The 70620-nt window shown below is 41.3% G+C and overlaps 5 protein-coding genes and 1 non-coding gene across 8 annotated transcripts; 2 read left to right on the top strand and 4 right to left on the bottom strand.

The window, feature by feature from the left end:
• Positions 1-15968: 15968 nt before the first annotated feature.
• On the bottom strand, positions 15969-19753 carry hmgb1a (high mobility group box 1a). Its single transcript, XM_085420806.1, has 5 exons — positions 19597-19753; positions 17188-17348; positions 16760-16908; positions 16500-16674; positions 15969-16400 (listed from the first exon to the last, which is right to left on the bottom strand). Exons 2-5 carry the CDS (start codon positions 17332-17334, stop codon positions 16251-16253), a joined length of 621 nt encoding a protein of 206 aa, XP_085276932.1. The 5' UTR covers positions 17335-17348; positions 19597-19753; the 3' UTR covers positions 15969-16250.
• A 4801-nt stretch (positions 19754-24554) lies between these two features.
• On the top strand, positions 24555-43029 carry uspl1 (ubiquitin specific peptidase like 1). Of its 3 annotated transcripts, none has more exons than XM_085420803.1 (10): positions 24555-24712; positions 25703-25777; positions 26155-26314; positions 26930-27052; positions 27137-27992; positions 28387-28497; positions 35510-35639; positions 36099-36224; positions 39695-39855; positions 40965-43029. In XM_085420803.1, exons 3-10 carry the CDS (start codon positions 26186-26188, stop codon positions 42725-42727), a joined length of 3399 nt encoding a protein of 1132 aa, XP_085276929.1. In that variant the 5' UTR covers positions 24555-24712; positions 25703-25777; positions 26155-26185; the 3' UTR covers positions 42728-43029. The 3 variants fall into 3 exon arrangements, with proteins under 3 accessions (XP_085276929.1, XP_085276931.1, XP_085276930.1); XM_085420804.1 differs by having other exon boundaries at positions 24556-24712; positions 25706-25777; XM_085420805.1 differs by lacking the exon at positions 25703-25777.
• Positions 43030-43625: 596 nt separating this feature from the next.
• trnae-uuc (transfer RNA glutamic acid (anticodon UUC)) lies at positions 43626-43697 on the bottom strand. Its single transcript has one exon. It is a non-coding gene; the product is annotated as a tRNA-Glu (tRNA).
• Positions 43698-45334: 1637 nt separating this feature from the next.
• alox5ap (arachidonate 5-lipoxygenase-activating protein) lies at positions 45335-48607 on the top strand. The gene is made up of 5 exons (XM_085419624.1): positions 45335-45488; positions 45566-45647; positions 46452-46522; positions 48190-48271; positions 48350-48607. Exons 1-5 carry the CDS (start codon positions 45416-45418, stop codon positions 48510-48512), a joined length of 471 nt encoding a protein of 156 aa, XP_085275750.1. The 5' UTR covers positions 45335-45415; the 3' UTR covers positions 48513-48607.
• A 52-nt stretch (positions 48608-48659) lies between these two features.
• LOC146660749 (mesenteric estrogen-dependent adipogenesis protein-like) lies at positions 48660-50221 on the bottom strand. Its single transcript, XM_085419623.1, has 5 exons — positions 49970-50221; positions 49727-49863; positions 49368-49483; positions 49118-49285; positions 48660-49012 (listed from the first exon to the last, which is right to left on the bottom strand). The coding sequence occupies exons 1-5, from the start codon at positions 50167-50169 to the stop codon at positions 48998-49000; spliced, it is 636 nt and encodes a 211-aa protein (XP_085275749.1). The 5' UTR covers positions 50170-50221; the 3' UTR covers positions 48660-48997.
• A 14693-nt stretch (positions 50222-64914) lies between these two features.
• Positions 64915-66630, bottom strand: LOC146660748 (mesenteric estrogen-dependent adipogenesis protein-like). The gene is made up of 5 exons (XM_085419622.1): positions 66300-66630; positions 66057-66193; positions 65698-65813; positions 65448-65615; positions 64915-65342 (listed from the first exon to the last, which is right to left on the bottom strand). The coding sequence occupies exons 1-5, from the start codon at positions 66497-66499 to the stop codon at positions 65328-65330; spliced, it is 636 nt and encodes a 211-aa protein (XP_085275748.1). The 5' UTR covers positions 66500-66630; the 3' UTR covers positions 64915-65327.
• Between the last annotated feature and the right edge of the window lie 3990 nt (positions 66631-70620).

Raw genomic sequence — 70620 nt, 5'->3', positions numbered from 1 at the left:
ACTGCAGCTCTTAGATGCTATCATGTCACTATGAACAAAGATCTCTGAGGGATGTGTCCAGCACCTTCTTGATTCTATGCCACAAAGAATTAAGAGTGATCTGAAGGGAAAGTTGTCCATCCTGGTACTAGCAAGCTTATTAAGTGAAGCTGAAATGCAGATATTTTCCATTATGATCCATAAAAGAAACATCTGGTTGTAAAAGGTCCACATACTTGGCTTGCGTGCAGCCAAGTTCAAGGTTCAAGGTTCTTTATTTGTCAGATGCATAGTTATACAAGCATAACACACAGTGAAATGTAACCTGACACTCTCCTCGACATGTGCAAAAAAATGGGGGGGGGGGGGGGGGGTGTAGAGAAAGAACATTATATTTATAGTATATTAGGTGAATGTGCAGTAGTAGCAGCAAGCAGGTGAATTCTGCACAAGTTATCAGTTCACTGATTATGTTATTATATCACTGTATGTAGGACTTTCATGGGGTGACATTTTATTATTGTTGCATTGTGGTTAGAGGTTGAGGTTATTTGCATTATATTAAAGCTGTACATAAGCCTAATGTCACATGGTATTTGATCTATGCCTTCTGTATCCAAGCCTGGATGCAAGACTTTCTTCTGCAGATGTGCTCCAACCAAAATGTCTTATATCTGGCCACGGGCGATCGTGGCTCAAGAGTTGGGAGTTCGTCTTGTGATCGGAAGGTTGCTGATTCGAGCCCCGGCTTGGACAGTCTTGGTTGTTGTGTCCTTGGGCAAGACACTTCACCCGTTGCCTACTGGTGGTGGTCAGAGAGCCTGGTGGCGCCAGTGTCCGGCAGCCTCGCCTCTGTCAGTGCGCCCCAGGGTGGCTGTGGCTACGATGTAGCTTGCCATCACCAGTGTGTGAATGGGTGGATGACTGGACGTGTAAAGCGCTTTGGAGTCCTTAGAGACTAGTAAAGCGCTATACAAATACAGGCCATTTACCATAAATAAATCCAAGCATTGGCGAGCGTTCAGAGTCTCAGTGTGCCTGTGCAGCATGTGTTTCCCTGCTCAGCACTTGTCTTTGCTTGTTTGACAGTGCAGGTCTGTGTAATATAAACTGCCCGGTCACCTCTGCAGTCCTTTACTTCCTCTATTCAAAGTCTGCTGATCAAATAGAAATGTTACATTCAGTTTAAAGACAGTACACCTCTGTAAGCCTCTGCCCGGGCTCTAGACTGTTCTGCTGTCTCACTCAGGCCACACACATACAACGACACATTTATGGAACTACAATGCTTGGCCACGACAAGGAAACAAATCCTTGGTTGCTTCATAGGTCAAAGGGCTTGATTAGAGATTAAGCAGCACAGTGTATCCACTTTCAGAGAAGATCTCTTTCCACTTCCAGTGACGCTACAAAACAGTTGTCGCATTTCAGCTTTGAAGGGCAGCACTCAGCGGTTAACACTGCTCCATATATAAACGCTGACTGTCAGCCTAGCAGCGCTGGGATAGTCCTCTACCAGTGCCCTCTGCCTCTCCATGTTTCCCGCAGAATATTAACATGCGCCGTGTGTCATCAGCTATTCTTAGATCCTGAAGTAGATTTTGAGCTTAGACTGTGGCTCAAAGATTGGGGGGGGGGGGGGGTTTGTTTTTTTTCCTCTGGAAACTACCAACGCAACACAACACACCCTCACATGTAACACCCTCAGACTGAGAGGACAATCCAGTTTGTCTCTCCCAATGGAGGTATGAGCAATTATTTCCCTACCACGGGCACGGAGTAACATCTCCTTCCTGCTAATATGCTTTCATGCTCATCAGTCCCTCACTGAGAGAGATCAACAACCTAAACAATTGTGTGTTTTTTCCAAAAAAACATGTGTTTATCCAAATAATGAGCAAAACCAACAACCAGCCAGTACAAGGAGCGTTTTATAAGAACAAAAAGCCACTGAATTCAACAAGTTCTTTCATTTTAAATAATCCCCCTGTCATTTTTGTTGTTGTTGTTTTTTGTGTGTGAAAATCTCCAGAGAATCTTTTCCCAGACTGACAACTCTGCTACAAATATCACCAATCCCAAAAGAGCTGCCATTATTATGCAGGATCAGGTCCCCCTCAAAAGCCATAGTCTAAACCTGAGTTGGATTAGGCTCAGACTTACCAGGAGACACCCTAAGCCTGAGCTTATCTACAGCGAACTATTGTTGTGCAGATCAAGCGGAGGTGGGTACACCTCTAATCTGTCCACCTGTCTAACACACTTAGTGTTAAATCAGCACAGGCATCTGGCCTGACATCCCCCTGACAGACCTTTGCTGAAGGCTAAATCTAGTCGTGTCTGTGATTTCAAGTTACTTCATTTATCTGTTTGTTTTGAATCGCTGTCGAGTGCAGTTGGTGGTTTCTCTGGAGTTAAGCGGTACATGCTCGTCACAGTTAAAACCTCCCCCCTCCATGGCTATGAAAACATTTGTCATCACCGCACATTTTTGCCATCTGTCTACCACAGAAGGGGAGTAAAATAAACACTTGGCACTTGTATTTTGTATCGACGTGCACCTGCTGCAGGGAGTGTGGAGCCTTATTTCCACACTCTCTGTTTACCTGTGAATGTGAGTTATTCAGCATTTATTCTCTGTGTTTGTAAGAAACGTCCCATAGAGGCACTGTTCAGTCCATCGGCTGGCTTTGTGCTCTTCCCTTTCTTCACTGCCTGTTCAGCTTGTTCAACACAGTAAGTCTGTAGTGCTGCATGAAAGTAGGCATGTCAGGCACTGCCTGCCGGAATTAGGCGTAACAGGTTTACTCATCAGGCAAAAAAAAAACGTCCTTGATGTTGGATGTGTTTTGCATTACTCACGCTATGAGGACGTAAATCTGCCATCGTTTGGGGGAAAAATGGACAGGTATTTCCACATACAGTGTTTTTCATTCAACCTGATCACGCAATGCACTTTACCCTAGAAGCCACATTCACAGTGCTTGATTGGCAACAAACACATTCACACATTTGGTTTCACCTGGACTTTAGTATCTCACCTGAAGACACTTAACATGTGTCCTGGAAGATTTGAATTAGACCTGAGTTCAGCCTTGGTCTGAGTAGGATCGGAGTAAGGTTTTGGCTAGGACAATTAAAACAAGGCAGTGTTAAATAAGAGCCAGTGGCATGTTTGCCTAACAGGTTTGAGCTCAGGCAGAGGCACAGATACCCTAGAGGTTGTAAAAGGAAGAGCACCTGATCTAAAACTGCCACAGCTACCTGCTGTGGTGAAATCTTGTGAATAGGTGAGAAAGAATGTGATGTCCTCTGATGCTGCTGCATGTTGTCATGGTACATGCTCGATAATCCAGGGTAAGGAAGGTTGGTTCTGTTGTGTTTTTAGTGGGGGAAACTTTTCATCATTTATCCAAGTATCTTGTTTACTCTAAACTGACTGCATGTTTCCCAGCCTTATAAACAGTTGCATAAAGACCGAAACTAGCCCCACTGCCTAACAATGAGCCATGAGCTCAGTTTCATCATCGTTGTTACGCAAACTGCCAGCATGGTTACCTTGGTTACCCCAGCACGGTATTCACCAAACCTGCAAAACCCTTAAAACATGCTCCAGGCAGTCCAGGGAAGAAAAACGACAGCAAACAAAAAATACACTGATGGTACCTTAGATGTCAGGCGTATAGGAACAGCTGAGACATATTTTTTCAAAACATTGCACCTGTGTGGCTCTAAAACCCCAAAACATGCTACGCCAAAGATTGGCCGACCAAAACTGCAGAATATAGTTTTCTGAATATTTGGACAAAAACTGTTAATATATGATGAAAATATAATACACGAGCTCTAATCAGAACAAATTAAAATGTGTAGAAAAGCAGGACAAATTTGGAAGTCATCCAATCAGAAGAAACCTCGTGTAGTAACATTAGATGCACACACGTGATCTTCCAATACAACAATACAACTAGCTGTCATGCTCTTTGTTTCTCATTGACAAAATGTCAAAGCTCAGGACCAAGAGAAAAGAAGACATAAGGACACATTTCACATTCAATATTAAAAAGCTTTATAAACTGTGGCGCAACTGTCACTGGTAAACACCGGTAAAACTTGCTGTTGACATTGACACTGATATAGTGTACACAGTTAAATGCCACAATGGTGCCATTGGGAAAACCAAACAACCTGGCTAAGCGGTTGGCTCAACATAGAAAAGCTGTCTGGTCAGGACAGGATTTCACAGTGTAGTTACACCTGAGGCCATGGGACACTCTTTCTGAGGATGCACACTTGTTTGAGGGGGGAGTCAAGGGAGGCCATTTATGTGGAAATGAAATAGCCAATGCTGACCCGAAGAGAGAGCCTAAAGGTACATCTTTTACCAACTTACAATGCTACCACTCACAAACTGAAGAGTAGCCATTGATCAACAATCAGTCTGAATGTTAACAATCATGAAACTGAGCTTGTGGTTCAATATTAGGAAATAGTGCACGTTTCTGCCGTTGTGCAACTGTACTGTTTATAAGAGTGGACAAACATACCGTCAGCTGAGACTGAAAACGCTAGGTCAAATGAACAGAATCAGCTTTCTGGGGAGTATATGCAACACCACGTAGATTAAACATTCATGATAGAGGAGATTTATACTGATGAGTTAAATCTACGTCATATGTACATCACCAACCAAAAGTTTTAGTTATCGTTATGATGATTTTTATGATCATCTGACGTCTCAATTTTCCCCAAATGTGACACCCAAAATTTCAACTCTGAGGACAAATGTCACAAATTGTTGCACAAAAAACTTTCACAAATTCACGTCATTTGCAAACTGTTTAAGTATGTTACAAAATCTCTCTTCTGACACCACCGTCTGGTCAGTTTATACATTCATCCTATTTACAATGAGTGTTTGTGCGGCCCCACGGGGTTGTCACTGTGACTCATCAATCTGTAACTATCATTACCTGTCTGCTATTTCTGGAGATACATTCATACACACACACACACGCATATATATATATATATCTATATATATATATATATATATATATATATATATATATATATATATATAGAGAGAGAGAGAGAGAGAGAGAGAGAGAGAGATAGATAGATATGCAGAAACACACACACTTTAATGTCTAACATTGGCATGAGTCCCCGTGGGTCAGTCCCCTCTGGGATCATGAAACACCGGCACAGCAATGTTTCACCAAGGTGTGGCCGCACCGCTTTTAGAGCAAACCACAGGCAGTACCAGCCTCCACCTAAACCTCCACCCTCTCCAGTTTTTCCACGTTTCACTCTGCTCTCTCTCACGGTGACTAAAGTAGAAAGGTGAGGTGCTGTTATCAGTATCACTTGAATAACGTTATGGCCACTGTGCGATAAAATTGCTACGGAACAAAACAGCAGCGATCAGATGAGCTGTGGCCCTCCACAGAGAACAAAAGCAGCTGGAAGACAAGTCCAGGGAGGATTCTTTGGTCACATAACAGAAAAGTAGCTTATGTCACACAAAAAAAGGGATCATGTCATCTGCTTTATTCAGTCTTCATCCAACAAACACATGTAACAACAAGCAAATAATAGGATTATGTGTTATTTTTACTGAGCTCAGTCTGCAAGTAGCCGCTGTTTTTCAGGTGTTCACTTGTTTATTTGCTCTGTGAGTCAGCTGGTGGGAGTGCTGTGCTGATGCAGGGTTTATTTTTTGACAGAGACAGGATAACAGATTAATCAACGCTGAGTGTTTGCAGAGCTTAAAAGAAGAAGAAGAAAAAAACAAACAGACAAAGACAGCCTGACTCGCCAAGAACATAATCTGATGGGTTTGTTTGAGGATACAGGAGGGAGGGGGCTACAGTAGTTCTGCAAACTTCTGGCTCCATTCAGTATTTCACACGCTGAAATAGTACAGACAACATCAAGACAACAAGCCAGCTTTTAACGTGTGCCACATTTATTTTTAACGCTTTCTTTCTGGCCGAGTTTTCTCAATAGTGTGTCTTATAGACCATGAAACAGCAGCTACCGTAAATACAACACTATATCTACAACGATCAGGCAGACCGTTATGACCACTGACAGGTGGAGTGAATAACACTGATTATCTCTTCATCATAGCACCTGTTAGTGGGCGGGATATATTAGGGGGCAAGTGAGCAATAAAAGAAGGTGGCCTGGTCTGATGAATTTTTTTCTTCTGCATAACATGATGGTTGGGTGGGTGTACATTGGTTACCTGGTCAACACCTGGCACCAGGAATCACATGGAGGCAGTGTGATGCTTTGGGTAATGTTCTGCTGGGAATGGTTTGAGGAGCACAGACTTAAATGAGTTTGAATATTGACTTGGCCTCCAAATTCCCCAGATCTAAATCCAATCTAGCATCGGTGGGATGTGCTGGACAAACAAGTCTTTGGAGCCCCCACCTCACAACTTACAGGACTTAAAGGATCTCTTGTTAACAGCTTGGTACCAGAAACAACAGCACAGCTTCAGGGGGCTATTGGAATCAATGCCTCTGGGGGTCAGGGCTGTTTTAGTAGCAAAAAGGGGACCAACACAATATTAGGCAGGTGATGCCTAATAAATCCCATTCAGTAAGACAGTTTCTTCATGGAGAGAGGCAACTTCCTGCTTTGGTTTCCATCAGCTTACTTTTATTGACATAAAGCTATAAAGGCACACAATAAAACACAAGGCTGATTAGGCAACAATGTCTAAAAGTAACTGAGTTATTTAGCTCGGTATTAAATGGAATAATATTGCATTTCCCCGTGATTAAACAAAGAATAAAGCAGCTTTTAATTAGTTGAAGAAACAACACCACATGCCAAGCAAAGAAAAGCCAGCATATCTTTGATTTAATACTATGTTTGTGATAGACGAATTTCATTATTCAGGCCTGTAGTGAAATTGCATCATTGCTCCGTCCTTAATATGAGTGCACTGTAATCATCTTGGCTTTTCCCTAACATCCAATCAAGTTCTAAAATGTAATCAGTGTGATGATTTAAGCTGATAACCATTCTGTTAATGAATGCGCTAAATCTGCATCCCAATTCTACAGTGAAGACCTTCATTTAAGAGATTTCGACGCTGTAAACCGCTGGCAAACGCTTTGAAAAAGCACACTTATTGGGTTTCTGATAGCATCCTACTTCTCAATCTCTGCTCCCAGGTCACTAGGTCTTCAGCAAGAGAGGATAGGCAGATGTTACATTGACACTGAGGCCTTTAAAGTTATCTTACGAATCTTTGCACAAATGCATCATCACAAAAGCCATGATTTGGACACGCACCACAGTGTCTCATTACAAAGGTCATCACTTCATGCTTGATAAGCGCTCAGTGTTTTTTTTTTTAACGGGTTTTACATGTGGACAAAGTCTAACCAAAAGAATCCATAGAGGTTTACAGTACAGCAGGACAGGGGTGTTTAATGTTTAACGCTCTAAATGTTATTGTGGAAACAATGCCTGCACATAATTAAAGAGGAAATGCAGCACCTTGACTAGTGATACAGGTGATACAGGTTTAACTTCTGCTGGCTGCCTTGCGCGCGTGTCTGTGAATGTGTGTGCGGTTTTCTTCCATCACTGAAGACAGATGGAGGACAGTTGGCAAATCAGGAAGTGCAGAGGATTAATAAGGAGGAAGTGAGGGCAGCTATGTAGAGACTGAAGAGTGGAAAGGCCAGGTGGCATACCTGGTATGGAGATATCTAAGGGAGAGGGCAGTGAAGTTTTGAATCAGACTGTTTAACACAGGGTGATGTGTAGGAGCTGCACTGTCTTTGCAAATGAGAGGGAAACAGGTGTAAGGTGGATGAGTTTAAATACCAACAATTCAAAGAAAGACAGCACAAGAGAGCTAAAGAAGAGAGTGCAGGGGGGATGGAGCAGGTGGAGATGAGTGATGGGTCATTTGTGACAGAAGGGTAGCAGAAACTCATTGTCAGTGTTTACATTTGGACAAGGATATGAACGATTTTGTCTTGGAACATCAAAGGTGTGCACCTTTAACCCCTATTTTGACATCAGACTGTGCTCCATGTCACTGTTTGTTGTTGTTACAACGACGCTTGTGATTGGTCAGCGGGGTTATATCTGCACTTTCTATTTTTAGCATGCTCTTGACATAATTTTATGGCGTTTTCATGTGGACAGAGATATTTTTTAAAAACATTGCTTTGCATATGGGACCTTTTTATGAATGTGGAAAATCCCGCTTTTAAGAAATACTCAATTTCTATCGTAGTGAAAAACATCAACTTTCTCTCATTTAACCGTTTATCTGTTACTTAATTTCTCCACTTTAGAATGATTGGCCACAGGGGAGGTTTTCAGGAAAAGCTGTAAAACGTATGACAATACAGTTAGAAGTCAAAAATCTTTGCTCTCCACATTTTACAAAGCAGTCTAGTGGGCCAGATTGAAGTCTTTGGCGGAACGATTCGAGATATTTGACATTTCTGCTCTACACCATAACCTGACAGATGATAAACAATTCAAATGTTGTTAAGACATCTCACTGAAAACCACAAATTTTAATCGGTAACTGGTGCTCATGCCATGAGTTCATAATTTTTCCCATAATGACTGGCGTGTTGGATCAGTTTTCGTAAATCTACATGACGTAACACCGCCATCAGATTTTGGAGTTCCTGGAGGTGTTACGTCTTCAACGGGACTTTAAAGGAAATCAGTGGGAAAAATTGTGTTTTCATTACAAATCTGTTTATAAATTCTGTTTTCTCTGTATTTCACCTCTTCCATCTTCTCCTGTGCACTGGCTACAGGTAAACATTGCTTGTGCACATTGTTCACATAAACACAAAGAAATGCATTTCTTCACTCGTGTTCTCACGGCCAAAATGCCAATATTGTTCCACACAAAAGACTTGGGCGCACACACACAGGGAGAAAAGACATGTGAGATGATTCACTCGATACAACCACGAGTGCAGGATGACAAATTCTGTTTTACAAGAACTCAACATTTGTGTCACCGCCTACTTGATCGTTGGCAACACTTTCCACGCTTAAAAACAAAAGGACATGCCAACACACATGTAACTGCTGTCACCAAGACAATTTAATACACACATACATGTGTGTTTTAGAGCAGTACCGATAGATTCGTCTCCCACTGTGAAAAGCCTTCACATACTCACATAGTTCTTTTCTTTGGGCTTCAGTGGAATGACGCACATTTTAAGCAGTTTTATCTCAGTCTGAACTATAGAAATAAAGAAAATAAAACATTTAACACAAAATTAATGGCTGATCTTTTATTTTTCTGGAAACCCTTTCTCAAAAAAAGGGGGAAAAATCAGATAAGAATAACGTTTTGGTTTTTTTTCAATAGGGTTCTAAAATTAAAACATTTGCTACCAAACGTTAGTTTCTTTGTTTAGATGTTTGTGTGCTTCTAATGCTTGCTGTAACCGCCACATTTATTCATCGCCCAGTTGTAATTTCCTGCCATTGTGCTTTCAGCATGTATCAGATCATTTCAGGAAAAAAAACTATAGAGCAAAGACGTGTCTGGGGAGTGCTTTGATGATAACTTTGGTTTTCTCACTTTGTGGAGGCAGTGCAGGGATGTATCGCAAGTGATTTCGTGGGATAGATGTGAAACTGGCAGCGCTGTAGCCTACAGTGACAAAGGATTCAGAGGGGAAAGAAGACTAAAAAGAAAACCATAGAGTGAGAAATTACACTGAGATCTTTTATTCTTCTGATGTGTTATTCATACAGAAAACAGGAAGGCTGGGACGAAAGGAAATTCAACAATTACACACCTTTGCAATAGCTCCACCAAGTGGAGATAGAGTTTATAACTAGACACTGTTTGAGTGAGAAGATCGTGACAGAATCAAAGTTAGTTCCTTTTAAGCAGTTCACTACAAATATACTGGAATATACCACAATATCCAAATTCTTCAGCCCTCCTTTGCTTATATTTTGCTTTCAAGGAGCCACACTTGAAATGTTTTAACATGCTCTTGAGCAATAGTTCTCCAGCCTTCACCTTCTGAAGGTGTTTGGACATTCGCTGCTTTCTCACTCACTTTTCAGTCCAGTCCAGTGTGCCTGACTATTTTCAGAGGAATGGGCTTTTTTGTTTACTTTTATTTTGTTTATTTGTTAAGTCACTTAACACTGACCTATGACTCATTCAAGCATAAAAAGGCACCTAATTCTAAACATTAATCACACATAACAGTAAACTTAGCAAAGAAACAATTTGACAGACATAAAATAGCATTTTGGTGCCAACAAGGTGATTCCAAACAAGCCATTTACTGAAGACTTTCTATAAATCAGCATGGTAAATGGACTGGTTTTTATATAGCACTTTTCTACTCTGAGTACTCAAAGCATTTTATACAACTTGGCTCATTCACTCATTTATACAAGCCTAAGTGGTTTTTTTTAATCTATCTATCTTGCCCTACCTCCTGAGCTACAGCCACTCCAGCACGCAGATTAACTACATGGTGTCCAGTGTGTCCTTAGAAATCTGACAAAACTGGACAAGTGGAGTACACAAGAAGAAGTGACAGGCCAGAAAATATCTATTAAAAATCTGCTCTTTATGGAATAGTAAAAAAAAGTCAAGAAAACATCTGACACAGGACCTAAGAGATGCATCTGGCTCTTCAGATGATCCATCTACTGTTCACTGGAGCCTCATCAAGAATGTTCAGTTGAAGGGTGGCCGTCAAGAAGCCATTCATAAGGAAAAGAAATCAAAAGAAAAGGCTTAGGTATTCAAAATGGCACAAGAACAGAAGTGAAAATCAGTGGCAACGAGTCTGATTGATTGATGAATCCCAATCTGAAATATGGAGGAGGTCAGGAGAGAGGTGCAAGAGTGAGTTTCTACAAAACAAGGTGGAGGTTCTGTCATATTTTTGGAGACGCATGTTAGCCATCCTTTTAATCCTTTTGCACAACAACTCATCTAAGCATGTAGACATGGTCAAGACAGCCTGCTGAAGTTCAAACCGAGCATCAGAATGGGAAAAAGGTGACAGTGAATTTGGCATGGTTATTAGTGCCAGACAGGGTGGTGAGTATTTCACAAACTGCAGATCTACTGGGATTTCCCCCCAGAGAATGGTCCAGCAGTTATCTGAGTGAACAATGTCTTGTTTTTGTCAGCGATCAGAGGAGAACGGCCAGACTATTTTGAGTTGGATAAGAAGTAACTCAAATAACCACTTGTTACAACCGAGGTATGCAGAAGAACGTCACCTTAAAGCAGTGCTATAGCAGCAGAAGACTACACTCCTGTCAGCAAAGATTAGGAAACTGAATACCACAATGAGCATCATTTACAGTCAACACACAAAAACAAACCATGTCACAAATTTCGAATGATCTCAAGCTGGTTTCATGAACATGACAATGAGTTCACTGTAGACAAACAACCTCTACAGTCACCAGACCAGGGCAGCTTTTGGATATGAAGGAATTAAGGTAGTTCTGAAGGCAAAAGGGTTCAACCTGATACTTGCAAAGCGTACCTAATAAAGCAACCGGTGTGTGCGTGTGTGTGTACATAACACGCAAACTAAACTAATAAGTACAGCTGGTTTCTAAGGAAACATCAATGAATGCATGCGTGCTGAATCCTACCATGGCAATGTCCTTCTATAAAGTTTCCCTCAGTTACATTCTGAACTTTACACATTTATAATATCAATAATTCTAATAACACACAAATTCACTGTTTTAATTTGCTCTTACAACACAGCACCTAATCTAACAACCATGGTATTCTGTGATAAAAAAAAAAAAAAAAAAAAGTACACAGTGTTATGAGACCGTCCCAGTAATGGAAAAAGAAAAATGATTTTTTAAGAAAGCAAGAAAAAGTAGCCTGATCATAATATTTAGGTGGTCTCTTCTTTTACCCAGAGGTAGAAACAGTTTTTGAAACTGTTGTGCTAATCTTCTGCAGAGCCCCATAAGTAAACTTCAGGTTTCTGGCTGTGCAGAGTGACTGTAGAGAACAGTGTTACTGTCAAGGAAAAACCATTATTAGGACCAGATCTTACATCAGCGGATGACTGCTACTTCCTACTTAAAAGTGATGATTTTGTGCTTTTTGTTGCAACATTCCTCATCGCTGGGAGCCTGATTGATGTCTGATTGAAGTCTGATTCGGATGTAAAGGTCTGAAATGAGGCAATCAAAGTCTTCTAAATACACACACGAGGGATCAAAACAGAAGCAATGCAAAATAAGTAATGGTAGTAATAAATACTTTTATTTATAGGATAGGTTCAATAAGTGAAAAGGAAAGGTGGTTCACACATACAGACTGGAAAATAAACAGCTTTGAAATCCAACAGCTTCATCTGCAGCGACGAATGATGGCTATGCTTCAGTTTTTATAATACTGCCACAAAATACAGGATTGAGGATCCAAACGAGCACAAGCTGAGGAAGGAAACACAAAACACACATTTAACAGAATACACATAAGGACATAAATCTGTTACACTGAGAGTATAACAAATGTTGTGCCAAAGGAAAGACAGCAATACACACACTGGTGTCACTCTGTAAAAATCCCCAATGCTCTTCTGTGCATCTTCAAATTGGAGTGACCAGGCAGCCAGCTGCAGGCCTTTTCATGTGATAGTATATCTGTACTGTACTGTGGCAAAGTACCAATATATAATATGTGCAAACATACATGCTAATGCAGTACACAAATGAACAACAGGAATTCTAGGAAGCTTGAATGTCATGATTTGGTACGACCACCTTTGTTCTTCACCATAGCCTAAAACTCTCTTAGGCAAGCTTTCTTGTAATGTCTTTAAGTAATCTTTAGGAATAGTTCTCCAGGCTTCTTGAAGGACATTCAAAGCTCTTCTTGTTGGTTGTTGTTGGATGGCGGCTGCCTTTTGTCCCGTTTTCATCTTGATGACCCCACACTGCTTCATTAATGTTGAGGTACGGACTCTGGGGAGGCCAGTCCATGAATGGACTGAAAATCACCACCACTCTTGCTGCTATCCTCCTGTCACTCATCTTGACACTCCTCTTGTCACTCATACACCCTGCCTGCACTCGCTTCATCACCTCTCTTGTGAGCTGTCTGTTGCTTTGGATGATTGAGCCCAAGTGCTTAAACTCATCTACCTCTACTACCTCTGCTCCTTACATCTTCACTGTTGCCTCTAATTACTGTATAATGAAAAGCATTTGCGAGCTGTGCCATAGATGTGGTGCTGGCAGCACGGTGGCATGGTGGTTATCACTCACCGAGAAGGTCGTGAGTTCAATTCCACTACAGTGGCTTGCAAAAGTATTCCCCTAGAATTTTGTCACATTACAGCCACAAACATGAATCAATTTTATTGGAATTCCAAGTGAAAGACCAATACAAAGTGGTGTACACGTGAGAAGTGAAACGAAAATCATACGTGATTCCAAACATTTTTTACAAATAAATAACTGAAAAGTTGGGTGTGCGTTCAGCCCCCTTTGGTGCACCTGTGTGTAATCTAATGTCAGTACAAATACAGCTGCTCTGTGACGGCCTCAGAGGTTGTCTAAGAGAATATTGGGAGCAACAACACCATGAAGTCCAAAGAACACACCAGACATGTCAGGGAGAAAGTTATTGAGAAGTTTAAAGCAGGCTTAGGCTACAAAAAGATTTCCCAAGCCTTGAACATCCCACAGAGCACTTTTCAAGTGATCATTCAGAAATGGAAGAAGTATCGCACAACTGTAAACCTGGCGACCTGTCCAGGGTGTACCCCGTTTTTTCAGGGTACACCTGACCTGGGTCAGGCTCCAGCCCTACCGCGACCCTGAAAAAGGATAAGCGGAAGCGAATGGATGGATGGATGCCAACCCAGCTTCATAATCTGTCACGATCAAGCTCATTAGAGGACATACGGAAGGCGTGAGCTGTTTTAGATTTCTTCCAGCTAAGGCTTTAAGCTTCTACACAAGTTCATATCCGATAATAAAGTCCACATTAGCATTGAACCAGCGGCTTTCAGCTTTAAATCAATATGTAATCCAAGGACTTTTAATGTTTACCCCAAAGTTAAGTATTTATTGACTGGTTTAAACTATAATCGTGAGATTTCATCACCAGTTTGGATGCAAGCGCACAACGTGACCACTAGGTGTCGCCCGGAGCCCGCTGATGGAGCCCAGAGCGTGCCCAGAGAACACCAGGTGGCTGGGATTAGCGGGCTTTTAAGATCCAGCAGTGGCGCTGTGTGGCTAAAGCCTGCAGTACTGTATGCGCACTTCAGGCCTGGAAAAAACAGAAAAGAAAGAAACGAAAAAGAGGCCCACACAGAAACTGATCAACAGCTGAGTGCAACTGCAACTGTTTCTGCATAGTTTCCTTCTTCCTGCCACTCACCACCACACAATCCGCTCCAGTTGGCCCGTTCAGTGGATGTTGAGTGTAAACATTCACGTTTTAACCGCTTCCCACAGTCTGCTGTACACTGAGAGCAGACCATAGTGGCACAGTGAGCACAGAGACAGTGGGGAAATACCCAACAGCGCGAGGAGTGTGCAGCTGTCAAATATTTGGTAAGTGGGTTTGCCTCGAGTCAGCTTTGTGCAGTTTTGAGGAACAATGGGAGATAAAAACAAAACAGGAAAGAATTTTTTTTTTTAGCAGCTGGATTCAGAATTAAGGCAGTCATATCTAGGCTTCAGAGTAGAGAGGTGACTGGGCTTTATCAAAGCAGTGCAGAGGTCAGCTGCTGCTCTGTGTCTGCCTGTCTTCTGGCCCACTTCATACCAAAGCTCATACAGTAGGCCAAGGCTGACCTTAGTGCATAGACTGAGGACTGATATAGCCCAGTGGAAGACATATCCTAGTAATTTACACCACAGCCCTGCTCCTGCTCTGTGCAGACTTGTGTATACTCTCAGACTGGGAGTTGGTAAGCCCCTTCTTCCTCAATGAGCACTCTCCCAAGGGGAAAGGGAGTGCTGCTGAGGCCTCGATGCACAGCCCAAGTGTGGCTTTTAGGTTCGACTGCACCAGCCATATTCTTATGTCACTGGGTTTTTCAAAGCACATAATCCTTCTTATATAAATGCCCCTCTTTTTTATACCCTAGATGAGACCAAGAGAGTACAGGAGATGAAGCAGCTGGATCTAAATAAAACAGGAAGAGTCAGTGATGCATGTTGGCATGAAGAGAAGGCAGTAAAGCTACAACTTTCAGTGGACCTCCTAGTGTGGCAAGGAGCCTAGCAGCTTTTTTTACACGCAGCCACAGTAGACTTAAAAACAGAGGATACAAACAGTTGTGGTGATGAGTCATACTTCATAGGAACAGCTTATCAAACCTGAGTCGTTAGACGCTTTCCCGCTCTCTTTAATTGCGTCGGGGTCTCATAATGTGGAGTCACTTTAACTTAACCAAGGCAGCAGTGCGAGTTAATATACGTCTCACCTTCCAGAAAGATAACTATTGATCCTCAGGTCTCGAAAGAGAATGATCTGTTATGGTGTTAGTTTTAATTAAATTTGTTTTGATTCTTTCCCCCCACATAGAGCTGCCATATAATCCAACTCATCTTACTCCTGCTCTACCAGCTTAAATCTCACACGTTTTTTTTTTGTTGTTTTTTTTTAAACACAACCTGTACACAATACAAAACTAATTTATTTAAAAAAAAAATGTTTATTGACATCAGAAGCAATTTAATTTTCAACAATAAACAAGGTTTTTTTGTCTTATTTTGCTATTACAGTGGTACATAAAGATCAGTAAAACAACTGTGATACGTCAATTTTGATAACATGTAATTTAAAATAAAAACACACAGGTGAAGGAGGGGGAAAAAAAAGAAGCACTCAGATCTAACTCAGAACATTTTTATGTGCTGTGCACCTCTAGCTAAGGTAAATACTGTAAAGCCCACCCCTTTACACTGTACCAGGCAGGATAGTGGTCTAGTAACTACCACTGGGGGAAAAAAAAAAAAAAAAAAAAAAGTAAGACTGGCAGAAAGATACAGACACGATACTTGTGTAGTGTTAACTATACAAAAAGGAGAAAAAAAAACTGTACAGCATAAAAACAACTGATATACACAGCCTTTTTTGTCATTTTATTTATTTTTTTTTATTTTTTACCCCTTGGATACTAATGAATTTTCTTTCAGTAAGTGAAGTGTGTACAAGGGGGTTAAATGCTTTATAAACAAGAAAATGACCACTTTATGTCACCTGCCACCTACTAATCATCATCCTCATCGTCATCATCCTCTTCCTCCTCCTCATCTTCATCGTCGTCGTCATCATCATCGTCTTTCTTCTCTGCCTTGGCCGGGGCTTTCGCTGGCGCACCGCTGCCTGGTTTGCCCTTTGCGCGATACGCAGCGATGTCCTGCGAGGGAGGAGCGAAAACGCGGTGAACCAGTGTCGAGACACAAAAATAGACAGCTGTCACCGAAGAGCTCAGTCGGCGTTCACATTTTACTCTTACCTTCTCATACTTCTCCTTCAGTTTGGCCGCCTTCTTCTCGAAGGGCTGCTTGTCCTCGGCTGCGGTGCTGTTCCACATCTCGCCCAGCCTCTTGGCAACATCCCCAATTGACAGGCCGGGGCTCTCGCCTTTCACCTTAGGGCGGAACTCTGAGCAGAAGATGAAGAAGGCAGATCTGGGGGGGGGGGACAGAAAAACATTTACACAACTCACTCGCCATACATCTCAAAAATCCTTAAATGTGGTTTTGCAGTACTTACGGAGGTCTCTTGGGGGCATTAGGGTCCTTGTACTTCTTCTTCTTCTTCCCCCCCCTCGCCGGAACGTAGTTCATCATCTCCCTTTCATAGCGCGCCTTGTCCTGCCTGGCCATGTCCTCAAATTTGCCCTTCTCCTTGGCCGACATTGTCTGAGAGCAAAAACAGGCATCTCACCAACTGCACCTTCTGAGGCGTCGCCCTCTGTACCCAAGCTTGCTTATTTCTTGTTTTGTGTTATCTCATTACACAACACCTGCACCTTTTCAGCTAAAGTCAAGAGGTGTAACCAACAACATCCTGCTTGTCATATATCCTTGACCCCTCAGCAGGACTACAAATTTCATTTTCAAAAAAAAAACAAAACAAAAAAAAACAAAAAACAAACCCTAACCCAACCCAAAACAAAACCTCAAGCTAAACTCTACTACCTTCCATCGCTCGGAGCACTTCTTGGAAAACTCGGCAAAGTTAACCGAAGCCTCAGGGTGTTTCTTCTTGTGCTCCTCCCGACAGGTCTGCACAAAATATGCATAGGAGGACATCTTCCCCCTCGGCTTGGTTGGATCCTTCCCCATCCTGGTGACAGTATCTAAAAACAATTAGAAAAAATAAAAATAAAATAAAGAATATCAACAATTTAATGATGCAGTATTCATCTGCAATATAATATTAAAATTTAATAAATAATGCTATGTGTCATTTAAATTATTAACTATAATAAGAAAATCATAAATAAAAGTGACCTACAATGTTTGTCCAACCCACACAATCATGTCTCTACTGACCGCACGCACTATATAAGTCACCCGCCCTCCCCGCTGTCAAACTGCACTAAGTTAATATCACTTAAAGCAGTCCTGTGAAATAACACCGCCCAAAACGGACGGAGCTGATGTAAAAATAAATAAATAAAAAACGTTATATTGATACCATTTATTTATTTATTACAGTGGCCTTAACATAAAATCCGCGGTCAGCTCCTCATTATGGTGTTTCACCAAATGACAAAACACCGCTGCGTATTAAAGAAGGAAATCCCATCATCGCAGCCAGCAGCGATCATTAATGTGCGTTTGGTTTGCAGCAATAAATGTCCCGGAATCGCTCTCAAACACCGAACTGCAAAAGTTCAACTGCATGGTATAAACCTGAACCATCCGTGGTGCTATATGAGTGGATTGGGCGTTAAAAAACAAACAATATTTTTCTTGCCCCCCGTCTTTTTTTTTCTCTTTTGCAACATAAATATCCTCAAATGTAACCTGCAGCAGTAATAAATCACCTGAAAACCCATAGTTTTACTCGTGTTCGTGTTTTTAATCGAAAGAAATAACTTTGACACAAAGAGACACAAATTGGAGAAAAAACACGTATTTATTGCAAATAAAACACTCCAAACTGCGCTTCCGTGACATAAACAATCATCTCTCATAACTCTTCTTTGTCTCTTATTCGGGAAATAATGTGAAAAGCTTTCGAAAAATGTTTTAAAAACTGTTATTTTTCTCCCCCTCCCCTTTACATTTTCCTATTAAATGCTACTGTAAGTCCCAAGTAAGCTGCGTCGAGCGAAGTAGTAATGGCGCAAAGGCTCTCGTTGAGGAAAAGGAGGTCAACAACGACAGCAATATTTCTTCTTCCATTTTGTGAGAATGCCTTCTTCATGAAAGAAAGTCCCCCTCAAATGTCTCCTCCCGCCTCCCAGTTCGCTTTGCTACGCGACAAATATGTCTAGAAAGCCGGCGATCTTGACTAAATATTTCCCCGATTGATTCCTATTGCACTAGCCGCCTTGTATAGTAATACATTGGGTCTGTACTGTGTCTATGAGCGGGCTGTGCTACTGACTTGGTTTCTATGAGCTCCTAATGGCCGCTCGTCTTCATCCACTAACATGGAGAATATGGCTCCTTCTCTTTGTGTCAACGCTCAGCCATTGCACTGCACGCAATAGAGGGCAGAGCGACCGCGGCCACCACTTCATTTCAAGCCCCGATTTAAACCTTTTCCGAGCATCGGAAAAATCTCCCCTTGGTCTCGTTCGAATCACGAAAGATTGAATTTTCTTTTGCCGTCGTCACATCTCATAGTTACGAGTTTGTTTCTCGAGAAAACACGGTTAGAAAAAGTTGAACTGAACTGCGCCTCTGTCACTGGCTTCCCATTGCCTCGCTGCCTTGTTTCCTATGCGAATACAGTCAGCCATTACAGTAAAGCGCAGATCGTGAGGTATTTTTTTTCGCTGTCTTCTCGGGTGAAGTGTGGCAAACAAACATTTGCCCGGGTGTATTTTTAGATGCTCTCTCTTTTTCTTAGGTTTTTATAAATTTTGATGCTCGTCTCCAGACTCCGCACGCTCCTCCGGTCTTCGCATGACAGCCGTTCAGCTTTGCAATGCACTGCAATGCCAATGGCTAGCTAACGGTGAGTCTTCTACCATTGTCGCTAACCGTGTTGTCCGCTAGACATTCCTGATTTTTTTCGCGATAACTACCATTTGATTCGACTCCATTTTGCGAAAACGACACGATTGTATTATACAAAATTATTCTTATTTAACGAAATCGACGCTTTGCGTCGAATTTCGTCAAGGTTAATTTTCAATTCTTCTTTTTTACTGAGCGTCTGGTCCTCACTCCCAGGCAGAGTAATGTAACGATACCTGCTTAGCGCCGGCAATTTTGTTGTTTTTTTAAGGTTCCCCGCAATAAAATTATTTGCAAACAGTAAAAGGTTTCGCGTGTAACCGTGGCAGACATATAAGTAAGATATTTTTAAATGTTACCGTCATTTTCATCCTTACGGACACTTAAAATGTTCGTGTGTGTGATACTTACCCAGTGACTATCGCTGGATCTCAATGGTCTGCAATGGCTGTGTATGAGGGAGCACAGGCGATACGCAGTGTCTTCAGTCTTCAGCTCTCTAACATTACTCTCGGCGGGGCTCGCACGCCATTGGACAGCGCCCAGTCTGGCGTCCCTGCGATTGGTCGAAGGCTTTTCATTGTCCTAATAGAAGACGAGGTTCCATTGGTTGTCTTTTGTGAAACGTCACCGAAGTTTTGTGAGGCGCGTGGATACAAAAATATTTCTGTCCGAGCATGCTGGAGCTGGTAGTAGTGTAGTGTGTTTGCCATAGTATTGAATTCACTACGTTGAGCTCAGTGTACAGTAGGCAAGCTAAATGAATGAGACATCGAGGAGCGCTTGTAGCCAGCGAACGAGGCGGCCGTAAAATGTTGTCAGATTGTGTTGGATGGGTTGTACGTCTCCTTATCAACAGGCTCCTTTGTGCATTCTGCACAATACACGTGAGCTTATTTGCAAATTATGTCTTTAAAAATGTATAGGGAGGACATCGCAAATTCCCGTGTAAAGGGCATAAAGAGCGATTACCCGTCCCATGCGTGATAGTTACGTCCAGATATGAAATTTTTAAAAAAGGATTTAGCTCTTAGTATGAATGAAAACCATAGGAATTCAATGATTGGCCTCCCTTGTGATCAGTGTATTAACCATTATTATCATTTATGCCCATGATCGACAGAAAGTCCCTGCATTGACACTACTAAACCGTGTTTTCTTATTCTCTCTGACAAGTATCCATAATTATTCGTTTTTTAAGCACTCATTCTGTGCTTTTGACTATGTTTACTTACGACCCAATATTAATAGTAGGATAAAATGGAGCTGGAGATAATAAATTATGGTAAATATATTTAATGGGAAATTAATATTAAGATCTGTCAGTTAATGTTTTTCTACACAGTATGTTTTTTATCCTGATATTTCGAGGTCTCATATACATTGCCTGATTAGGAGATGGTCATGTGCTTATTGTTAATTAAGACTTATGAAGATCAAAGGGCGGCTGCTCAGTTTAAAGCAAAAGCAGTAAATGAGCATTTTGACTGACTTTATTCATTCAATTATTTATTTATTTTTGCCCTAAAAGATAGTGAGCTTTTACTTGGAATTTTAGATATAGTCCAACAGGTCTGCATGATAGCCTCATAGCAGAGGGCTTCTTACTCCCAACACCTGGCACGTTGTTATAATAAACATAATACAATTGTCATAGACTCAAATTCCAATACATCCAAAATGGGGGAAAACAAACAAACCCAGGAGTCTGTTTGTTTTGTCTATTCATAAGTGCTTTTCAATCTAACCCACTCTACACAGCAGGTATAGTACATATAGTGCATATGCATGTACAGTGTATATATATTTTCTATATTAATTTTGCAAGCTGTTTTGTTCAAGATTATCCAATATTGTATTAACAGTACATTCCTAATTAATCATTTATTACTGATTGCCTTACAAAATATAGCATATAACTTATTTTATATGAGGTTTTAAAGGTTTTTGTCACTTTTCCCTGTACAATATGCATCTGTTACACATTTTCTTTGTATTACTCTTATGCAGCTGAATAATGTGTCTGGTTAGTACAGCCAAGAGGTGACACAAATACATTTTCTTGTATGTCTGATTAACAGACTGGGAAATATTAGATTCTGAACGCAGTGTGCATGGGGTAACCCAATGAGCTTTAGTGCCAAGTGGTGTTGCTCTACCACTACCATCAGATAAGGAGTAGATTAATTTATTGAGTGTGCCTGTTTAGCATGGCCTACCTTATAACATATACAGACATGAAAATTGCTATTATCCTTGATAATACAGCATAATATGCAGTTATACTGCATTATATTCAGTATAACAGTGTGTAACGTAGAGTTATAAATAATTACCCATTACACTACCAGCACAGAATAACTGCACAGAAGAATGAGCTGTATAGATTCAGATCATCAGTCTATAAAATGCACATTTTGTCACTTTGGGACCTCAGCTCTAGCGCCACCATTAGACAGAGTTATATGGAAAGTTATATGGAAATAAAGGCAAAAAGAGCCTCCACAGAGTAGAAAAGACATTCCAGGAGTGTGATTTTAGTCTGTGACAGAGGCCCTTCCTAAAACGACTTGTTTTGCACTGAGTGGATTCAAGCCAGTAATGTAATTTGACTTGAAAGGTTTGTCTGTGTGTTTGAATATGGCTGGTGAAGGGGGGGGGGGGGGGGGGGGTAGGGGGGTGGGGTGCTTAAATAAAGAAGGTGCCCACAGTCTCTCATGATTTCAAATATAACCACATCCCTACAGTAAATATTCCTTTAATTGCGCATGTTTAAAAATGAATGAATTGTTTCTTTATATGTTTAAAGAGAATAAATAAACGGCTCTTCTTCTTAGCAGCTAACATAGAAACAAAGAAAAATGGCTGACAGAGTTTATTCTTATCCTTGAATTAAGAACGGGAAGGGTGAAGTGATTCCAAATGCCAATCACAACCCAGACTCAGGCCACATGTCTGCCAGTGATGCTGCCTGTCTGTGTCTCATTTTGCATCAGGAGATGCCACGGCGGAAAGCTATAGCCTGCTCGTGAGGCTAGGAGGCGGCCGGTTTATGCATTCTAATGAACGCTCCCTGGGAAAAAAATGCAAATTCATTTTGTCATCAAGAGGAAAATAGAGGACAGGAGAGCAGCAGATACAGGAGGGGCTTAAGGGGGGGCACATGCCATGCAAGAGGCGGGATTGGGTGGAGGGAGGTGTGTGCATATGTGTGTGTGGGTGGGTTGAGCATGTGTGTGTATGGGGGGGTACAGGAGCCTGCAAGGGCTGGTATTATGAACTGAAATGGGGGACATATGTAAAATCCATCCCACCCCCACCCAATCAGCAAAATTAAGCATACAGTGGGCTGGCAAAAAAACAAATCACCAGAGAAATAGTCGCCCTTATCGTTCATTTACAAAATATGCTATGTGAAAAAAGATGGGTAAATAAAGACTGTTTTTTCAAATCAGCAGATTTTTTAACACGTTCGTTAAAATATCTGCCTAAAATATTCAGTTCTGTTGGTTATGGTTAATTCAGACAAGAAAAACTCACTTTGTGTGTGTTCAGATAGAGTTGTAACACGGGGCGGAAAGGCTGATTATGTTTCCAAGATGGTTTGTGTTTTTTTTAAAAGGAAGGAAACCTTCCTCAAAGCGGGCAGAGCAGTGGAGCCGCCGAGGGAAAAGCACACGATACAAAAACTGTAGAATTAAAAATATAATTTATTATATTTAAATAGTTAAAAAGGTAAAATGAATTAAAACAACCTTGGCCAAGGGAAGACACAATAAAAATCAATAACACACAACATTAAAAGTCCAGTGGGATCCACCACGGCCTAAAAGTCACAGAAAACTAAGAAATCCAGCGTAGTAGTCAAAGAGGGAAACCCAGCGGAGTCCTCGCCTTCCTCCCCGCATTCCACGTCCCGGTGCACTGAAGGAAGGGAGGGAGCGGCAGTCACTATTCCTTTGACAGTTTACTTTATAAAAAGGATAAGTCAAAGACTTACCCGGGTGGGCAGAGCTCTCAACTCCGCCCGCCGCTTCCTTAAACTGGAATCGGTACCGCTGTCTCACTGCTCCTGTTCTCTCGCAGTACACAAGCTGGCTCTTATCGTTATTGCCGTCCGACTGCCACTGTCTCGTCCCAGTCGCTGGTCATCCTTTCCTCCCCAGCCGCTGGTCATCTTTTGCTCCCCAAGCGCTGGTAATCTCTTTCTCCTCAGTCGCTGGACATCTGCTCCTCTCCAGTCGCTGATTGTCTTCCTCTCATCGTCTCTCTCTTTCTGATCATCTCCCCTCCGATCATGTCTCTTCCTCTGTCTGTGTTGCTCGCATTCTTCTCGCATTCTTCTCGCATTCTTCTCGCATTCTTCTCGCATTCTTCTCGCATTCTTCTCGCATTCTTCTCGCATTCTTCTCGCATTCTTCTCGCATTCTTCTCGCATTCTTCTCGCATTCTTCTCGCATTCTTCTCGCATTCTTCTCGCATTCTTCTCGCATTCTTCTCGCATTCTTCTCGCATTCTTCTCGCATTCTTCTCGCATTCTTCTCGCATTCTTCTCGCATTCCCTGTCCGTGTCCCTTGTGAACACCGGCTACAACCCTTTTATGTGTCATTGAGCACTCTGTAAATTACCTTTCCTTTCCTCTCAGGTGTGTCCAATTAGTAAAAACGGGAGAAAGGGCGGAGTCTCTCCAGGACAATTTGCCGGCAACTAAAACATGCAAACTAAATAAAACACTGCACAAAATTATAACCAATGCATGCAATATAAAAAATAAATATGTACACTTCACATTAAAATACAGCACAGCAAAAACAACGTCCGTCCTTCCCTGGATGACAGAGTGAAGGGGAATGACAGAATAAAATAATAAAAATAACAAAACTGCTGTTTAAGAGCAACTAAAACAACAGCACACATTCTTCCCTTCCTTGATGATAGCTAGGCAACTTTTTTTGGAGGTGAGCAAACGGGGCTCTCGGTGTGTCTACTGAGGCCTGGTTACTCGCTCAGTAAGTATTTCAGTATTTTGGGGGGTAACAATTGAAAACAAATGTATAAATAATAGTAACATAATAATAGAAAAGAAAGAGAAGATATCACTGTTATCATTGTATTGATTACTGTGATAATAATAATAATTACAATGAACAGTAATAACAGTAAATAAATAAATAAACAAACTGTGCAACAGACATACCCTATCTCATCCTACAAAAATAATATACATAAATAAAATATTATTAGTATCCTTAGTCGCACAGTGTTGGTGATAGTATTGTGTCAATATAACTTCAGCCCACGTTATTGCAGTTCACTTGAACAGCCGAGTGGCGGCCAGCGGAACCATCAGTGATAGAGGGGGGGGAAGACAAAGGCCGCTGCACAAACCCGCGGTTGGGAAAACGTTTGTGACACGAATCGATAGAAAGCTGCACATGGACCCATTACACCGGCGGGACTTAAAAACTATAGCTTAATGTGCACCGACTTCAGTGTAACAGGAAATATAATTTAACATTTGTTTGGGTACGTATGATTTATTTATTTATTTTTACTAAGAATAATTTTTAGCCGCGAGTTAAACGGTTGCCCGGCCTTAGGCTAAGCGTTTAGCATGCTACCTTCCAGGCTCAAGCTGTCTGATAGTTCAGTCAGGGCATGCAGACTGGTTAACAGACTGATTTTAACGTATTTTTTTAATTTCCCAAATAAAATCACTATATCCTTACAGCATTAACAGGGTAATGGTAACTAAGCATTTTATTACAAAAGTGTGTTTTAAGTGAGGTTTCTTTTTTTTTTTTTTTTTTTTTTTGGCTTGCTTATGTTAGTGTTAAATAGCTATCAAAGCTAGTTTTGCTGGGAAACTAATTGGTTCCTGGTTTGTGTCGTGTACTATTATTGATCTAAATACCTTTGGAGAAAAATGCGGAGAAAACATGTGGGCAATATGGTTAAAGCCTTGCCAATTAAAGTGTATACTTTATATACTGTACCCTGTGAATGTTCTAGAAAGATGAATGAGACGCTCATAATAAATGAATTTAACTAATTTGGAAACTAATAGATTGACTTTAGGGGTAAACACAAGCATGCTGCAGTCATGCCGGGACCATCCTAGAAAAGTAGAGTCCTTTATTGTAGTTAGAACCTTGTGAGGGTTCTTTTATAAATTTCAGAGAAGATCAATCTCTATACACTGTTGTTTTGGTCAATTAAATGTGACTTATATATTTAAAAATGTATCCAAACCATCTGTAAGAACTTATAGGAAAGAAGGGCAGCTTTCTTATCTGTTTGAAAGATAAGTTCTGAATCAATTTAAATTCCACTCAGTGATCATCACCCGTGCTCAAGAGTCTATTGTTCTGCCTTCAGGCTGGCTGTAGATTGACAAAGATTAAGCATAAACATTACGCCAGTGAAAAGATTAAAGAGGTCACCTTTGAGCATTTGCAAGATTTTTCTTTTTTGGGGGTGTTTTAATGTATTTATTGTGTACATTTATTCCTTTAGTAGGAATGCTGCAGTATCTTGCCTGAACATCGTTATCTGCTAATATCATCCTTGTTGACTGCCGTCTTCCTACTGGTAAATACAGATGGCAATAGTTGATGTTTTTCTTTTGTCAAATCATTTCGTTTCAGCTAAATGTTTAAATATGGTTGAAATAACGTAAAATAGTTGAACTATATTTTTTATGAGTGCGCTATTTCCCTGCATAAGAAAAAATAAATAGCATAGTATTGTACTGATGAGGCGCAAATTCCTGATTAAAAACAGATTAATGTACCTCTAATGTTATGCATTACCATCACTGTTTCAAGCCTATGAGATATAAAGTGATCTTTTTTTTTCTTTTTCTTTTTTGCAACACAACCAAATTTATTAAAAGGAACAAAACTACTTTCAAAGCAACTTGTACCTTGATAACTTCATAACATACCTGTTTTCTTTTTCTTCCTTAGTGTGCTCGGAGGTGAGAGAGTTTGTGGTGACATGGTTATATATTGTGGATGGCACCGGACAGCCATGGACCCGAATAGCCGCAGCAGCTGTTTGCCAATAACTGGTGAAGACACTGGTTTGGAGGCTTTGGCCTCACCACTGGCGGGGTATTTGGGAAAAGTCAGTAGAGCTCTTGTTCTCCTCTCATTGTCACTTGCGCAAAGCTGAATTGTATTTGAAACTGGACTGTGACTGGACAGTACCAAAGCAAATTCAAAAAACAAACAAAAACGGAAATCTTTGGTTGTAAAAGGCGAAAGTTGGTACGTTACTTGTCTTGACAGGCTTGCAATTGTCAAATCTGTCATACTGTAACATGGGAAACTGTGTACTACTTATGATTTTATTACAAATATGCATCTGCTTTCAAGTACTTGACTCCCCCTGTCCTGCCTCACTTGAACTGCTCCTCACTACAAGCATTTAAAACATAAATCTTGATCGGTCTTGTAAGGTAAATCAAGTAAAGTATTTCAAGTTTCGATTCATGTGTACATAATGTGTAAATATATAAAAGTAAGGCTGCTGACAGATAAAAGAAATGGTTGATTTTAAAAAAAAAAGTAATCAGTTGAAAATATATGCAGTCTAAAATCTAAAATGTTAATGAATCTCATCAGTTAGATCTTTTTCTAGATTTGTGTTTTCTTTTAAGCTGTTGTCTTCAGTTCACCTGTGAACTTGGTAAACTTGGTAGACGTCTGGGGCTTTAACATACACCATGTTGTTCCCCAGGTGCAGGGAAGAGCTGCTTCACTGGACTATTGCCCTTGGTGTACATCGAAGGGGCTGAGCTATGCTCTACGCTCGTACCGAATCAGCCTCCAGGATTCGATCACTGTCTGCACAAACCCACAGGTAAGTCCAACCACTCAAGTCACAGTTTGATATATTTGTTTTGCCGTCATCTTCGGTAACCTCTTTGTATCCATTCTCTCACAGTGCCTCTTCCCACTGGTCAGCCGCTCCTTGGAGGATGTTTTGGCTAGCTTGGATGCCGTGGAGCCAGTTGTTGGGAACAAAAGAAAAAATGCCTCCACACAGGAAAAGGAAGAGTTGATTAAACCTTCATTCAAACATCTTCGATCAAATGAACTTGGCGGTCTCGAGCCACAAGGTGTAACTGCCACACCTGTTAGCTCAGCAGAGGATGGTGCTGGAAATGCTGTCAGAAATGACCAATATGCAGAACCCACGACAGATGAGGAAAAGCTGAATGGATACCACAGGGATTATCGAGTTGCAGAAGTGACAAATAGGGAATCTGTGAAAGAAAATGATCCAGACTGTGCTGCTTATGCAGATGGTCTTGCCCCCTCTATACTCTCAGCTGAAAGCTCCCTGCAACTTTCTTTGACTACTGATGAAAATGAGGCTGTGCTCAGTTCACATTGCAGTGCCCATGGTATATCAGGGATTGAGTTAAACCACGAGAGGAGTCTTCCTGGAATCCAAAACGGCTTTGAACAGGACATTCATTTAAATGAAATCGATATTTCACAGAGTCCTCAAAGTGAGCTGACAATGTGTACAGAAATATCACGGACTGAAATCTGTAAGAATACAGAGAATACATTAAAGGAGTCAGAAGATCTTGTACCTATTCCAGATCAGCTTCTCTGGAGGAACAGTGACAACCTGTGTTGGCTGGACTCGCTGCTTGCTGCTCTGTTCAACTGTAAGAGTTTGCAAAGGTGTAAACCTAAAGACGAACCTCAGCAGTCATCTCTGTGGCAGCTCCTAAAAGGATATGAAGACATATGTGCGGCCATTCAAGTCCACCAACAGACTGGCAGTGGTAAGTTGAAGTGAATTTCAATCTATCCACGAGTGTAATGTCTAACTTTTATTCGTTAATGTCTGTTTTAGAATAGAATAGAATAGAATAATCCTTTAATTGTCCCACAAGGGGAAATTTGGTTGTAACAGCAGCCAAAAAGACACATATATACAAACAAACAGTACGCAGGACACAGAACAGAAACATACACAGATGTTTTCATCTGTTGATTGTTACAGTGAACAGCAGGCTAATAAGATGCATTAGTAGTTATAGCTGTTGTCTAAGGAAAACAAAGTTCTTAACAGAAAGTGGCTGTGACTTTAGCCCCATAGCCCTCCATGAATAGACTTGTGGAAACCCAGCATTTGTTGTATTTGTTTTGCTCATGTGGAAAATTTTTTCTGACTAGATGGCGTTGTGCGGGTTCCAAGTCATGTGCTGCAAAAGGCCACTGCAGACCTTCAGAGTCTAAGAATGTCAGTCTTCAGACTACTGCAACCCAAACTGCACTGCAAACTCGGTAAGCTCAAGAGTTTTACACTTAATGAAGGTTCATGACAGGTTGGTAAGTGTTTTCAGGCAGTCTTAAGTCATGTCTTTAAGAGACAAGTTTTTCAGGGAATGCTATTTAAAAGCGTAAGCAGAGTGGTGTTCTCCTGTTGAAGCATTTATCAGCATGTCTATGTTCAATGAGAACATTGAAAATAAAGGTGTAGCTGTGCTGAGATCCCCATGAGGAATTTCTGTCTCTAAAGAATGTTGTCCTGTTTCTGTGTATTACTGCTACTGGTTTAATCCACACACATCCGGTTGTTCAGTCTGACGTCACTAGCCGTGTCTGGGTCTAAACTCCGCTGCAGGTCCATATATCAAACGATCACTATGGCATTACTGAGAGTTGAAAAACTGTCTAAAGTCTTTCATCTTTAATTAAATGATCAGCGTTCTGCTCTACCAGGTGTAAAAATTGAGTTTAACATCCAGGCATCCATGAAAACGGAATTTATGACATTTAACGGAGTTAGAAGTTAGCAGGGAGTTAGCTCGCTAGCTTCTATCTAAATACAACATAGCATGTCCTGACTGCGGGGTTTTGGAAACAAATTAAAACGTACAGCTCTGTTATCACTTCCAACATAAATGAAGACAGAAAACAGCAGTGACGTTTGTAGGGTTACTGAAGTTGGGCTAGCTGGTATATAATGATGTGCTACGTGACTGCTAGCGACACAGCTATGTTAGCATAATATAAACAAGCTAACTTTTTTTCCACTCGATAAAAGTTAACGTGAGTGTTCTCAGTGGTCAGGAACAAATGTAATCGCATGGCAGGATGCTGTAAAAGGACCAAACTTCAGCCAGGAGAACAACTGAGATAATCCATCCACAATACGAGGTTAGTCATTCATATACTGCTGCATGGGCTGGGCTGTAGTTACATCCTAAGGTTTTAAAAACTGAGCTTAAATAAATGATTAGTGGTAATAAAAGCCGAGGGAGGTCAACAGTGATCACTGACTGTTTTAGGAGCTTTTTGAGATCAAATAGAAGAAAATACATAACATTAAACATGTTAACAACACAAAAGCCATATTAAACACAGACTACTTTAGGCCCGGAAGTAGGATTCGTTGCGTCATCACTGAACAACCGGATTATCAGCTCAGTCACACTAAAACCACTCAAAGCCTTAATTATAAGGCAACTAGTGCTGGAGGGGTTGCGTTTGCCCAAACAATACAGGAAGTAGGGTGGGGCTACTAACCAGATTTTATTTTCATTTATGAGTTTGACATTCAGAGATTATGTAAACAAGATAATAGAGATAAAGCAATTATTGTATTTGTTTCACTTTCACTGCTTCTTTTTGTCTGGTGTTATGAAATCCAACATTCATTAACAATGCCAGATTTTCCTGGTTAGTGCTGTTGCCTTACAACAAGAAGGTCCTGGGACTGAATCTACCAACTGGCCAAGCATTTCTGTGCAGAGTTCTCCCTGTTTCCGTGTGGCTTCTCTCCGGCTTTCTCCCACAGTCCAATGATATGCATTTAGTTGGATTAGGTTAATTGGCGATTCTAAATTACACCATAGGTTAGGGCTGCTCGATTATGGCAAAAATGATAATCACGATTATTTTCACTGAAATTGAGATCTCGATTATTTGACGATATTTATTTAACCCTTTAAGACCTACTATAGAACCAAGTCCGCCAGAGCTTATATTAAATTTTTACATGTTGTAGTGCCATTTGTGGGAGCATTTCAATTTGCTATGCAACTGTTATAGCCCATATTTTAATAATATGTATGCATTAAGTCCATAGTAACTACATTAATTGCAAAAAAGTGCAATAAACTACAAAAAAAATTCAAAATCATTTTTGTTTTTTTTACATATATTTCTACTTGGAGAAATTTAAGAGGCTTATCCTTCAAAACTTTAAATACAAAAAAGTTGCAAAAAATAGTTTACAACAACAGGAAATTTATTTTGAGTGTCTTCATAGTTTTATTTTGGAGATACACCAATTTTTATATACTGCAGGAAAAACGAAAAAACAATCCTATGATGCAAATTTGCAAAGAAAACAGCAGGTGCATCAAAATAAACTATTTCCAGCAGTGCAATTTGAGTTCTAAGCATCCCAGCAACTATTCAGAAAAGTCAAACATGACCAGTATAGGTTTTTAAGGCCTACAAGTTAAAAAAAACTACAATTTCCGTGAAAATGACGTCACTTCCGGTTTCGGGCAGGAAATGGCGGACATGTGACAGTTCGCGCTGACATCTGTTTAACTGTGGGAAGTGTAACGAACAGCTGATCAGATCGGCAAAGCGTGTTTCTGGAATATTATGTTTTTGTTCCTGCAAGCGCTTTTTATGCAATTTTTGCAAAGCTTTATGTGGAAGGAAACTGCGACCGAGGACAAGCTGATGGCATCAGATGTAAGTACAACTCCTCCGGTTTCATATGCAAAACAAATTATTGCGCTAGCTTACACGGTTCCGGTTCTACAGGGATTTAAAAATAGTTACACAAAACGGAGCGTGCTGCTCTGACCGGCTTTAAAGGGTTAACAATGACTTTAAAGAAAATAATATAAAATAGTGTGCAACACCACTGAAGTTTATTTTTTTTACCTCTCTTTTCAACCAGCGGCAGTCACTCTCCTCTCCAAATAACTTCTGCTTAGCTTTCCGAGCTTCCCTCGGGTCCTCTTAATCAGCGGTCTCCAACCCTTTTTGCGCCACGGACCGGTTTATGCCCGTCAATATTTTCACGGACCGGTGTCGCGGATAAATGAAGGAGGGGCTAATAATCGGCTCCGTCATTTTTAATGATCGTTGAAAGCCCAGATCGTAATCGTGATTAAAATTCGATTAATTGAGCAGCCCTACCATAGGTGTGAAAGTGAGTATGAATGTCTGTTAATCCTTCGACAGACTGGCAACCTGTCCAGTATGTACCCTGTCTCACACCTTATGGCAGCTGGGATGTGCTTCCTGCCCCTGAATTGGATAAGTGGAAGAGATGACAGATTTTTCTCTTTCCTTAATAAGACCACCCTCTGCCACTGTGTGTTATATTTTGTTCAGTTCAACCAAGAAAAAGTTCAGTAAATGTGTCTTGTCTCTGATGTCAGACTTGTGTTCTTAATATTGACCAAAATAGTCATTGTAATAGTTTTTGTCATAATTGAGCAGCCTGGTGAGAAGGTCATTCCATAAAAATCTGCATTGTTTTCAGTGAATGCATGCAAAACTTTGCCTTCATAATATGAAAACTGTGCTATTTGCAGAATTTTTAAATGCACAGGTGTTGCTTGATATTTAGCATTTATAATTTACATTGTTCCTGGGCTGATAAACGCATTGAAACGCAATCTATAATTAAAACGTAATCTATTTTACGCCCAGTCCAAGCGTCACAATCTACAGCCAAAATATTTTGTTCAGCACAATTTGTGATCAATTTTGAGCACAAATATCAAGGTAAACGTATCATTGCTTCACTGGCCCAATTTAATGTCTGTTATGTAGAGTAAACGAAACAGTCAGTGGTATCCTGAATGTTTATCTGTGTGTGTGTGTGTGTGTGTGTGTGTGTGTGTGTGTGTGTGTTTTTGAGAACAGATAAGTGTATTTTGGGTAAACTTAGAAGGTTCATATCACCATTTGGGAAGAGGGCCTGTAAGAGCCACAGTCTTAAGAAGATTTAGTTTAAATTTTGCACAGACTGCAAAGTTAGTTTCTAATTTTTGCATAAGAAAAGCGTAATGTATAAAGATAAGTGCATGTGCATTTGATTGTTAATGTTGCTGTCTTTATAATAATGAGTGACAGCGTACAGTGGAGTCAGACAGGGAGCTTCATTAGGTATCGGTGGGTGTAGTTTTTATACCGTGTGACACTATTTTAATAATATAAAGTAAACCTCTTAACAGTGTTGGGAAGGTTACTTTTAAAATGTATTCCAATACAGAATACATGCCCCAAAATGTATTCTGTAACGTATTCCGTTACGTTACTCAATGACAGTAACGTATTCTGAATACTTTGGATTACTTAATATATTATCATGCTTTTTACAACAACGTGAATGTACTACTGCTGTGTGATTTATTACTGTTACTGAAAGGTCCGCGACTCCGAACTGTAGTAAAGGGACCTCTGACTAATACGGCGGGGTCCCTGTCGGCTCGTAGCCGAAAAATAGTTTTACTTTGTTGTGTGGGTCAACTTTTCTTGCGAGAGACAGAGAGAGGCGTTGAAAGGCTGCTCCAACAGAACTTGTTTTTGGAGGAAAACACGAACACGGTGTACAGTCCAGTCTTAATAGCTTACTTACATATGGGCTCGTCAGGCACTCTTCTTGGCTGCAGTGGTTATTATTATATTTACATGCTTCCAGCTCCCGTTTTTCCTCGATGACAACTCGTACCTTTCCACTCCCCTTTTTCTCCCTCCTCGCGCTCACAGACCCATAACGTGTATGGCAGTCCATTCTCCCTGCAACATGGACTACACTGCCCATGATGCTACATTCTTTAGAGCTATGCTTGTAGCATTCTGCCTGTTAGCTTAGCACAACAACAACAACAACGAAAAGGCGCTCTCTCACCCAGGAAACACACAGTCGCAGAGAGAGAGAGAGAGAGCGTCGCCCTGTAACCATGGCAACCGTAGCGCTGCCGCCTGGAACAACAGAACGTAGTTGTCAAACAAAACCCAAACAGTCCTGACCCGCGACAAAATGAAACAGGAAAGTACCGCAGTGTAATCCATTTATTTCAACAAAGTAACTGTATTCTGAATACCACCTTTTTAAACGGTAACTGTAACGGAATACAGTTACTCATATTTTGTATTTTAAATGCGTAACGGCGGTACATGTATTCCGTTACTCCCCAACATTGCCTCTTAAATCAGAATTACATGTCCTGTCGCTCGCCTTAGACCTAAGTTACAGCTCATTAGTGTCTTGTTTAGATACTCTGAAGCAATACCCTTACATCGGCCGTTCAAAACAACTTGTAGCATCTGAAAGGTCTTTTTACTAGAGGTGGGAATCACTGGATATCCTACCATATGTTATTATTACAGTACTTCACCCACAATACAGTATTATTGGAATGTGTTTATTTATTGTCAGATTTTGCAATATGCTTTTATTGTTGTTGTAATAGTTATTAGTTTAGAATTATTGCATTAAATGTGAGTTCTCAGCGCCAAATTATTTCCATAATAATTTGCTTCAAGTTTCCAGCCAAACTTGAAGCACAGCTGGATCTTGGGTCCCTGAAGGTTCTTATCTATATCAGATAAAATGATGTTGTTATTTTGCCTAGCAACGGGCTAAAATTACCCATTTATAGCATATAAACATCAGCTGCCATGGTTGGGGGTTTTTTTTGGGGGGGGGGGGGGTTGTTTTTTTTTTTTTTTTTTTTTTCTCCTCCTCTCCACAAGGTTTCATGATCTTGCTGACAGACATGACACTGAACATGAAGTGTGGCAGAAGAAAAGCTGCATGTTTGTTTATAAATACATGTATTTTATGACCTGGGGTGTTTTATTTAAGTGTAGTTTTAAATATATACATTGAGCTCAAAGCATGCATTAGGTAATGGAGAAGGGCTCCAACTACCAACGTGTCCAGGAAATGTTGCCTTTACATTATTATTTAAGAAAATGCTGATCATTAAAGCATTTTTCAGTCTCTTTGCTGCAACAAGTAAAGTCCTCAGTGTGACTCAGCCTTTAGTCTTCAGCCATTCAAGTTATAATAGGTCATATACCAGACAGGTCTTGCTGCCCAGTTCTGCATGTCTGGTTCTTGTTTGTTCAGGATTTAGCTTGTTGCAGCACATTTTAGCTGACAAAGACTAAACGTTTGCATTAGGAGATGATAGAATTGCCCAAATATATATGTTTAAAGAAAAAAAACAGGGGGAAAAATCTCTAAAGATCTTTGGGGGAAAAAGATCTTTAGAGATTTTTAGAAAAAAGGGAGGGGGAGCAGTTGATAAACACTTTTTCCTTGGCTTTTTGGGTTTCTTTTGCTAGCCATATTTGCCATAGCTTTTCCTGTACATTTGCTGAGTAATTTCTTCCCACATACTCCCCTAATTCAGAAAGTTTAGTTGGACCACAAAAAACAAGATTCCTAGTGTTGACAACTGATATAATCTTAACTTGTTTATTTTAAAGTATTAATAAAAAAGTCTGTTTTCTGGACTGCATTTCTGAATCCACCAGCAGTTATAGTAAACCAGTGTTAGGTCAGAAACGATATGCAAATCTCGCCACGCTACTGTGAGCAAGAAAGAGATGTCTGAGCGAATGCAAACTCGACCGCATAAGGCTCGTGGGGCCCCTCAAACCCTCTGTTCTTGAATATTAATTTTCAACATAGCCTAGTGCTACAGTTTTTTCCAGCAGATCAGTGACAAAAGAAGTATTTTAAGAAGCAGTTGGTCCTGTTCTGGCAAGTTCTTTCTGTAAAATGTAAACACGTACAGTAGTTTACACACTATGTGAAACGCCCCATCTGAGAACTTCAAAAAATAAAATACTTGCCTTAAAATTGTTTTTATTTTTACTTTGTTATGTGTAAAATCCTTTTATATTTTTGGCGTTTCACAAGAAAATACCACATACCACAATGCTGTATTGAGTACCAGTCACTCTTTTGTGTAGACTTAATCTTAAACCCTTCAAAACAGTTATTATCACCTGATGGTATCAGAAAGACACAGGTCCGGGCAGGCAAACCTTGGATTTTGCTCAGCTTGTTGGAGCCAAAGTATTACAATGTATAAAATCTGGAAAATGCATGATGTAAGTGCAAAGGGATGGATGGGAATAATGAAGATGAAAGCCAAGCAGGCGATGGCTATCCTGTTGTGATATCTAAAGTTTATCTTAATCCCCATCCAAAGATTATGTTTTTAAAAATCACCTGGAATAGGAGCGTGCATCTGAGCGTGTAACAGTGTTCGAACTCTGACATGTTTTTACTTTTCAGGTCAGAGGGAAACTCCGGTATTTGCTATGCCGCTGCTGCTTGTGATGGATTCTTGGGTAGAGTGTCTCTTCCAGGCAACCTTTTACTGGGAGATGAAGTGCAGCAAATGTAAAACACCTGTGAGAAAAAGGTAGGTTCATTTATTTTTAACCAGCTGAGGTGTACAAAATACTGCATTACACTTTATTCCATAAAACTTGATCTTTGTGTAACTACAGCACAGAATAACTATACTGCTGGGAGCAGATGCATTGTTTATTATACGAATTGGAAGAGGCCCAACTCTGCTTTGGGCGTCTCTCAAGAGGGCAAAGGGAAAATATGAAATATTAAGTAATTGAAGGCAAATTTGTACAAATTTCTCAGCTGCATTTCTGCCAGAAATGTTATCAGATACATAAGAGTTGAAAGCTTAGCTGATGAAAATCAGCATGTCAAATAAATGCGATGCCAGCAATACATTACAAAAAACGTGGTAGTGGCATGTTTTTTTGGTTTTGTTTTTTTAACTAGTTAGTTGCACTTCTCATCATCACTGTAATTGTTTTGTGTCTGAATCCTAAATACATTTTATGCTGTAATTTTTCAGGGATATGAAGACTCTTCCTACTTTAACAAATATTGTACCTGATTGGCACCCACTAAAAGCAGCACACTTAGGCCCCTGCAATGCGTGTTGTAAGAAGAATGAGATGAGGACTATGGTGTGGGAAAGGTAGGAATCAAAAGAATCAAAGTGTTGTGGGTTGGGGTTTTTTTTTTTTTTTTTTTTTTTGGGGGGGGGGGGGGGGGGGTTTGTTGGGTTTTATTTTTGGACTTTGGGTTTATGAACATAGATTTGCATCTTGTTGAATTGTTTTAGTCCACTGTCTTCAAACCACAGAGGTTGGTGGAAATTACTGTATTCAGTTATGGAAGGGGTTAATAACTACTTAATGAACACATTAATAGAAGTAAAAGATCAATAAATCTAATCATCGCTTTTACCAATAAATTCACTGGACACCTTATTAACTACCTCGCTAGCATAAATTCCCCACACCATTACCCCATCATCAGTCTGAACTGTTGACACACCACAGATTGTAGATCTGTGCTGCCATGTTTTTTACACCAAATTCTGACCCTTCAGTCTGAATTTTACTGCCATTCTCATCCATAATCTTGTTATCTCTAGAATTGACTACTGCAACTCATTATTATTTGGCCTTACACAAAAATCTATCAACAAGCTCCAACGTGTCCAGAACTCTGCTGCCCGTATTATTACTAGGACTTCTTCTACCCACCACATCTCCCCAATCCTGAAGCAACTTCACTGGCTCCCGGTCAAATTTCGCATCCATTTTAAAATAATTCTTTTTTTTTTTTTTTTTTTTTTTTTTTTTAATGACATCAGAAACAGCAGTATGCGACATTACGTGATGGCAGAGCTTCAGTTCATCCTTTGTCTTTTTTTTTTTTTTTTTTTTTTAATAAATAGGACAGGGGGAATGAATGAGAGAAAGAGGGGGAGAGAAAGAAAGAAAACCAAAGGGGAGAAGAGACGGTGAGAAGGGGGGGGAAGAGAGAGAAAAAAAAAAAAAGAACTCCTGGGTCACCTGTATGGAGAAAAAAAAAAAAAACAAACAAAAAAAACAAACAGAGGAGACAGCAAACAACAAAGAGTAACATAATAATAGAGAAAACAAAGCACCATCACAATAAACTAGCTAGTCATAGATATCAATATTTACTAAATAATAAACGATATTGTGCAGCACGCAAGATAGACAGCGCACAGTGTGCTTTGAGGCAGCAGCCAAGAAAGCTTTAGTCCGCGTCTGTGAATACCCATGTGTGCATACCTGTGTGGATCAGCATGCTTGCATTCCAAAGGTTTCTCCATGTAATGATCTGCTAGGGAGTGTGGGGGGGCCACAGCCCCGTCCTCCAGGGTGTGAAGCGGGTATGGAGGAGATCAAAACTCCAGACATCCAGAGGCCCCCAGAACACAAGAGACCATGGAAGACCAACAGAGGGGCAGCCGCGCCACTGTTCCAGTAAGAGCTGAGGAGAGTCCCAGATGAGGGCTCGCCCAGCAGCCGCGGAGCAGAAGTCAGGGGGAGTTGCAGTGACGCGCCCGTGAGCTCCGCCGGCCCCCAGCTGCGCCTGAGTGACCGAGCCCCAGGCCGAGAGGCCGGGGGCACCCCACCTCCAAAGGGGCCCGAGCGAGCCCCAGGCCCCAGGCCCCGACAAGCGGCCGCCAAGGAGTGAGCCGGTGTGTACCCGGACGCCCACCCCCAGACACAAAGAACCACCAACACACCGACACCTGAGGGAGTCCGCCACCGGCAGAGGAAGTGGTGGTGGGTGGAGATAGGCCTCCAAACCTTGGAGGGCCTGAGGTGTCCCCAGAGAGGTGGCGTCTGATACCCAACCTGACATATAGACACAGACATACAGGCACACACAGACACAAACATCCATTCCCACCCTCATGCTCTCATATGCACTCACTCCACACTCAACCAACGTGGAGACAGACATAAAGAGACGCTGTACACACAATCACACTCCCCAAGCGTACTCTACAAACCGGGTCTAGGTACCCTTGCCCCTGGAGGGGGGAATTGCACCCAGACCCAGGTGGTGTTACCCTTTTCCCTGCGGTGGGGAGAGGCAGACCGCCCCGACTCCGCAGCAGCAGGGAGGCCCCACACCCCAGACCGCAGTCGGACGGCCAACTCCTCCTACTAGCCCTCCCGCTCCAGCAGGCCGCAGAGAATGGGGGGTGGGAGAAGACTCCAAACCTCCCTCCACCCGCTCATTGTAGTGTTGATGCATATGTGTTCTTAGGTGCAATTAAAACCCAGGAGGGCATGGAGCTACCTGCCAAGGAGCAGCATTTTAAAATAATTCTGTATACATTCAAGGCTATTCATTCTCTCTCTCCACCGTACCTCTCTGACTTATTACAGATGAAGCTCCCATCCCGCTGCCTCAGATCTTCATCTTCTCTTTCTCTCTCTGTTCCCTCTGCTCGTCTGATCACAATGGGAGGGAGGGCCTTTAGCTGCTCTGCCCCTCGACTTTGGAATTCCCTACCCCCGGACCTCAGAAATATTAGTTCATTCTCTCTTTTTAAGTCCACCCTCAAAACTCATCTGTTTAAAATTGCCTATTCTTAAATTTCTGTATGTTTTAACTTTTATCTTCTATTTTTATCATTGTGTATATTTCCAGTTTTTATCTGTTGTACAGTGTCCTTGGGTGCTTTGAAAGGCGCTATTTAAATAAAATGTATTATTATTATTATTATTATTAAAACTCATCAGTCTATCCAATCATCTGTTACTCAATTTTGTTAAGCTCGTGTGAATTGTAGGACCCGTTTGTTTTGCTTGGCTGACAGGAGCATGAGCCAGTGAAGTCTTAGGCATCAAGGTTCAAACTGCTCTTCATTCAGAGTTGTTTTTCTTCATACCTTGTTTCTAACAAGTAGTTATTTGAGCTACAGTTGCCCTCCTATAAGCTTAAAGCAGTCTGGCTATTCCTCTGTGACCCCTGCCGTCAAAAAGACATTTTAACCCAGAAAACTGCTGCTCGCTGGATATTTTCTCTCTTTCAGACCATTCTCTCTGAAACATAGAGAGTAAATGAGCAGGTTTTGAAAAACAGACCAACCTGTCTGACGCTGACAGTCATGCCAGTTGAATGTCACTTAAGTCTGCTTTCTTCCTCATTCTGATGCTTACTTTGAACTTCAACAGATGCTCAGTTCGTACCAGCATCTGCACCACCTGATATCATGGTCTTAAATGCAGTGACTTTTTGCCATGTGATTGGCTGATTGGATATTTCCTTTAACGAGCAGTTAATTGTCCAGTGAGTGTATATGTTATGCAGATTTTTTTTTCTGCTTAAATATAAATGGAAATACAATTTGACAAAAAAAAATTGAAGTGGGTCATCTGTAGCAGTGGTGTCCTTTATGAATATACTGTGAGAGTAATAAAGAGAGTGCAGCTCAGACTTGGGTTATTGCAGGGTATGTTTTTCTTTGCAAAACTAATGCACGGAGTGGTTAAAATAAGATTCTTTTAAAAACACAAAACAAATGCATTGTTAAAGTCTGTCTGGATTTTCACTTTTTTATACCTATCACCACTTTTTGCTTTTTTTGCCTTGCTTTGTGTTTTATAGTCTGCCTCCAGTGTTTGCACTGCACTTTGTGGAGGGGCTCCCTAACAACGATGTCAGTACGTACACCTTCAACTTCAAGGGCAGAAACTACTCCGTCACCACTGTCATACAGTACAAGAGTCACCTGAAGCACTTTGTCACCTGGACTTGCAGCGCTGATGGTACGTATTTGTGTGTGAAATGTGAACAGACGACAGAATTATTTAATGTTGTGCAAATGAGAGAGAATCGAATGTTGAAACTGAGAAATATTTATTTATTTAAAAATATGCCAATTTCAAATGAATCAGAAGCATTTCAAAAGCGGTAGGACGGGGCATGTTTACCACTTGTTGCATCAGCTCTCCTTTTAACGACAGCACGTTGCTGTAGATCAAAAATAAAGTTGTTTTTCCATTCTCGCTTGATTTTAGATGTTCAGTAGATGCTGTGTACAGACTTGTAGTCTTCTTCTAAGAGTGCTCAACATCATCTCTCTTTGTGTCTGAAACAGTTTCTGTGGGATAAATGGTTTCTTTATTGTTACGCAACTTTTTCAGCCTTTTGTTGCCCCTGTCCCAGCTCTTTGATGCATACTTTATTTTTTTTATAAAATCATAAATAAGCATTTCAAAACTAAAGCAATTCTCACTTTAAACATTTGTCATATGTCATCTTTGTAATGCATTTTTCCTTATACAAGTTGAATTTGATTAAGTAGATATTTTGAAGTTGTTAGTGCAGTATTTTTACACAAATAAATGAGGTCAAATTAGGTTTTTTGGTTTTTATTAAACTGGAAGTTACATTTAAGTGCTTTTCTTTGTGGTTGAAACACTTAATGGTTGAGTCTGATTTGACTCTGCCGTAGTTTGCCAACAGCACATTCTGCTGGACAGTTCATGCAAGAGAAGAACCCTATTTGCTGTCTATTTCACTGTCATTTAATAATTAGATTTATTGAATAATTAGATTTTATTTTGTATCTAGCTTACCGATTTTGCAAATGTAACGTTATTGTGATGTGTAGCCATTTCTTTCACAAGTTAGATAATTAACTAGTCTGCAGTATGCTTTGAATAGATTAGACATATGGCAGACTGTTGCGCAGAGTTGCTCTTGGAAGAGACCGTAATTCTGCATTATTTATTTTGTTTTATGTTATTTCAGTTTTTCTTATTCATTGGTCAAATAAAACAAACCCTTGACATAGACGACCAAGTTGAACCTGCAGCATTTTGCTGTAACCATTTGTTGTGCTTTTTTTTTTTTTTTTTTTTTAAATTTGCAGGCTCGTGGCTGGAATATGATGATTTAAAATACCCTGACTGTAAGACCCACCAAAAGCTTCAGGTCCCTGCTAATGAGATGCATATCGTCTTCTGGGAGGTGGAAGACGACAAAGAGCTTCACATCTGTTCTTCCTCCTCCACATCTGCACTCTCTGACAATGAGAGAAACAACAGTTTAAATGAAGGTTCGGTAGCGGATGGGGTGTTGGTTCACAGTCCAGATCAGTCTCTTCTTATTCCTCATAACGACACCGACATCATCTGCGCTCTCACTGAAGACACCAGCAGTAGCATGGACACAACAGTCACGGCAGGCTTTGATACTTCCATAGGTGCCACCACTTTGCTCGACACCTTTGAGGGCCTAACCCACAGTGAAATCATTACGCTCACACTGGTTGAAGTAAAACCCGATGTAGAAATGCAGTCTTTAAACAACAACCACAAAACTCTAGATCTGAACACCGCTGGTAAGAATGAAATTCTTGACAGCTCTTCTGCTGCCGAAGGTAATAAACTGCATCACTGTCCCAGTGTTGACCTTCCCTCCACCTCAAGTGATCCCGACTCAGGGGACGGCTCGTCCAGCGATCCGACATTTGTGCCCGGTGCCAGGAGAGGACGAGGGAAAGGAATCAGCAGGGGGAAAACCGTCAGCAGAGCAAAAGGTAAAAAGGTAGCTTCATCAAAAGTAGCTTTGCATACTTCATCATCGACATCTTCAGAGCCCTGTGGAGTAAACTGTGAACAGCCTGTGGTCCCTGATACTGAGGATAAGAGTCCATCTACTGAAATTACACAACAGGGTTCCCTCATGTCTTCTACTGATAACCCACCCCTCTCTGCCAATGAGAGCGATCCCACATCAGCATCACTACTAGATCAGAATTCTCGCTGGTCCTTCCTGCTTAGCAAACATCCACTAAACCAAGTTCAGAAGTCCACTGCTAAGTTTGCCCCTGCATCAGACACACAATTAAAGCCCCCTCCTCCTCCTCCTTTTCACTCTACCCCCAACCCTGTGAAGAGACCGCATCTTCCAATGGCGCTCTACCCAAAACCACAACTCCGGACAGAGGACAGCGAAGATCTGCCAGTGAAAGCTGCAGACATGTACGGGGCATTTCGTGCTAAGAGCTTAAACAACCAGAGACCCCTCCTATCACCTACTGTGCAGTCACAACCAGTCACTTCTAACCACCTAACCACCCCTACAGTGATGTCTAGTACGTCCCTGATTACACCTGGAGCAAAGGCACTCCTTAAAGCCTCTCTAAAGAGACATGGCAGCCATTCCTCAGAGGTTCCTGTAGGCCTCGGCAGCACAGAAGCCCTCAGATACAAACTGCTTAAGCAACTCAAATCAAGGAAGAAGCAGCTTGCTAGAATCAATAAGATGTTGGATAAACATGAGGGACTACAGCTTCGACCGGACAGCACTGACTTGGACTCTCCCAGCACCGTCACCTCAAGCACCTACGATGGAGCCACCAGTGACGACTTCCTGTCGGACTTGCTTTCGCCGGCAACAACAGCCAGCAACCTTTCGCCAGACAGCACGGGCTTCTTCGAGATGTTCGCCAATGGGCCTGACGGAGCAGAGCGTGTGGTCGAAGCTGCTGGGAGACCATCAGAGATGAATGGCGGAACGAACGGGCAACACGACGAAAACTTCCTTGACGAGTTCCTCTCTCAGGCTGCGAGTCATACCCCGACCGACATGGAAACCGAAGCACTCAGCGCACTTGAACTTTTCATTTAAGCTGTGATGTTTACCATTATCTGGAGTTGTTTAACAGCTATACCTTGTCTTTTTTTTTTAGTTCAGATTAAAGAAGGGAGAACTCCTCAATGTCTATTTATGTTTCTGTTAATGAAGGTTTGTAGGTGTGTCATGTTAAATAACAGATGAAATTTGGGGGGGTTGTTGCTTTTTTGCATTTTTGGCACTTTGAACTAAGGAACTGGCCATTTGAAGCCAATTAAATTTTGTTTCTGTTTGTGTTGATGTATTACTTAGTTATAACTGTCTTTTAGTGTAAATAATAAATTCTTTATATGATTCTTGTACTTGTCAAAATGTCAGTTATTATGAAAAGGAAGGGGCAGGACATAACCATAACCTCCAACTAGCTTCCTGTTTGATAAATAAAATATTTATGTTCAGATTTTTCAACTTTAGTTACTTAAAACTTTAGTATTAAATGTCAAATGGGCTGGTTTCAGGTCATTCAAGTACCCAGTTATTGGTTGAGTACCATACTGCACACTTGTTGTTTTTAACAATAAACAATTTAATGATATACCATATTCGCAAGAGAATCTCAGGAAATGCTGGTTGGTAGCGGGTAAATTTACTACCAGCCACAAATAATTTGCATTTGGTGGCTGCAGCTTTGTTTCAGAACTGTTTATTGGGTGCATGTTTTACACAGCCAGGTGATAAGCTTTAAATAAGATACAGCATTAGCATTGGCAACCCTTTGGTTGTGTCATTTATTGGTGAGGAAATTTAAAATTAAGCACTTATTAAAGGAAAGCTGTCTGCGTGTGTGGTCCTGTCGTTTTGTAGGGTGAAGTTTTTATATAAAGCACCCTGCGTCTGCTTACGTGACGATATGTAAAAAAAAAAAAAAGAATAAACTCGAGGAAAAAGGGCGTTCCCATACCGGGAGTCGAACCCGGGCCGCCTGGGTGAAAACCAGGAATCCTAACCGCTAGACCATATGGGATTTGCGGCCAAGAGTCTTCATCATATGTATATGACAAATGGATAGCAAACGAATCAGGAGATGATAATGGTACTTTTGTTCCTGGCGACATGACGTTCCTAAAATAACTTTAACGTTAGCGATTCGTTCCCCGACAGCTGACACCGAACAGCATGTTTTAAGCTAGCTCCTTAGTCCAGCTCATCTTCACTGGTGTTTGTAAACCAAAGGCATTATAAACATGTTCGGTGTTACACTGTAGGTGTTAGGAAGAGGTGTGCAAAAACATTTTTTAATTAAGAACGACATTAGTCTCTGGATATCTTCGGGTTTGGGGTTTTGTAGGGCGGAGGATGTCTTTATTTGGATTTAGTCGATACGAGAATGCATCAAAGTCATTCAGTATAAAGTTTTGAAAAGAGATTTAAAAAAAATCAGCGAGGACGTTGCATTTCCTTTGAAAGGCGCACGCAGGTGCTATTTGACTGTAAGTGGGTCAAATCAGAATAAGAATAAGCCAGCTCTATTTTTACTCTACTTTTACTCTTGTAGGATAAAAAATGATTACATTGTTTCTGGGGGTGGTACCTTCATTTTAAATGGATGTTGTGTTATACAGTATGCTGTAATTGACGTTTTTCTAGGAAACTAGAAAATAGGTCGGCAATTAATTGAAACATCTGCAAACATACTCGGAATTACTATATATAAGGCAAAAAAGAGTTTGTACAATTCCAACAAACTTTATTCTTCAACACATCCTGAACTCTTTTCGACAAACTTTCGTAAAGTAGCCTTCAGGAATAACTCAGAAGTCTTCCCGAAGGACATTCAAAGCTCTTGTGTGTTGTTATTGCCATGTCTTGACAGCCTCCCTTCCACTGAAACCATTTCTGATGAAACTTCATTGAAGACAATGGGTCGTGAATGGATCATGAAGGGCTAAATGCATCTCTCGGTGCTGTGTCAGGTGGATTTTTCTTCTTTTTTTGACAGTTTCACATACTGTTCACCTGTTGTAAATTTGTCCTCTACTTGCACACTGTGCTGTAAAATGCTAAGTTTTCAGCTAACAGCTCCTTGGGAATCACCTTCTTGGTACAAAAATAAAATGTTATGTATGCCAAACTGTGTCATCTTTGACATGTTTCATACATTTAACTAAAGAAACTGGAACAAATGACAAAGTACCAAAATATACTATTTTAAAATAATATAAATAACAACAAATGTATATAGAAAGTCTGTCTCTTTTGAGGCAAAATATAAAGAAACGAGGGTTAAATCAAACCTTTTGCACTGTGTTGTATATGTTGACACATTCTCCATACATGGTCTTGATTATTTATTGCCAGAAATACTTTAAGTGTCTGTTCATAACACTACTCATGTATATAATTACTGGGAGTAATGAGAGGTGACACATAGCGTAATAGTGATGCAAATAATTTTGCAAAACATCAAGCCAGGCCTTTACATGCAATCCGGTCTTACACAAGCACACAGAGGAAGTAGCAGCAAAGTTGTTTGCAGCCCTCTGTATTAAACCAGAGCATCATTTACATAAAGGGGAAGCCACAAACAAGTGTGTATGTGGGATGGGACAACATGATGTCATGAAGGGAGAGATCAGGTTTATGATTTGCTACTGACTTTAAATACGCCTGTTTGGATGTGAAAGACAATCTTTGTCTCTTTCAGCCCAGCAAACACCTGCTCCTAAAGCTCACAGGATAATCATGGACTCCAACAAAGTGGTGGAAAACATCTACCTCCTGGTCATCGTCACTCTTGTCAGCGTGCTTCAGAATGGTGAGAAACTCTAACCCAGTGACTGGAAATGTATCGCTCACATCACAAATGCTTAATCTTGACTCTCTGTTTTTAAGCTTTTTTCGCACAGAAGGTGGAGAGGGAATGCAAGAACCATAATACCCGCACATCAGCTTTTGAGCGAGTGTCTTGTGCCAAGTGAGTGCTCTTTCTTCAACAATTAGTTCTCTATTGCAACATCAATACCAGCGAACTGAAACAATATCACATTTGTTTCCTAATAGGCTTTCCATTCGGCCTCATAATCCACCAAATGTTAACTCTATCCAGAGGCAGTCCTCATTTGCTTGAACCCTCCCCGGTTGGGGAAAGAGCTGGCTGGCGCTGACCTTATTTGAATACTTGATGGTGAAATAACAATGATGTGTTGAACTCCAGGCCTCGAGGGCCGGTGCCCTGCAGGTTTTAGATGTTTCCTTGATCCAACACAGCTGATTTAAATGGATAAATTACCTCCTCAACATGTCCTGAAGTTCTCCAGAGGCCTGGTAATGAACTGATCACTTGATTCAGGTGTGTTGACCCAGGGTGAGATCTAAAACCTGCAGGACCTCGAGGCCTGGAGTTCGACACCCCTGATTTAAGGCCAACCTCTCATATATCTGTTCCATCTATACAGTTGCAATGACATGTCAAGAAGTTTGTTTGATTGATCTTCAACATGCTAATTCATTCCTTTACAAAGAAGCAGAAAAATAGTAAAGCAAATTGTTGTTTTTAATAAACTATGCTTCAACCTTTGTGAAGTACTTGGTAATTTGGAAACTATCATTTCAAAGTGTCTTCCACAACAATTACAACAAAAACCTCACAAAATGCTAGATTTTGGGACTCAGGCGTTCCAGTTCTTCTGCCTTTAACTAATCTGCCATTGCTTCATAGTTTCTTCACACTTGCCTTGAAATGTGCTAATAACAGCTTTTGTTTAAACTTCTTCTCTAGTCGCAACTGCATGGATGCTTACCCCACTTTCTTGGCAGTAATGTGGTGTGCTGGTCTGTGTCTCAGTCAAGGTAATCATTCATGAATGTAAAGGAGGCTGTAAACAGTGCACACCCACACAGGAAACAAAAGCAAACATTTAGAAAAGTGTTTGTTCTCTCCTTGTACAATACAACACAACACAATCCAATATGCCTGAAACGCTGCTGTTTTTCAAAGGTAGAAAGTCAGATCTGCACATGACTTTACTGACATTAACCTTCTGTGGATCATGCTGCTACAATTTAAGGATAAGCTTTAGGCCAAACCGATAAAATAAAATAAAGCGCAAGCACAAGTGCTGACATAAAATGCAGTTCCTCTAGTGGCTACTTGAGGCTGGATCCAACAGCAAGTTAGTCTCCATAATATGGAGTCCAGTCTGCTGACATGGGAATATATGGAGTCCATATATTCCCATGTCAGCAGACTGGGAGCTTAAAATACCAACCTGTGGTTCAAGCCAGAGTTGTGGTCCAGAGTTTACATCAACTCATCATGGGAATGAATGTCATGCTAATTTGGAGCTTTTAATGATTTCTTTCAACTGTTCTTTTTTCTGTGTGTAGTGATTTGTTTGAATTTATTTTGGATTCTTTGTAATCCACACATGGTCAAAAGTTTAGATACAAGCTCCAATATATACCCCACTAAAATTTAACTAAATGTTAATGTTAGTAATTTGGACCTCAACCAGATGCTTTTGGTAGCCATCAAGAACCTTCTGGAATAACTCTGGTTGGATATTTGACAAGTCTTGTTGGAAGGATTGGTAGATTGCATTTAAATTGGCTGATTTCCTGGCACCATCCTGGCTTAGGGTATAGGGTTGAGGTCAGGGCTGTTAGCCTGTTCAATGTTAGCCATTTAGCAAACACACATCGAAATCAGTTTCGATGTGTGTTTGTTATCGTTGTCCTGTTCAAACACCTAACAGTTTTTCAACAACTGTGTTTCAACAAGTTTTAACCGTCTTGCTGCTGATTTAAGATGACGTTCAAGAATTTGGATGTAATCCTTCTTTTTCATTATTCCATCCACTTTGTGAAATATACCAGTACTGCTGGAGGCAAAACTCCCTCAGAGCGTGATGCTACCACCACCATGTTTGACCTTTTGCCATTGCGAGCAAATAGCTTATTTTATCTCTCGTCTGACCACTAAACTTTTCTCTTTACTTGTTGGCCTGTTTCTCTGTATTGCCTGACCTTACCTAAAATACCTTATCATTAGTGCTGTCAGCATTAATCTCGTTAAAATGACGTTAACGCCATAACCGCATTAACACGGGAAATCTCCGTTAGCGAGTTACTGCGGATCGCCCTGTGCAAGCGCTGCACAACGTCAACGCGTTAGCACGATCGTTAACGCATTAGCGCCATGCAGCCCCTCGCACAGGGCGATCCGCAACATTCAATAGTATAGGATTGGATAACTGGATTTTTCCTCGAAAACAGTGCGTGCAGTGTGAGTTGGTCAGGGTGTTTTGTACTTATGAGCTCTCTCCAGTAAAATGCAAAATGGGCCTACGCTCTGTTTGGGTGCAGATGTCACAAGAATGAAGCACACTATTAGCTGAAATATTACTGTTTGTGCCACAGAGTCGAGATTGACTAAGTGGAAAAAGACCTAAACCATATAAGACCCACAGCGTATTATGAAACCAGATACAGAATCTTTTTCTGTCCTCTGTTTGAAGCTCCCGCTGCTTTCGCTGGGATCATCTATCTCGTCGTCAGGCAGAAGTACTTTGTTGGATACTTGGGACAAACCTCTCAAAGGTAAATTCCTACAGACCCAGTAGCATGTATTCTATGTGTTTAGAAGCAGTATCGCATTAATTTTTCACATCTGTACAGCACCCCAGGTTACCTGTTTGGAAAACGGGTCATCACCTTCCTTTCCCTGATGTGTGTCATTGGCATTGCCAACTACCTGCTGGTGCGCTTCTACGGCAGCGACTATAAAGAATATGTGGAAACCATCACTAACGCTGCAACTGCTCTTCTGCTTATCCCTTAAATGAGTTTGTGTCATGTAACCTTTCCACATGAATAATTTAGCTCCTGGATCTCTGTTGCATTAAAAAACACTGTTTAATAGATTCATTGCATTTTTTTGGAAAAATAATAAAATAATTCTCACAAACAAATATTGATTTGACATTACAAAATCTGTAAACATTTTATTGTGCAGCAGCACAAATTTGATCACTATAAAACCTCTCAAACAAAACAACAATTAAAAATCATGTAAAAACAAATATTTGCACACACAAAACGACCTTTATGACATTCAGAAAGTCTTTTTCAGTCCTTGTCAGTAGTTTCCACCCACTGAACAGACAGAAATTCTGGACTCAGATCCTAAAATCTCCAGAGGAAAGGCGTCAGTCTGGCAGGATGATATTTCAACCATTCATCTATTTTACTGAAGATGCAAAAACAAGCTCCGGTTAAAGTGAACAGTTAAACTCAAGTTTGCATCGTTCTTCATCCTCAGCTGGCTCATGTCATTCTCAACTGTAATAAAAACAGATGCAAGAAAAGCAAAGTTAGACAAAAACCTAAAGAGACTCAAAAACATGGATTTAGTTTAAGATCTGATAAGAACAATTAGAGACGCACCTTAAATATTCTTTTGCTGAAGCCAAGCCAGTGTGGAAAGTCAAACAGAGCATCAGAATAATATTTGAGGGTGAAGGAGGCGTCTCTCCACACGGGCTTGACCTTCATGAGGTCGTCAGATATGAGGTTTTTTGCTGCCCAGCTCTCCATTTCTTCAGTCAGGTCAATCTGAAATGAAGGGAAAGGTAACATATAGTGATTCTGAATAAAAGAGGCTCGTGCAACAGAAGCACCATGAAGTCCTGCTCACATCCACTCTGTAGCTTTCTCCAGCAACAGAAGAGATGGTCCCATCCATGCCTCTCTCCAGCTGCCACTTGGTGAACGGCTCGTTGCCATCGATGCACACCACATACTGCTTCACCACTGAAAGTTCATGAGGAAAGAGTAAAAAAGTCAGAAAAGGAGAGAGTTTGCGCAGAAACATGGTGTAAGAAGCAAGCTTTCACTGTAATGTGAACTCCACCCAAATCTGGAGGCCTGCATGAGTCAGCTGTGCCAGCGAGCAGCCCACAGCTGTAACATACGGAGTTGTTTTCACCACTGTCAGCTCTTTGTACTGTGTGTAATTACTGTTAGATGACAGCTTGTGTGTAGGGAAACACTTACCGCTGAGTTCTCTGGCTGCCTTTTTGTTGCTCACTGAGGATTGTTCTTCGCAGGCTGAAATCAGCAGATAGATCTCCTTGGACAGCAGACTCTTCCTCGTGCTGCTGTATTCCCACAAGTTGTGCATTTTCACTTTTCTATGGCCAAAAGCAAAACAGAAAGAGTTTCATATTCATTGCTTGTGCATATGAACGCATAAATAAATGAATATACATTTGGGTGTGCATTTCTGTCTTTTCTCACCTTCCCAGCGAGTTGTGGAAAACGAACTTCTTCCCGCAGGACTGGAAGTCGTCGATGAGCACCAGGCTCTTCTCCTTGTTGCAGCGGACTCGGTAACCCGATCCGAGAGTCTCCACAGAGAAACCTGGCGGTGGATTTCTCACAAACTCCTCCACTTCTGTCACTCTCATCCTGCTGCCCGACTGCTTGTTTACCGGCATGCTGTCACGTTTTCTTCTCTCACCTCCTGCCGACGTTTATGTGGTCTAGTTCTTCTTCTGTATAGGGTTGGCAAACAGCAAAATGGTGTAATGTGGTCTAGTTGATGGACTTCTGAGCCTTTAGTAACGCCCACCGACTGTTCCGTTATTTGAGGTTATGGATGTTATTTGACTGGAGGCATAACTCACAGACACACGAGACGCGCCATTACTCCATGAGTGTCCTTTATTATTTTTCCATCCCCCCCTACAACAACAACCCAGCAGCAACGTTCCTACCACTTAACATTTACCTGATACTACATCCCCCCTACTAAATAGGATGTGATGCTGGAATATAACCAAGAAAACAGATTAGACCCGCACGCTTTAAAGTATACTATTACTATGTCCTTGTGCTTTATCTGGTAACAGCTTGTTTACTGAACTCGCTTGGTTTCAAACCAGACTACTCAGAATGTCCAAAAATAAACTCTCAAAGTATACAACTCTGAACACTAAGCATAAGTGCACATTTCTGAACTATTCAGTGCAGCTACAACATGTTTAAACAGTGCAACCATTTGCTTTATTTCTCATTGTCTCTATGAGGGATGGGGTAGACTACCCAGCCCTCAGCCTGAGTGTGGGGATTATTCTGCCCCAGTGCTCACTCAGTTCCAAGCCCTATGAGCAAACATAGTCTTTTAGGTATGCTGGAGGCCTCCTAGACCTGGGTTGGATTTGGCTCCCAGCTTCAGGAGTCTGCTGGCTGGCCTCCTGTGAGATAGTGTCTGGAACCGACACAATCTGTGCAGCTGGAACAGAGTTCTCAGGTGAAGCCTCTGGTGGATCGCCAGAAATCTCTGGTGCCCCAGGTGTCCATGTAAGATGGTAACGGTTTCTTCTCAGCGTGCCCTTTGCTGTCTCGATGATGTAGGACCTCGGTGAGCCTGCCATGGACACGACTGTCCCTCTAGTATCCATGTCTGAGACCCACACTTTGTCTCCAGGATTGAGCTGTAGCATATCATGTGCTCTGTGTCTGCGGTTGTAGTTTTGTCTTTGCTTTTGTCTGTACGATTGTTCTATAGCTTTGAGCTTGTCTGTGTCCGTACCTCTTGGATGTAGCTGTGATGGGATGACAGGAATAGTTGTCCTTATCCGTCTACCCATGAGAAGCTCCGTTGGGCTGTAGCCATTTGCCAATGGAGTGGCCCGGTATGCCATAAGGGCGAGATAGGGATCGCCAGACTTTTTAAGAAGACTTTTGATGGTCCTGACTGCCCTCTCGGCCTCCCCATTGCTCTGAGGGAAGTGGGGACTGGATGTCTTATGGCTAAAACCCCATTCTTGTGCAAATCTTTTGAAGGAATCAGACGAAAACTGAGGTCCATTATCAGAGCGAACCCGCTCTGGTATGCCATGACGTGCAAAGATTGATTTACAGTGCTCGATCACTGCCTCTGATGTTGTAGATGTCAGTTTGGCAACTTCGAAGAATCTGGAAAAGTAATCCACAATGACCAGGTACTGTTTATTCTCTATCTGGAACAGATCAGTTCCCACCATGGCCCACGGTCTTTGTGGGAACTCGGTAGGTAGCATGGTTTCTTTGTGGTTAGTCCGCTCACGGCAGCAAGTGTCACAGGTCCCAATCACTTTTATCAGCTCACTGCTCAGGCCTGGCCACCAAACAGATTGTTTAGCTCTCTCTCTGCATTTCGTTATTCCTAGGTGTCCCTCATGTAGTTTAGACAGAATGTCTGCTCTGAGCGATGTGGGAATCACTATTCTGCTCCCATAAAGAAGCAAACCATTGTGGACTGTGAGGTCACCTGAAAATGGCAGATAAGGCTGGAAAACCCTTCCGATGGAGTACTTATCTGGCCATCCTTCCACACAGAACTTCTTCAGCTGGCTTAGAATGCTGTCATTGTCCTGATGTGTCTGGATTTCTCTGAGTCGTGGCTCTGTGGCTGGCAGGCTTGCTATGACGGACTCCACATACAAGTTGATTTCTTCCTCCGGCAAACCCTCAGTTGTGTCACATACAGGAGCTCTGGACAGTACATCTGCTGTTGCAATGTCTCTACCAGGAACATGAGATATGGTATAAGAGAACCTCATCAATCGCATGCGTAGACGTTGTATACGAGGTGGAAGCTCGTCCAGGCCCTTGGAGCCAAGCAACGAGACCAGAGGTTTGTGGTCTGTTTCAATGTGGAATGTTTTCCCAATTAGGAACTCTGCAAACCTCTCACAGGCCCATGTTGAAGCGAGGGCCTCCTTCTCAATTTGAGCATATCGCTGCTCTGTCGCGCTGAGAGCTTTTGAAGCGTATGCTACTGGTTTCCACCCTAGATCGGCGTGCCGCTGGAGAAGCACTGCTCCCAAGCCATACGAAGATGAATCAGCTGATACGCACGTTTCAGCATTTGGATCATACAGAGCAAGCCCTGGGGGTGTTGTCAGTTCTTTTTTGATGCCGTCGAAAGCCTGCTGCTGCTGTGGCCCCCATGACCACAGGTTGGACTTCTTCAGTAGATCTCTTAGGGGGCGCGTTTTTTCCGCCAGGTGAGGAAGAAACTTTCCTAGGTGATTCACCATGCCCAGGAAGCGTCTCACCTCACTTATGTTGCTGGGCTCATCCATGGAACTCACGGCATGCGTCTTGTCAGGATCTGCGCTAACCCCCGATGCCTCAATGACCTGCCCCAGGAACTTTATCCTGTTCTTGGAGAACTCACACTTGTCGTTCAATGTTACTCCAGCCTCCTGCAGTCGAACCAGTGCTTTTCGAAGTCTCTCATCATGCTCTGCTTGTGACGTCCCCCAGATGAGCACATCATCCATCTGGCAGAGGACTCCTTCTAAACCCTCAAGAATGCGTGCCATCCGTTTCTGGAAGTGTTCTGGGGCTGATGAGATTCCAAAGCACAGACGATTGTAACAATACCGACCAAAAGGTGTAATAAAGGTCGTGAGCAAAGAAGAGTCCCTGGATAAGGGAATCTGCCAAAATCCTGCATTGGCATCCAGCTTTGAAAACACTTTTGCTCCTGCAAGCTGTCCTAGTGTGTGTTCTACTGAAGGGAGTGGATGCTTCTCTCTCATGACATATTTGTTTAGTTCAGTGAGATCGCTGCATATTCTCACTTTGCCTGTGCGCTTAGGAACCACCACCATAGGCGCGCACCAATCAGTGGGCTCCTCCACCTTGGAAATGACACCCTGCTGCTCCATCCTGTTCAGCTCTTCTTTAACCTTTGGTAAGAGTGGAAGAGAGATTCGCCTAGGGGTCGAGAGGGAAAACGGCTGTGCCTCTGGTTTCAGAACAATATTGTACTCCCCCTCCATTTTGCCTAAGCCGTTGAAAAGCTTGGGGAATTCTTGTTTGACAGCGTCAATAGAGTCTAAGCTAATATGATTAACTCTAGCAACCAGCTGTAGTGCCACTGCAGCATGCCCGCTCAGCAGCGGTGTGCATAAACCCTTTACGACATAAATGTCTTCTTTGGTTTTGTGGTTGTTCTTGCTGAGAGTGGCTGTGAACATGCCTTTTACCTTCAGACGTGTTCCTCCTGGGCCCTGCAGAACCCTTTTGGGCTTATCCAATCTCCCCAACTGATGCTGTGTGTAGAAAGTCTCTGGGACTGCTGTGACATCCGCTCCGGTGTCGATTTTAAAGAATGTGTTGCATTTGTCCACATGTATCTCTGTTACCCATGGACTCTCTTTGGTGTCCGCAGAGAGGGAACCCAAGAAAGCGACCTCATCATCTGTATCGCTGTTCTCTGAAACTGTTGCAGCATTGACTTCACACAGTTTTTTGTTTCTGCACATCCTGGCAAAATGTCCTTTTTTCTTACAGTAATTACATGCGGCTTCCCTCGCAGGGCATTGTTGAAGATTGTGACCTTTTATGTCTCCACATCTTCTGCATTGTGTCTTTTTTTCTTTCTGTGTTTTGGCGGTTTGTTTATGTGGCGGTGTCAGCTGCTTGGGACGTGCCCCTTCTTGCCGTTTAGCATGGACGCGGTTCAGTTGTGAGTTGGTAATATCCATTTTAAAGTTAGTGCTTAGCATCTCTTGTTGCTTCTTTACAAGCTCACTTTGTCGGGCTCTGTTAAGCGCTTTCTCTAGCGTTAGTTCTGGATCCATTTGTAGCTGTTCTGACAATCGTTTGTCTTTCAGACCCACGACAAATCTGTCTCGCACCATTTCGTCATGCAAAGTCCCGTATCCACAATGTTCTGCCAGACAATGCAGTGCAGTATGGAAGTTGTCAACTGACTCACCCGTCTCTTGTTGGCGCTGGTTAAACTTCGCTCGCTCAAATATGATGTTTCTTCGGGCTACGAAGTGAGCATCCAACCTCCTTTTAACGGCCTCATAATCGCTCGCCTCTTCGGGAGTCAGGTGCAGGGATACCAATATGTCCTCTGCCTCCTCGCCCATAGTGTAGATAAGGGCGTTCACTTGATTTTCGTCCGCTTGCGTCTCCAATCCAGACGCGATGCGAAATCTGTCAAAACGCTTTATCCATTTGGTCCAGTCGTCGGACCTAAAAGTGAACTTCTCCGGCGGGGTGACTTGAAACTGACTCATGACGCCACGTCTCTTTTCGCGCAGCTCCTCTATGGCCGACCTTTAACCTGGCACCGACGCCGAAACCTTTCACTTATGCCCAACTAACGTTTCCAATTGTCTTCTGACACCCTGTTCCGTTATTTGAGGTTATGGATGTTATTTGACTGGAGGCATAACTCACAGACACACGAGACGCGCCATTACTCCATGAGTGTCCTTTATTATTTTTCCATCCCCCCCCTACAACAACAACCCAGCAGCAACGTTCCTACCACTTAACATTTACCTGATACTACACCGACCACCAAGTCTAAAGAGATGAACTGATATGATTTCCGCTCCCTTTGAGCCAAAATAAAAGCCTTTAGTTACCGCGCTATGGAGGTGATCCATAGCTGCTTGATCAGGTGATTCAACCTTTTAACTCATCCTGTTCAAAGACGCCAGCGGCCGATTCCAGCTTCTCAGAAGGAAAGATTGAAGAAGAAGGAAGATTTTGCATAATCCATCCATCCATCCTCATCCACTTTGTCCGGGGCCGGGTCACGGGGGCAGCAGCCTAAGCAAAGAGGCCCAGACCTCCCTCTCCCCAGCCACCTCCTCCAGCTTATCCGGGGGAATACCAAGGCGTTCCCAGGCCAGCCGAGAGATATAATCTCTCCAGCGTGTCCTGGGTCTGCCCCGGGGCCTCCTCCCGGTGGGACATGCCTGGAACACCTCACCCAGGAGGCGCCCAGGGGGCATCCTTGTCAGATGCCCGAACCACCTCAGCTGGCTCCTTTCGATGTGGAGCAGCAGCTGCTCTACTCTGAGCCCCTCCCGGATGGCCGAACTTCTCACCCTATCTCTAAGGGAGAGGCCAGCCACCCTTCGGAGGAAGCTCATTTCTGCCGCTTGTATCCTTGATCTCGTTCTTTCGGTCACTACCCACAGCTCGTGGCCATAGGTGAGGGTAGGGACGTAGATCGACCGGTAAATTGAGAGCTTCGCTTTTACACTCAGCTCCCTCTTCACCACGACGGACCGGTGCAGCGTCCGCATTACTGCAGCTGCAGCCCCAATCCGTCTGTCGATCTCCGGCTCCCTTCTCCCATCACTCGCGAACAAGACCCCGAGATACTTGAACTCCTCCACTTGGGGCAGGAACTCATCCCCGACCCGGAGTGGGCACTCCACCCTTTTCCGGCTGAGAACCATGGCCTCAGATTTGGAGGTGCTGATCCTCATTCCCGCTGCTTCACACTCGGCTGCGAACCGTTCCAGTGCGAGCTGGAGGCCCTCACCCGATGAAGCCAACAGAACCACATCATCTGCAAAAATCAGAGATGAGATTCTGAGGCCACCAAAGCGAAAGCCCTCCGCCACTTGGCTGCGCCTAGAAATCCTGTCCATAAAAATTATGAACAGAACCGGAGACAAAGGGCAGCCCTGGCGGAGCCCATCACCCACCGGGAACGAGTCCGACTTATTGCCGGCAATGCGAACCAAGCTCTTGCAACCGTTGCAAGAGCTTGGTTCGCATTGCCGGTGTTGTGCCAAAAAGTGATTGTCTGCTAGAAACTGATTGCCGTCCGCGGGAGCGCGCGCAGCTGCTTAAAGCTTCAGCGCCCGGATTACTTGCGTTGCCAGCTACTTTCGTGAAACTGATATAACGTGGGGGGAAAAAACCCCAAACACATTTATGCCTTTGTTATTAGGCAAAGGTATGCATTTATGGAGCTTTAACGTTTCTTGTAACCGAATTATGACGCTTATCAGAAGGTTGCTTTCAGTGTGTAGCGCAGTCACGAATGACTACACGCATCACGATGGAATAATTAATGCCCACAGGTTTAGTATGTCTACTCTCGTTGTTCATATTTGTTATAAGACTGTCGAATAGTAGTTAAAACAATAAAGACCTATTGTGCCAGTATCACCATGACTCTTTCTTGTTTGTTCAGAATAACGACTGAGAACATGGCATTTTAGCGCTACCAAAAAGTGATTGTGGCCTATAACTTGTCACTGAAACAATATTTCTGCTTCAAACTTGGCGGATGTCATTTAGAAGGGTCATATGTCAAATATTACATCTCAAACAGTCCCTTAGAACTGCTGGATAACCTGTAAAGGAACATTAACATTGATAATAAGCCATTTTCGACCTGCCAAAAAGTGATTGTGGCATATATCTTGTTAATGAAATACTATTTCTGCTTCAAACTTGCTGCATGTCATTCTGAAGGGTCCTATGTGACACATTATATCTCAAACAGTCCCTTAGAACTGCTGAATAACCATTAAGGGAACGATAAAACTGATAATATGCAATTTCCAACCTGCCAAAAAGTGATTGCCGCCTATATCTTGTCACTGAAACAATATTTCTGCTTCAAACTTGTTGGATATCATCCAGAAGGGTTACATGTGACATATTATATCCCAAACACTCTCCAAGAGCTGCTGAATAACTTTTAAAAGAACATTAATACCGATAATATGTCATTTTCAACCTGTGCATAAAACGTCAAATTTCAAAAATGTTGTAATTCAAAAATAATACAAAAAAAGGATAATGGCCAAATGGAAACAGGTGGGAGGAGATCTGCTTAAACACATTGGGAACACCAAGTAATAGGAAAGACAAAACAAACGGTAATAAAAATGTCATTCCAATACAGCACTTATTAATTGAAGCGAAAACCAAAAACAAATAACAATTACATCCAATTAAAGAAGAAACCACCAGTTAAAATAAACTAACAAATAGACCAGAAACAGGGGGTATAGCGGAAGCTCAACACCAGTTAACCATGGAACAACATATATATTAATTCTTTGCATACAGTAACTATGCTAACATGTTAGGAAACACAAAATAATTGAATCATCCTACAAACAAATTGCAATCAAAGCTGAACTCTAATGTTGTGAACAACACAGAAACACACACAGCAACACGAACATAAATTAATGATTTAATAAACAAATAAACAACCAATAAATATTATAGGAGACAACGATACAAAACAAGAAACATTTCAAAAACATTTCAAAAACATAACTTAACCATTTTACCACTACTGTAATAAGTAATAAGTTATAGATATCTATACGATATGTACATGAACACACATATGTACACACTAAATATACATATACTGTATACCTGCATGTCCATAAACATAGAAGGTGCATTGTGCATGAATGGTAACCATGGATGTCCACAAAGTCCAGTGAATTATGACATCGTGCTTGAGGAGTTATAGAGTCTAACTGCTGTTGGGATGAATTATCTGGGAAAGTGCTCCTTCCTGCAGCAAGGATGTTTCAGGAAGGAGCTGTGATAGTTGTCTAAATTGGTTCATATTTATCATAGTTTCATAACAGTTTTCATAATTATTTTCCCACTTTAGTTGTTACTCCTGTTCCATCTTTGCTGGGGTTTTGTTCATGTTTACCTGCCTTAATAAAATCACTTGCTTTTTGTTCTAGTCTCTGCTCTGTCTCCTCCAGTGTCTCCATTTGTGTCATCGTTCTTGTTCAACACAAGCACTTACTGTGATTTTTCTAAAAATAAATATGATTCAAATCTTTGGAATAGCAAATGTTACTACAAATAATGACTGCATTGTTATATATTTTATTCACAGTTTGCAGAGTGCATCTTAAAAGATGTTCCAGTAGAGTTTGAGAACTCTGCTTCAAGTATTGCAAGTTTGAGACAACAGATTGCAATATGTCTTCTTGAGAATACAGGTATAGTTACAGAGATGTAATATTTGACATATGACCCTTCTGAATGACATCCACCAAGTTTGAAGCAGAAATAGTATCTCAGTGACAAGTTATAGTCCACAATCACTTTTTGGCAGGTCGAAAATGGCATATTATGGGTATTAATGGTCCTTTAATAGTTATTCAACAGTCCTTAGAGACTGTTTGAGATATAATGTGTCACATGTAACCCTTTTGGATGATACCCAACAATTTTGAAGCAGAAATATTGTTTCAGTGACAAGTTATAGGCCACAATCACTTTTTGGCAGCTTGAAAATGGCATATTATCAGTTTTATTGTTCCTGTACAAGTTATTCAGCAGTTCTTGGAGAGTTTTTGGGATATAATATATCACATGTAACCCTTCTGGAATATATCCAACAAGTTTGAAGCCGAAATATTGTTTCAGTGACAAGTTATAGGCCACAATCACTTTTTGGTAGCGCTAAAATGCCATGTTCTCAGTCGTTATTCTGAACAAACAAGAAAGAGTCATGGTGATACTGGCACAATAGGTCTTTATTGTTTTAACTACTATTCGACAGTCTTATAACAAATATGAACAACGAGAGTAGACATACTAAACCTGTGGGCATTAATTATTCCATCGTGATGCGTGTAGTCATTCGTGACTGCGCTACACACTGAAAGCAACGTTCTGATAAGCGTCATAATTCGGTTACAAGAAACGTTAAAGCTCCATAAATGCATACCTTTGCCTAATAACAAAGGCATAAATGTGTTTGGGTTTTTTTCCCCCCACGTTATATCAGTTGCACGAAAGTAGCTGGCAACGCAAGTAATCCGGGCGCTGCAGCTTTAAGCAGCTGCGCGCGCTCCCGCGGACGGCAATCAGTTTCTAGCAGACAATCACTTTTTGGCACAACACCGGCAATGCGAACCAAGCTCTTGCAACGGTTGTATAGGGATCGAATGGCCCGTAGCAATGGGCCAGACACCCCATATTCCCGCAACACCTCCCACAGGACACCCCGAGGGACACGGTCGAATGCCTTCTCCAAGTCCACAAAACACATGTAGACTGGTTGGGCAAGCTCCCATGCACCCTCAAGTATCCTGGAGAGGATAAAGAGCTGGTCCAGTGTTCCGCGACCAGGACGAAAACCGCATTGTTCCTCCTGTATCCGAGGTTCGACTAACGGACGAATTTTGCATAATTGCAGCTGAAATGTATCATAAAAATGCAGTGTCTGTACACGATTAATTAAATATGATTATACGTCTATCTGTGAATGTTTAGAGGGAATAACGTGGTTTGAACTGTTGGCGAAATAAAACACGATGAAGACGTCGCGCTTGAAATTAATTTGATCCGTTTTTATTAGAATTGTTTTCTAATTGTGTTTTGTAAAATAGGTCAAGCAATTAATCATAGCCCAAGGGGTGTTAAACATAGAGCACCGGGGCTAGAATTGAATCTGGCCCACTGAAGCTTTGGAAAATGTATTTCTGGTTTTTCACTATCTAAAGTGAAAATGCGTGTGTGTGGGTGCGTGTGATGTTTTCATAGTGAGCCCACAGTAACAAAAAAAACCCCTCATAATTGTTTTTTTATTACAGGACATTCTGATCAGTTTGCAATCTCTCCTGTATTTTATAGACCTATTACTTATACTTTATGAGAGTCATGTGGACAAATTTATTACATTTACTACAGCAGCGTTTTTTCAGCGTGTCGAAAAAGTGAAACTTGGTGTGTTGAAGTTGTACTTTTTAAATTATTAAAAGATATCTGGGGGATTCAGTGTGTAGTTAAACTTCGGTACACTGTCAGAAACGGGAGTTTCCCTGTGGTCTGGCCGTCATATATAGGTTAACTGAGAAAATATGAGTCCTTGTGCTGTTATTTTGAATTCACTTTTGTTTACTTTCCATTTAGTAGAGTAGAGCATGATGGATCAGCTTTTATCAAATGACCTACATACATATGCAGGAGTACGCCTGCACAAACAGAGACTCGGTGACAACGCAGAGCATTTTAAAACATTGGTGGTTAATGAATAACCTGCAACCTGTGTTTCTGCTTCATTCCAACACCCTGCCCCACTTATGGGAATTTCTTATCACGTTGCAGGCCCTGTGCTCAAGCTTTGTTTGTCTCTATGAGCAAGTGGTTATATTGTTGCTTTATTTAACTTCAGATCACATTTACAAATCACATATCGCTCATGTTTTGCCATTCCTGCACAGGCTCCAGTCTCTGTTCAAACTTGAGCCACTTTAGAAATAACTAGTTACGCTAACATGCATTGAGAGAGTCACAGTGCTAACCACCTCACCGCTATGCTGCCAATATCGATTTTGATTTACCTGGTAAGGTGGGGAGGCGAACTCTGAGCGGGCTCTCACTGCTGGGGTCAAATGCACCCACTGGGGGACAGTGTGAGGCAGACTGGATCAAAGCACTCACTTGATCTTGATAAATTCAGGAGTTTAAAGCAATTTTGGCAAGTGATTTTTTTTGTCTCTGTTTGAAAGGAAGCAGACATTGGTTCATCTCTTTTTATTGCTGTTAACTGATTATTTGTATTAAACTGTTCATTAAAAAAATCAGAATATCTGACAGCAGTGTTTTGGAAATAGGTTTTCATTATTTTTTATGTTTTCCATTGCATTCTGTAGACAAAACATTTACCCAGCAAAGTGAGAGCTCAGTTAGTTCAGTGCATTAAATGATCAAATGTTGTTCTGTAGGAGAGACTTTAACACTCCAGAGGCTTATACACTTATGTCAGTGCGCCCCAGGGCAGCTGTGGCTACAATGTAGCTTGCCATCGCCAGTGTGTGAATGTGTGTGTGAATGGGTGAATGACTGAATGTAGTGTAAAGCGCTTTGGGGTCCTATGGACTAGAAAAGCGCTATACAAATGCAGGCCATTTACCATTTATAAATGAAATCTAATAAAAGAGGAAATGGAAAAAGAAACACCAAAATCAAAGTAAAAATATATGATCAGAGACAAGAAACACACAAAAATGTTATAATTCTTCATAAAAGCAAAAAATAAACACATACAGTGCTGGTAGAAGAAATAAGGACTCTCCATCATCATGCAGAAAATGTGAAGTCTCTGAGACAGCAGGCATAGTTATCAAATTCATCTGTAACGAACAGTGAATAGTTACAGTATGACAATAATACCTGATGTTCCACACATCATCCATTACATGAGTTTTCACAGGTACACTGCAGCAGACACAAAGTTATCTCTAATATTTCTAACTCACCTAATGGCTCATGTCTGCTTTCTGCGTCACAGAGGCAGACATGAGAGTAACACCTGTCCAGTATTGCCCTGTAGTAGCTGGGATAGGCTCCAGCCCCGTCCCCTGCAAGCCTAATGAGGATAAATAGAGGGAATGGATGGATAATGGCTCAATCTTGAATGAAAAGACAAAAAATAGGGGAAAAAATCAGCCTGTCATCTACACTTTATTTCATTTGCCCGAACATTTTCTATCATGTAGACAGAAAAGCCAACAGATCTCATGTTTCACAAGCAAGAAATGTATATTTTGTTAAATGATTGCAACTAATTGCATCTAAATAATCACTGATAAGACCCCTAAATGGTGCTACTCCCTTCATAACCTCTTTTTAAAGGCTATGGATCAAGTGACCTGGTGACCAATTGGTTTGAGTACATATCACAGGCTACAGTGCACGTATTGTTGGGGATAAGCGAACAACATTTGCACTACTTTAGCTAAATTCATACTTTTACACACTTCCGTCATTAATCATTTTCCAACTACTGCCAGTCACCGTTCCTCCTTGGCCGTCCTTTTACTGAATGCCATTTCCTGCTCTGTTCCCACGGTTCCTGTGTGTCTCTGAGTAGCAAAGGCAAACACGGAAAAAGGTTTGTGAAATTCTCTGAAGTACAGCGTCAACCATACAGAGATATGCTCATCTCTGATGGTATAATATCCCTGCTGTCTTTTTGTTTTTGTTTTATTTAAAATAAATAAATAAATGAGTGTACTGAAGGAAACTATAAGACAAAAAACATAAATAACGCGTCTTGTGAAGTATGTGTTTATTACACGAGACCGACTTTGTCAAACGTGCTTTATTGTTTACTGCACTGTATTAAGAGAGTGTTGTCAGCATTTCCTGACTTTCCTTCTCATCTTTGTTCCTCAAACACTTAAAAAGTTTCAGGCACTCAGAAATCTGCGTGCTTTGTTGCTGTCACAGCCATTTCAGCTCTGCTGTCTGTAAATGATCTGTGATTGTTTCCTAGGCTCTTGTCGCAGGTGACCTCAAAATGTGCTAATAACAGCTTGTGTTTACGCTTGTTCTGGTCGCATTTGCATGGATGCTTATCACACTTTCTTAGTATTAATGTCATGTCTGATTCATAAATGAATGTAAAGGACAGTGTAAACATTGCACACCCACACAGAGAATTTAATTTATGATATAAAGGCAAACAGATGAGAGCAGCGTTTGCTCTCTGCTTGTAGATCATAGTATGTTTCTGAGAAGAACAAAATCACACCTGCTTCTGAATTTAGTGGTGCTTACATTATATGTCCAAAGGTGTGTGGACACACAATATATTCATATGTAAAAAGGTTAGAGAAGTTATTTCAAAACGATAGACAAGACAACTATGTTACTACAATCTGTTGCTGAAAAGCAAAGCCAGCAAAGAAGTGCAAAAACCTGTAGTTCCTGGAGTGGAGTCAATACCCATAGGCTCCCATCTCAAAAGCCTCAATTGTCTATTTTTGGCTGCTCCTTTATTTACCAGGGGTCACCACATTGTTTAGATCTACATCTTTAATCTGGCAATATGTAAACCAATATATCTACGACTGTTGTTGTGATTTAGTGACATAATTAAAATTGCATTGAACTAAACAACCTTATCGCACATGTTTACAACCTGATACAAAGAGTTTTATCTCTAAGGGTAGTTTTCCCCTATTCAGGAATGATGGGTGGAGATCAATTGAAGCCTTAATCGTAGCTTTGTTTCATAAGCTGCTGTAGCTGATCGGTGCCTCCTGGGCCTCACTTTCACAAACTAGCCCCTCTGACCTGGACCTCTCACTCATCCTGTTGCTACCTTATCATGCTTTAGGTGAAATTAGTTGTACAACTTTTTTACAGTCTTCAGCAAAAACCTGAGCCCCTCCTATAATGTTGATATCGCAGGTCCAACATGGCAGAACAATAAGTTCAGGTGGATGTCGGAAGAATTTACTAATGTAAAGCTGCAACACTTACGATCGCGTTGGAGTCAGGTCAAAATAGATGCAGTCTAAATTTTTTTAGACATGTTGTACTGATATTAGAGGGGGTGATTAGAAAATGCTTTCCCGCTAGAGAGAGAATTTGTGTTTTTAGAGATCAAAATGCTACTTTTGCGGTGGAAAAAGCAACTGACTGTCGCCAGAGAGCTTTAGAGACAAAGCAATAACTCTGAGTCTTACAACATTAAAATAACACATCAAACACATTCCTGTTTACGTCAACTCTCTGCCAAAAAAATGTAAAATACAACTACATTTCGTTTGGGTCCCATTGTCACAAGAAGCACACCATTACCTGGAATATCATTGTTCATAGACCCGAACTGTTAGGTATTTTAGTACCATGGTAGCATTTACTGGATATTGTTTTATAGTGACATTATGCAGGAAAACTCTGTCATTCAATAAGGCCCCTTTGTTTTAGTTATTTTTCTCTTTGACCCAAGAATTGATGTGTGAGAATCACAGGCTGGTACAAGGTTGAAATACCACAGAGATCACTCCCTCAGCTACATTAGTTTCTTAATCTTTTAGACGCCTGTTGAAGGCCAAATGGTTTGTTTCAGATTTCACTAATGTAAGAACTCTTTGTTTTGTGCCTTGAAAATATGTCGCTGAGATAATCACAATTGTAGCTGAACTAATAAACTACACAAAGGATGCTTCTTCACCCATGGGCAGGAAGACGCTGCCTTATCTTGGTCTGTACTGGTTTAAACTGATAAATCTGCTGTCTCATGAATTTTACCCTCTATATAAACTGTTGTACTTGTGAATAAAGTTGAGTCACTTTGGGAAGACAATCTAAAGCAGTCTCTGTTTTCTTGTTCTCCCAAGCTGCTCCCGAGCTGCTCGTACTAACACGCTGAATGGCATGCTTGAATATTACTTGAGAATATATTTGACTGTGTTACAGACTAAAGGACATTCTCTGCTGATAGGTGAAGGTACATTCTCTGCTGATAGACGTCCACGCCTCGGAGGAAGCCGATCCACGGAGTAGGCCCTGGAAACAGTTTCCTTCACGAACCATAAAATACAGACCCAAAGGGAATTCTTCATTATGCACTGAAATACGACATTTTTTGCTATTAAAGCATTTATTGCTTTTTTAAAGAAAAACAAACAAGCAATTGTCATGAACAAATATCTTTTTTTAGTGCAAAAGTACGAGCATTTCATTTTGCAGCAGCACAGATTTGACTACTTTAAACCCTTCTTACAGTACATACAGTAGTTAAAAATCGTGTAAAAAATTAATATTTACAGGCACACAAAAGAAGTTTTATACACATATTGTGTTAAAACAATCTTTATGACATTCAGAAAGTCTTTTTCAGTCCTTGTCAGTAGTTTCCACCCACTGAACAGACAGAATATCTGGACTCAGATCCTAAAAAATCTAGAGGTAGGAAAGCCGTCGGTCTGGCAGGATGATATTTTAACCATTCATCTATTTTACTGAAGATGCAAAAACAAGCTCCGGTTAAAGTGAACAGTTAAACTCAACTTCGTATCGTTCTTCATCCTCAGCTGGCTCATGTCATTTTCAACTGTAATAAGAACAGATGCAAGAAAAGCAAAGTTAGACAAAAACCTAAAGAGACTCAAAAACATGGATTTAGTTTAAGATCTAATAAGAACAATTAGAGACACACCTTAAATGTTCTTTTGCTGAAGCCAAGCCAGTGTGGAAAGTCAAACAGAGCATCAGAATAATATTTGAGGGTGAAGGAGGCGTCTCTCCACACGGGCTTGACCTTCATGAGGTCGTCAGATATGAGGTTTTTTGCTGCCCAGCTCTCCATTTCTTCAGTCAGGTCAATCTGAAATGAAGGGAAAGGTAACATATAGTGATTCTGAATAAAAGAGGCTCGTGCAACAGAAGCACCATGAAGTCCTGCTCACATCCACTCTGTAGCTTTCTCCAGCAACAGAAGAGATGGTCCCATCCATGCCTCTCTCCAGCTGCCACTTGGTGAACGGCTCGTTGCCATCGATGCACACCACATACTGCTTCACCACTGAAAGTTCATGAGGAAAGAGTAAAAAAGTCAGAAAAGGAGAGAGTTTGCGCAGAAACATGGTGTAAGAAGCAAGCTTTCACTGTAATGTGAACTCCACCCAAATCTGGAGGCCTGCATGAGTCAGCTGTGCCAGCGAGCAGCCCACAGCTGTAACATACGGAGTTGTTTTCACCACTGTCAGCTCTTTGTACTGTGTGTAATTACTGTTAGATGACAGCTTGTGTGTAGGGAAACACTTACCGCTGAGTTCTCTGGCTGCCTTTTTGTTGCTCACTGAGGATTGTTCTTCGCAGGCTGAAATCAGCAGATAGATCTCCTTGGACAGCAGACTCTTCCTCGTGCTGCTGTATTCCCACAAGTTGTGCATTTTCACTTTTCTGTGGCCAAAAGCAAAACAGAAAGAGTTTCATATTCATTGCTTGTGCATATGAACGCATAAATAAATGAATATACACTTGGGTGTGCATTTCTGTCTTTTCTCACCTTCCCAGCGAGTTGTGGAAAACGAACTTCTTCCCGCAGGACTGGAAGTCGTCGATGAGCACCAGGCTCTTCTCCTCGTTGCAGCGGACTCGGTAACCCGATCCGAGAGTCTCCACAGAGAAACCTGGCGGTGGATTTCTCACAAACTCCTCCACTTCTGTCACTCTCATCCTGCTGCCCGACTGCTTGTTTACCGGCATGCTGTCACGTTTTCTTCTCTCACCTCCTGCCGACGTTTATGTGGTCTAGTTCTTCTTCTTCTTCTGTATAGGGTTGGCAAACAGCAAAATGGTGTAATGTGGTCTAGTTGATGGACTTCTGAGCCTTTAGTAACGCCCACCGACCGCCAAGTTTGAAGAGACAAACTAATATGATTTCCGCTCCCTTTGAGCCAGAATAAAAGCCTTTAGTTACCACGTTTTGGTGGTGATCCATAGCTGCAGTTGTTAGTTGATGAAATGGAGAAATAAGAAATGTTTTTTTTTTTGTTTTTTTAAAAAAAACCTCAAACTGTGCTACCTTTTCAAAAGGAAAGAACCGCTTTTTCCTCATTTATATTGATGTAATAATCCAATTGAGCACACACAAGTCAATATATTAAAACCTAAATTAAATTAAAATGTAATGTTATGCAAATGTCATTAATTTATACATTAAATCACATTACATTTATGTAAATAAATACATAAAGAACAAGAAAACAGCAGAAACTTCCCTCTTCCACAAATGCTATTATTTTGAAGGAACGCCTCTTCTCTTTAATTTTGCTTGATATGAGATCATTTCAAAGCCAAACTTTATCAGCTGACCTGCTCACACACATAAAAGAGACTAAGCCTCTGACAATGTGAGTCACAAGCAGAAATTAGATATAAGCTCGTCTTCCCAGAAAAGGTGGCGTTGACCAACTGACGGTGACACAAATCTAACCCTCCTATCTAAGGTACTGTGCAACAGTCTGGAGCCACGCATCATTTGCTTTTAATTTGCTTCCAAGGAGCCAGACGTTCGTTAATTTATTTTATTTTAACTCTTTATTTCTTAATGTCATTTTTTAAAGAGTCCTCTCGAGCAGTCCTCCTCTGGGCTTTATGGTTATAAGGAGATTGTTAAAGCACAAAAAATGGCAACTTTTAATTGGTATCTTTTGACACTTTGTCTCAGGTGTCTATTCCCGATGTATTGAGTTGAATGTATGAAAAATTCTAAACATAACATAGTTTGACAATGTGACTGCTTAAGAGCTATTAGCTGCAAACTTGGCATATCTCAGTTTGGTGTCCTGTCAAAAAGCCATTCTTAAGGAAGTGAAACAGTGAGAAAGGTGTGCCAAATTACACAAGAACTAGACTGCAAACCAGAGGCAAAAGGTCTTATGAAGTGATTAAACTTGACATTTAACATTTTTGGATCAAACCGTCATCAACACGTATTGAAGAGATCTAAACTGAAGAGAGGTAAACTGTAAGACTCTACAATCATCTGTAAAACACAGAGGAGGCTCTATCATGGTTTTGGGCTGACCTGGGCCCTTTGCTCTGTGTCATCAGATTTTGATCTACCAGGTAGTACCAGCTGGGAAGCATCTGAATGGCAACAAGGTCATTTTTTCACCATGACAATGATCCCAAACACACTGCCAATGCAGTAAAAGCATACCGGGATAGAGAAACCTTAACAGTGCCAGTCATGGATTGGCCTCCCCAGAGCCTGGACCTCAACATTATTGAAGCAGTGTGGGATCATCTGGACAGATAACACAACAAAAGGCATCCAACATTCGTAGTAGAGTTTTGAATGTACTTTAAGAAACCTGCAGAACTATTCCTGAAGGCTAATTAAAGAAATTACAAGAAAGCTTGGCTAAGACAGTTCAGCCTGTGCTGAAGAATAAAGGTGATTATACAAAATGTTGTGTTTCAAGGCCCGTTTTTTTTCATATAGTATCTTATTTCCATGTATGCTGGCACATGTTTCGATAAACCACTGCGCTATTTTCCCATTTTCTTTGCAAAATATAAAGAGACAGTGGCCCAAAACCTTTGCACAATACTGTACATAACTAATACAGGTGAGAATGAGGGATGTCACAGAGCTGTTACTTATGTTGACCTCTATAAATGCACGAAGGCATGTAAAACAGCATTTGTTCTGTTTGAAATTAACCTCAGGTGGACTATTGAACTGAGAAAGAAGCTATAAACACTTGAAGCTAGTCACATACAAGCCTTTGCTGCACACTAACACCCAGTGGCGGTCCTAGCCTGTTTGGCGCCCTGGGCGAAGGATTGTACATTAACATAAAACACACACACACAGCCACCAGACAGCCATCATAATTTATCATACAACAGGACAAATCAACAATTGACAACGACTAATTAATATTAAAATCTGTAACATAATGTATTGTTTGGAGTTTAGTCTGTTAGTATTTTTACCATTTCTTCTTGGAGCAACTGTAACCCACATAATTTCCTTAGGGATTAATAAAGTATTCTGATTCTGATTGTTTCAGGATGACCTGCCATTATCCAATGACACATCTGCTCGCCTGTATCTTTTGCTCGTTTCTCCTCCTCTTCTTTTCTCTTTTTTCTAAACTGAAGACATGATGGCTTTGAACTTTTCTTGTCCATCTTCCATTGGTTTTAATTTTACACTCCAGTATGAACACCCACCCCCCAACTCAGGGATCACCACAACATAACCTAATAAACCTACAACTTAGTTCACTTTGTCTAGGGTTTATTTCGAGGATTTCACACAATCCAGGATTCAAATCATGAATACATAATGGGCTTGGATTTACAACATTATGAATGAAATGTGGTCTACTTGGAAGCAGCAGGACTCTCCTCCCCTTTCGACGGGTTGTGTGTGAGACTTTAAATCATCAAACTGTAAATTATAAATTTTAAATTGTTATTGATCCCTTTACCCCGAGTCCTAAAGTGTATATTTATTTGCTTACTCTTCTTATATATATTGTTTGTTTACTTGCACTGCTGTAACTGGAGCCTCGTCGTCTCGTCTCTCTATATACTGGACTGTATGTAGCGGAGATGACAATAAAGTTTACTTTGACTTCAGCAGCGAGCAGGCGCACCGAGGGCTCTCGCGCTCACTTTTCACGTATAGAATTACTGTGCAGCATTTTTGTTCCTCTTACAGGAATTTCTGATCACGTTGCCATGTTTTCTCATCAACAGGCCTAATGTGTGCTGTGGTGTACTTTGTGAACAAAAGGGCTTAGTATTACTTTACCTAACTTCAAACACATTCATGCGTTATTGCTGTCTGTGAGTAACAATGTGACACATTATACAGCCTATCCCTGTGAATAAACAATACTTAGGCCTGCAGTTCCTGGATTCTTTAAAGCTTTCTCCAATTTTGGATTTCTTTCTTTCTTTTTCTTTCTTTTTTTTTTTTTTTACAGTTCACTCCATCTGCAAAACAATGTGAGCACTCTGAAGTGCTGTTTCACAACAGAACCAGCCTACTTTAATGTTTGTGGCTCAGCAGTTCACTTTTAGCCTCTGTGGTCAGGAGCCTGTTGACTCATTTGTTCTGGATGTCTCCACCAGTCTGCGTGTGCTTCCACAGAAAAAGTACGTTCAGCCTGTTTTCTCCACACGTACTCAGACGAGACTTTAAACAAGCCTATCATACTCTGGAAAATAAAAGTGGTTTGACCTAGATTCCAGTTGTATTTCTCACTGAACCTTCCTTTTGTTTTAGATTATATCTATTTATTATCTAGGTGCAGCTAAACTTTGTCTTCCCTGTGTAGGACAGGTAGAGGCATTGCCCATTCCAAGTGTGAGAAGCTTCAGTCTTATTTATTCATACTTCATTCTTATAATGGCAGATATCTAATCAGCCAATCACGTGAGCTTATAAGAAGGCAACAGTAACTCAAATGACCACTCATTACAACCAAGGTATGCAGATAAGCATCTGTGAATGCACAACATGTGGAACCTTGAAAAAGATGTGAGCTACACCAGAAGACCACACCGGTGTCACTCCTGTCAGCTAAGAATAGGAAACAAAGGCAAAGTCACACAGGATCACCCAAAACAAGTGATTAGTCTCAATTTCTGCCTCGAGAAATCAAATCATGGATCCATCCTACCTTGCATTAACAGTTCAGGCCAGTGGTGGTGCTGTATTTAACAAAATGGTCAGTGAGTGAATATAAAACGTGAATTTTTACTATATTTTATAACATGTGGTGGTTCTCACATTAGCTGAGAAATATCAGTACGGTATGTCAATGTGCAGCAGGTACAACTCTGATCTCTGAAAACAGAAG

Source organism: Rhamphochromis longiceps, linkage group LG10 (assembly GCF_057381845.1).
Source record: "Rhamphochromis longiceps isolate RC_006_pf linkage group LG10, R_longiceps_female_GT1.1, whole genome shotgun sequence".
NCBI classification, from domain to species: domain Eukaryota; kingdom Metazoa; phylum Chordata; class Actinopteri; order Cichliformes; family Cichlidae; genus Rhamphochromis; species Rhamphochromis longiceps.
Note: the sequence above shows the minus strand (reverse complement) of the source record. Positions and strands in the feature narration are given on the sequence as shown.

Bases quoted from the DNA above. Each gene is read 5' to 3' on its own strand.
- LOC146660749 (XM_085419623.1), bottom strand. From the start codon at position 50,169: ATGCCGGTAAACAAGCAGTCGGGCAGCAGGATGAGAGTGACAGAAGTG. The intron at 49,484-49,726 runs GTAAGTGTTTCC...ATGAACTTTCAG, and splicing joins GGCAGCCAGAGAACTCAGCG to TGGTGAAGCAGTATGTGGTG. The intron at 49,286-49,367 runs GTGAGCAGGACT...CCTTCATTTCAG, and splicing joins GAGAAAGCTACAGAGTGGAT to ATTGACCTGACTGAAGAAAT.
- alox5ap (XM_085419624.1), top strand. From the start codon at position 45,416: ATGGACTCCAACAAAGTGGTGGAAAACATCTACCTCCTGGTCATCGTC. The intron at 45,489-45,565 runs GTGAGAAACTCT...TCTGTTTTTAAG, and splicing joins TGTCAGCGTGCTTCAGAATG to CTTTTTTCGCACAGAAGGTG. The intron at 48,272-48,349 runs GTAAATTCCTAC...ACATCTGTACAG, and splicing joins TTGGGACAAACCTCTCAAAG to CACCCCAGGTTACCTGTTTG.
- LOC146660748 (XM_085419622.1), bottom strand. From the start codon at position 66,499: ATGCCGGTAAACAAGCAGTCGGGCAGCAGGATGAGAGTGACAGAAGTG. The intron at 66,194-66,299 runs GTGAGAAAAGAC...TTTTGGCCACAG, and splicing joins TTCCACAACTCGCTGGGAAG to AAAAGTGAAAATGCACAACT. The intron at 65,616-65,697 runs GTGAGCAGGACT...CCTTCATTTCAG, and splicing joins GAGAAAGCTACAGAGTGGAT to ATTGACCTGACTGAAGAAAT.
- uspl1 (XM_085420805.1), top strand. From the start codon at position 26,186: ATGGTTATATATTGTGGATGGCACCGGACAGCCATGGACCCGAATAGC. The intron at 27,993-28,386 runs GTAAGTTGAAGT...TTTTCTGACTAG, and splicing joins CCACCAACAGACTGGCAGTG to ATGGCGTTGTGCGGGTTCCA. The intron at 36,225-39,694 runs GTAGGAATCAAA...TGTGTTTTATAG, and splicing joins AGGACTATGGTGTGGGAAAG to TCTGCCTCCAGTGTTTGCAC.
- hmgb1a (XM_085420806.1), bottom strand. From the start codon at position 17,334: ATGGGGAAGGATCCAACCAAGCCGAGGGGGAAGATGTCCTCCTATGCA. The intron at 16,909-17,187 runs GTAGTAGAGTTT...TTTTGCTCTCAG, and splicing joins AGTGCTCCGAGCGATGGAAG to ACAATGTCGGCCAAGGAGAA. The intron at 16,675-16,759 runs GTAAGTACTGCA...CCCCCCCCCCAG, and splicing joins AATGCCCCCAAGAGACCTCC to ATCTGCCTTCTTCATCTTCT.